Source organism: Babylonia areolata, chromosome 18, assembly GCF_041734735.1.
Source record: "Babylonia areolata isolate BAREFJ2019XMU chromosome 18, ASM4173473v1, whole genome shotgun sequence".
In the NCBI taxonomy this organism is placed as follows: Eukaryota; Metazoa; Mollusca; class Gastropoda; order Neogastropoda; family Buccinidae; genus Babylonia; species Babylonia areolata.
The window spans coordinates 12,909,539-12,961,983 of NC_134893.1; the positions used below are offsets into that span (position 1 = coordinate 12,909,539).

Genomic DNA, 52,445 nt, shown 5'->3' on the forward strand with positions numbered 1-52,445 from the left:
TCCAGTCATCTTGTTTAAAACAATATTGCACCTCTGGGATGGACACAAAAAAATTAAAAAAAAGAAGCCTAATTATATGCAAACTGCATTTACTGTGATATTTATATTTTTTGTATTCTCTAAACTTGGCAGTTTGACCTCTTATTATGACACAACAACAAGAGGAGTCATTATTATCTTCTTTTTTTTTATTGAAACAGGAACTTCTTTTGCTAAGCATGGAATTTTTATTTATTTTGCAAACGTTTTGGTGTAGAGGGTAAAAAAAGGGAAATTACTCTGTAATTAATGCTAGGGGACTTAATTTATCACAAGTGAGTCTTGAAGGCTTTGCCTCTCTTGTTCTTTCATGTAAAGCGCCCTGAGCTCTTAGTGAAAAAGGGCGCTATATACATGTACGTTATTATTATTATTATTATTATTATTATTATGCTGAGAATAATGCCGGAATTGAGAGGGCTGCCATGGACATAGAAAAGCTCACCAAGAGAATGTGGCAGGGCAAGAACCTCCAGAAAACATCAAAGTGAAGGTCCACCAGGCATACATGCTCAGCACCCTTCTGTACAGCAGTGAGGTGTGAACAACCTACTCAGAACAAGAGAAAAGGCTGAACTTCTGAGCTGCCTCAGGCTCGTTCTGGCCGTTTCACGGCAAGACAGGATTTCATACGCTACGGCACTGAAGAGGGCTAGGTCCACAGACCTCATGTGTCCTCGGTAAGTGACGTCCAAGGTGGCAAGGAGAATGGGTACGGGGCAAATCCCGAAACACCTATACGGCCATCTTGCTCTGCTCGAGATGCTGACGACTGCCGCCGTCGCCATGAACAGGTGGGAAACCATCGCCAAGAATCGCGCCAGCTGGAGACAAGATTGTGAAAGCGGGAATCAAACGAGCCATGCAGGTAATGAATCATACAAAGTGCAGAGAAAAGCCGACAGAGGAAGGAGGACCCAGCTCGATCAACTGTCCAGTGCGAAGCGTTGCCCTTCCAGATCGGATTGTTCAGTCATCGCAAACGCTGCTGGAGCTGCATGGTGTGAACAGCACCAGGCTGAACCAGTTGTCTTACAAGAGGATGGAGAGACGTGAAATCAAACCACTGGACTCGACGTATGAACATGACACTTTACTGGTGGGTCAACATGGGCTCGCCCCATATAATATTATGTTGTGAATCAGTCAAACTCACTTTTCAAACAGCGCAGCTACATCTCTTGTGCAACCGCATGATTATACACATTGAAGTCCCGAGATAAACAAATCATCTATTTCTGTAACTTGATCAACACTATCCATTTCTATTTTAAAACGTCCATTAGTTATTTTACGGGAGCAAATAACTGTCTTTATATTCAGTGCATACGTTGATGTAATAAAAGACTGACCGGGAACACGGTCGACAAACAACGGTAAATTAGTTCAAAAGGATGTGAGCGCCGCATCGACATTATCTATCAACGGGACGGGGGGGGGGGGGGGGGGGGGGAGTAGGGGTAATATGTCGTTCCACAAAAAAAAAAAACAAAAAAAAAACGGATGAACCTCTCATACATAAAAGTAGAAAAGAACTTGTAGGCGTTTTAAACGAGAGCTGCTGGGGTCGTTTGACCAGGCCCAGGAACGCGAAGCTTGGTGGTGATTGTCTTTCTCTTGTGTGAACAACTTAGGGAGGCAGTCCGCCTGCTTGACAAACTGAACTTCAATGTGGAAAATACTTCTTTTTTTCTTCTTCTTCTTCTTCTTTTTCTTTTTACCCGTAAAATATATGAACGTGTCAGTGTCTTGCAGGTTGTTTACCCGTGTGGGTGGAGGACAGGCAGCTGACTCTCCCATCGACACACACACAGGGCCCAGAGGTTTCTTTTCGTGCACAGTCTAGACTGCTCCCCCCCCCCCCCCCATACCTCCCCCCCCCCCCCCCCCCCCCCCCCCCCACACACACACACCTCACCCCTCACCCCCTCACCCCCTACCCCAAATCGACCACACCCCTTCTCAGCACACACACACACACATACAGAGCACACCCTTCCCTATCTTTCTCATCTCCCCCCCCCCCCCCCCTCCACAACCCCCCTCCCCCTAACCTTTTCACAAATCAAGGTTGTCATCCTCCTATATACTACCCCTAAGAAAGAGTGCATGTTTGCACGTAAACCGCATGAGAAAGAGAGTGATAGTGGGGAGGGGGGTGGGGGGGGGGAAGGCATGTAAGCCCTAATTAAATGGTCTATGCGGGGAATGTATGCGTGGGAGTACTACGATTATTCGAGTTGCTTCTCCGCTTTTGTCCTGAGCCAGCTGGGCGTGTGCGTTAGGGAGATATATTTAGCGACTGAGAGAGCAGAAAAAATACTTCTCTTTTTTTCTCTCTCTCTCTCATACGGGACTGGGTGAAGTGTTAGTGTTGTCCAAGTAGTTGTACCAGCGATAGTAATGATGATGACAGATATTGATAATGAGTGAACAGTGAGTGGTGCATAAAATTGTGTGTGTGTGTGTGTGTGTGTGTGTGTGTGTGTGTGTGTGTGCAGTTTTGGTGGTACCTGTAAGCGCTCAAGGTCACACACACACACACACACACACACACACACACACGGCTGAATCACTTTAGATGACAATCGTCGATTTAACTGTGACACGTAACCATCAAGTTAAAGACAATCACCAATGCCGCCGGGAACACACAGAAAACCATGGGAAGACCCTCAGAATCTGACCAACGCGCTTCGTGTACGTTTGGACAAGGCGCATCACTCACTTTCTGTTTCAGTGTGTGCTATTGTTTATTTCCCTTTTTTTTTTTTTTCTTTTTTTTTTTAGTAGACGTTTACCGTGTCAGTATAATAGATCAGTACTGGCGATTCGACTCCTTTTACACACACACACACACAGAGAGAGAGAGAGAGAGAGAGGGAGAGTTGTTTCACTCTATCTTAAAGTGTAATATTTTCTTGTTCCGAATGTTTTTCGTTTTCCATGATGTGTGCGTGGTGACCAGGGACTGAAGAGTGTGCCAGTTACTCATTCGTTTTTGTTTTTGTTTTGTTTTTGTTTTTGTTGTTTGTTTGTTTTTTGGTTTGGGTTTGTGTGTGTGTGTGTGTTTTGGGGGGTTTTTTGTTTGTTTTTTTTTTGTTTGTTTGTTTGTTTGTTTTGTTTTGTTTTGTTTTGTTTTTGTTTTTTTGTTTTGTTTTGTTTGTTTGTTGGGTTGGTTGGTTGGTGTTTTTGGTTGTTTGGGTTGTTTTTTGTTGTTTTTGTTTTTGTTTTTTTTTTCTCTCTCTCTCTCTCTCTTATATTTGTTGACGAGCATTTGAATGAGCCGAAAGAAAATTTTCTGTTTCAATTGTTTGAAGCAGACAGTAACTTATTTTGAATAGAACTGAACTGAACTGAATCAGATTTCATGTATAGTTTTTGTTGTCGTTGCATTTTCTTTAATTTCTTTTTTCTTTATGTGGGACAGCCCGGGACATGAACAACATGACTTGAATCGACACACATACCGACACGCGTGCGTGAAAACATGAAAGACAAGCAGAGTGTGGGGGCGAAACAGTGTTGAGTGAATGTGATGGGGTGGTGGCGATGGAGGAAACGAGGATCGAGCCACAGCGAATCAACATCCACACAGTAAAAGAAGCGAACAGAGCAAGGGAAATAATGATACTTCCTGAAAAATTCGTCATCTTCGTGTTTATCTCCCATTATGCTCCTTGACTCTGTCGTGTTCGGTTCTGATTTTCCTTTTGGATTCAGGTTCGGTTTCTCGGAAAGATGTGTGGCTGTCCACCCGTAAGACGTAGCTGCGTTGTATTGCCGATATGCGCCACAGAGGCCCAGTACATCCGTCTTCGGCATTGGTTTTTCTTTTGTTTTTTGTCCCGGAGTTTCCCTCTCGTACTTGGTGATCTGCCGGCCAAGACTGAGGAGAGCATCATCTGCCCTTATTTTTCCTCAGGGTTTACTCCCGAAGCCTTTCCCTAAAGACGGTATAGCCACAAGGCAGCGGAGGTTTGGATTTTCCTTCCCCTAGATGGACTGCCTCCCAAGGCTGACGAGCATCATCTACTCGAAGCGACTGGTCAGTTTTAAGGCGCCAGTTACTCGCCTTCTGTTCGCCCCTTCTCCTTGTTTGTGGAAACGGCTCCGCCACATGAAGGTGGGACTGACAGCCAGACAAGAGAACATCTGCTGCAGTCCTGCCCCCCACCATGAGGTGCTCAGGAAGAGGTGCTGACCCTGCTCCCTCCATGAGGTGCTCAGGAAGAGGTGCTGGCCCTGCCCCCTCCATGAGGTGCTCAGGAAGAGGTGCTGGCCCTGACCCCTCCATGAGGTGCTCAGGAAGAGGTGCTGGCCCTGCCCCCTCCATGATGTGCTCAGGAAGAGGTGCTGGCCCTGACCCCTCCATGAGGTGCTCAGGAAGAGGTGCTGGCCCTGACCCCTCCATGAGGTGCTCAGGAAGAGGTGCTGGCCCTGCCCCCTCCATGATGTGCTCAGGAAGAGGTGCTGGCCCTGCCCCCTCCATGATGTGCTCAGGAAGAGGTGCTGGCCCTGACCCCTCCATGATGTGCTCAGGAAGAGGTGCTGGCCCTGCCCCCTCCATGATGTGCTCAGGAAGAGGTGCTGGCCCCTCCATGAGGTGCTCAGGAAGAGGTCCTGCCCCCTCCATGAGGTGCTCAGGAAGAGGTGCTGGCCCCTCCATGAGGTGCTCAGGAAGAGGTCCTGCCCCCTCCATGAGGTGCTCAGGAAGAGGTGCTGGCCCTGACCCCTCCATGAGGGGCTCAGGAAGAGGTGCTGGCCCCTCCATGAGGTGCTCAGGAAGAGGTGCTGGCCCTGACCCCTCCATGAGGGGCTCAGGAAGAGGTCCTGCCCCCTCCATGAGGTGCTCAGGAAGAGGTGCTGGCCCTGCCCCCTCCATGAGGTGCTCAGGAAGAGGTGCTGGCCCTGACCCCTCCATGAGGTGCTCAGGAAGAGGTGCTGGCCCTGCCCCCTCCATGAGGTGCTCAGGAAGAGGTGCTGACCCTGACCCTTCCATGAGGTGCTCAGGAAGAGGTGCTGGCCCTGACCCCTCCATGAGGGCCTCAGGAAGAGGTGCTGACCCTGACGCCTCCATGAGGTGCTCAGGAAGAGGTGCTGGCCCTGCCCCCACCATGAGGTGCTCAGGAAGAAGTGCTGGCCCTGCCCCACCATGAGGTGCTCAGGAAGAGGTGCTGGCCCTGACCCCTCCATGAGGTGCTCAGGAAGAGGTGCTGGCCCGACCCCTCTCCAGTGACCCGTAAGCTCTACGGCTGTGTGGAGGACCTGCAGCCTACAGCTGCCTTCATCGCAGAGACAGGAGCGTCAACCTGACGAACTAGATGTTCGCTATCTCCTTGCGTACTGGTGCACCACATACAGTGTGTACGAAGATTATCTGTTGCAGCTGGTTTCCTTAACAATTCAATAATCCCAGTGTAGGCAGACTGACGCTCACACCAGCCAGGCCGGGAGTTCATGGCGTTCACATTAAAAGTTATATGTACATAAAATCAATATACAGGCATTCAAGTAGACATGATACTATTCACAAACAAGCGAGTCGGTGCACACACAAACAAAACACACACGCACATTCACACACACACAACCAGTTGAAGTTCAAGAAGCACACCAGTCGATATGATGGTAGCCAGAATGGAAGAAGTGTGCTCTGAACTGGAGAATCCTTATAGTGGGCTGAGAAAGACAGTTTGTACAATACTAGTGGGCCACGGCAGGATAAGAATGGGACCTGGTCTGGGGATTTTTTGTCTCATGGAGTAATTGTCAGCGCTTCAGAATCAACAGCTGAGCGTACAGATCTAGAAAAAAAAATAGATATCAAAAGTAAGTCACTAAGGAATGTGGGTGGTTTATGACACTGAAAGAAATGGTAGTTTGTCATCTGTCCTGTGAGCGATGGGCATTCAGTGCAGTTTTTCATGAAGAGGATTTACATGGGTATGCCTGGGATCAATGGGTTCCAAGTATTAGCCTTGCAGCACAACTCTAGATTTTCTGAAGTTTTCAAAGAAAACTGTCATTGTCCCAGCCAGAAGAGAATTTAGATAAGACAGACAAAAGATGTTACAAGGGTTTTGGTGGCCTGAATAGTACAGTAGTGATCAATCATACTGATTCTTCTCAGTTCAATGTAGGTAGCCTAAACAAACATATTTCATGCAATGTTTAGTGTAAAATGTGACACCCAAGTTACGGATGGATTCTGAAAAAGAAATATCACTTTAACCAGTGGTGAATCTGAGGGTTTGACCCATATTGTCTGTTATTAATAGTGCTCCAGTCTTTGGGTCATTCAGTTGTAATTATTTTAAGACATCCAAGATTTAATATCAATGATGCAGGATTCCATCACAGAGAAAAGTGGTTGGATATCAGAAGAGCGTGATGGATTGTGGAGCTGTGTATCATCAGCAAATTTAGTGTGAGACAGAATATAGTTCAGTAACGTGAGATGATTGGTTGGGTGTGTGGTATGAAAAGAAGGCACCTAAAACAGATCGTTATTGGTGGACTCCAAACAGCAGTGATGTTGGCTCAGAATTGAAGCCAGAGATAATTATAATTATACAGTCTCTCTTCTGTCTCACAGGTACTTCTGGTTTTAATTCTTTTTTCTTTTTCTTTTTTTTTCTTTTCTTTTTTTTGGGGGGGTGGGGGGGCGGGGGGGGGCGGGGGTTGTGTTTTTGTTGTTTTGTTGTTGTTGTTGTTGTTGTTTTTTTTGGGGGGGTTGTTGATTGTTCTGTGTTTTACTTCTTTACAGATGATTGCAAGACCAATTCATCAGAAATGCAGTGTTTAGTTGTCTGCACCACACTATCATTCATTGTTCAACATCACTTCTTACTCTTTCTGTTCTCCCTTGCCACCATTACTATGTGCACAAACACTGTCTGCCACTTGCCTGAACATATAAGCACGCAGACATAAGCATCTATCAGCACATACACATACCGGGATGATTTCAAACCTCTGATATCTCTCTCTGTGTTTATATCTCTCTCCCGCACATTTAATCATGCATGTAGAGACCAGAATAACCACATACACAAACATGAAAATTCTTCTATTTATTTGTCAAAATGAAATTTAAAAAAATATCAGTCAACTGTACCAAAAAAGGAATGAGAGTAACAAACCAATGAAGTAACAAATCACTGCCATCAAACTCTTGTCAGCTCCCTTGCTCTCTCCAGGCTTGGTAAAGACAATGCTCTCTACGCTGACAACCCCAAAGGAGCTGCTTCACGGGCTCCAAAAGATTCAGAACAAGGCAAGGTGGGTTCTGAAATTCCACAAAAAGTGAACATACCGCACGTCTTCTGAAATCCTTGAATTGGCTCCCCACCCAATGGATTTCTTACATCTCTTCAGTCAGCTTCTCATCTCTCACTGGCACTCATCCTGAATATATCTTTGATATTCTGTGCCAATACAATCCATTTCCAAATCTCTGTTCTTCTACGGATGATCAGATTTTTTGTCCTTTTTTTTTTTTTTTTTTTTGTTCTACCTGTCAGAACAAAATCCTTCAGTCAACATATTATGTTTTAAGTCCAACCACCTGGATTAGCTTCTGTGTGTGTGTGTGTGTGTGTGTGTGTGTGTGTGTGTGTGTATGTTTTCATCTTTTAAGTCCAACCACCTGGATTAGCTTCTGTGTGTGTGTGTGTGTGTGTGTGTGTGTATGTTTTCATTCAATCTTTTAAGGTCTGTCCACAACTGACTTTAGATGAAAAACTCTCCCCCATATCCCCTTCCCCACTATGTGTGTGTGTGTGTGTGTGTGTGTGTGTGTGTGTGTGTGTGTATGAGTGCGCACATGAGTCTGCAAGTATACATGTCAGGAGAGCTCTGTGCAAGCGTGAGCACATACATGTGTGAATTTGCATATGTATTTGTGGGGGAGGCCGTGGGGGCTACGATTTGTGTGTGTGTGTGTGTGTGTGTGTGTGTGTGTCTGTATTGTGGGAGCTACAGAATATTGGAATGTGTGTGTGTGTGTGTATTTATGTGTATGTGCGTGTGTGGGGAGGGGGGTATGGGCCTAATTGTGAGTGTGTGTGTGTGTCACGGAAGCTGGGATATGTGGAATGTGCGTGTGGGAGGCGGGGGGGGGGGGGTGCAGAGGAATTTGGGAGACGGCGTGTGTGTGTCTGTGTCTGTGTCTGTGTCAGGGTTCATGTGCTTTTATTATGTGTCAGGGCTCATGTGCTTTTATGTGTAGCGTTGGGTTTGCGCATTTTTGTTCCAGCTTTTATATCTGTGAAACTGCATGTTAGTTGCATATCTGTTGTGCATGTGTGTGTTGTCGTTATTGTCTTTTCTTCTTTTTTTCCCGCATTCTATTTTAGTTCATTGTCTATCTGCTTACTTTTATTTTGCTATCCGTTTATTAATTTATTTCTTCATTTGTTTAATTATTTATTCATTAATTTAATGATGCACCCAACGATTTGTTTATGCTTTTTTTTTTTTCCTCAAGGCCTGATTAACGTGTTGGGTTACGCTCCTGATTAACGCGTTGGGTTACGCTGCTGGTCAGACATCTGCTCAGCAGATGTGGTGTAGCGTAGATGGATTTGTCCGAACGCAGTGGTGCCTCCTTGAGTAACTGAACTGAACTATTTGAAACATGAGTTGATTGTCATTCTGCTTGTGTATGTGTGTACACACACGTGTGTGTGTGTGTGCATCTGTGTGAGTATGTCTCTGTGTGTGTATGTGTGTGTCTGTCTGTCTGTCTGTGATGATGTCTGAGGTTTGTACAAATCATTTCATTATTTTGTCATTTATAGTTAATGAGTTTGCACAAGTAAAGTGCTTTGAGCTCTATTTGAGAAAAAGCACTGAATAAGAGTTTATTCTTTTACGATGTAATAATTAATTGCAGTGTTTAAAAGTGAATATGTGAAATGCTTTTATTTGAGAACATATGTTTATTACTCCTGTTTAATCAAGTAATCCACGTGTGTGGGGTGGGTGGGGAGTGGGTGGGGGGTGGGTTGGTGCGGGTGTGTGCTTATTATCTGGTTGTGGTTTTCCGCAATTTATCTTTATTCTTATCTGTCTATTATAATCAATGTGCAATATAGTAGGCTATGGTTATAATTTTATTCAAAATAATGTTTCTTAATTCTTTCGGTTTTTACATTAAGAATACTAGTTATTACCTGCAATGTGTGGATGGATGTATGAAACGGTGTATGTGATATCTTTTACATTTGTGTCTTCGTTATATTCGTAAAAGCTATTGTTGACTTTCACAGTTATGGTCTCCATGTTGTTTACTTGTCTATGTTGTGATAATGCACCTGACCAAATTTCTCCAGTTGGAGATAATAAAGTTATTCTTATCTTATCTTATTACCATATCTATTATCATTATCATTATTGACCCATGTGAGATAAACAGTGCCTAAAATAACACACACATGTAAATGTTCCAAGTCTTGTGTAATGTTTTTCAGTCATCTGAAATAGAAGCAAGCATGTTTCTGATTAATCTTAACCATATTTTGTTTCTCCTCCTGAATGTGAGTTCCCTTCACAGATTCTGGTTTCATTTCTTGCTCATTCAAAAGGATGGAAAAATGTATTCTGACATGGGACTGACTAGGTCATTTATCAATGTTTCTCACAAAACTCAGATTTGAACAAAGAATAACAAAAGTGAGAAGCACTTGTGTTTGCAATGTATCAGATAAACATATAACAATGGTTTTATAACAATGGGTTATACCAACAACAAAACAATGGTAAACTGTAAACTAAGTAATTGAACACTACCGTAAAGATCGGTCTATAAGCCGCAACTTTTTACCCCAGCTTCAGCCTCTGCGGCTTATACAATGATGCGGCTTATTTGCGGATTTTAACGATCCCGGGAGTGTCACATTATCGTCTATTCTTAGCTGCCCTTCAACTCACCAAAATCAAGATTTCTGTCCATGAATTTTTGGATGAGCTTCAGGATAGTGCGCTAACTGTTCAGGTTTTATAAATCAAATCCGCACACATTAAAGCCTTCAGATCAGCATTCAGTTCTACTCTGCTCAAGCATACACCCTCATCATGCCTTTGATGCAGCCTTCAAATTGAAGGCGATCGACCTAGCAGACGACAGTGCAAGCGACGAACCAGCAGCGACCTCCACCTTCATGTTCATGAAGTGAAAGCGAGGCTGAAGTCAGTGACAAGATGGCGAGCCTTATATACCAGTGCGCTCAATAGACCGAACTTTACGGTAGTTTCAGTGCATGCTTGGATATGCTGTCAATATCTGTGCACATCAACAGTCATCAGATCTGTGAGAAATGAGTAGGGCATGAGGAATTATAAATAGACATAAATGATTCTTAAGAAAACACAGTTGGGAGGGCGGGGGCGTGGGCGGGGGGGAGGTAAAGAACATTTTGCATTTAAATCTTTCTCTGTTTCAGTATATCAGTGGGACTGGTTTCTACAAAATGTGGTCAGTATGTGGACGTATAAATTCTGTAACACATTTCAAAATACTTCCATTTGTAATTAGTTTTGTCACATTCAGTGTATGCATAAACATATGGGTAAATCCTATACAAATTAAAAAACATCTTGCACACAAAAAAGTAATCTTAACCAAAAACTATTTTTTCTTTACACCTTATGTTTCAGGAACAAAAGTATTCATGGGAGGTCAAAACTTGTATATGGCACAAGTGGTCAACTGAATTTAACCAAACACAACATGCAAACAAAGACTGACTCAGGTGAAGTGTTGTATACTGTCCACTGACTGCTGAACCAGATTAAAACAGAACATAATGGCAACGTAGGAAAACAAATGAAAGTAAAAAAGAATATAAAAAAAAAAAAACAGTGTCACTTTTGTGCCATGAAATGAGTTTGCAAAGATTTTTTTTTTCAAAATTACTACTTAATTCACATATCAGTTACATACTTAAAAATTACACAAGATCCAAAATATTCTGAGAACAGCCTGCACTTTTTTCTTTTTTTTTTTTTTTTTTAGGAATCTGTTTTAGCTCTTAATAACTGGACACTAACATACCTATATATCTACACATGATTCATTTATTTTGTTTTGTCATTATTTTTCACTTAGTTAAATGGAGGAAACTTTCACCAGTGTCCTCTCCCAAGAGGATATTCTGGTCCCACTGTCCATCAAGACTGTTCCATAAAATAGAACGGTGGTCGACCCAAGAAAGTCCGGGTAAAAAAATTTTTTTAATTTTTAAAAAAAGACTTCCACTTGTTTGGCAGAGTACCCATTCCTTTTGACGCAGATTACGCAAGTTGAAACAAAACTCAATGCAACACCCAAACAAGTTTCTGATAAAAGACTAGAAATTTGAATGTGTCCATAGTAATGCAAACAAAATACCATAAATGAGAAGAGATTATTGAAAACAAAAAATGCCAACATGCATCCATGTAAAAAGTAAATAATTCAATAAATATGTTATAGATTGGTATAACAAAGTGAGAACAAATAAAAGCATTTAAGGATATAAAAAGGTACCAAATTATTTGGCTATTTTACAGAAATAATTAAAGAACAAAGTCCATGAAAAGGTACCAAATTATTTGGCTATTTGATAAAAACAATTAAAGCACGAAGTATGCATCCGCATCAAAACCATTCTGGTTTTGTAATAATAACAACTGAAGGGAAAACAACAATATTTCCACCACGTCAGAGTGTGGATTCACACAACGATCAAGCCAGCCAAGGCAGCAGCTATGGCAAGCAGCCCAACAGAAGCCAGGCTCTGGGTTGCCACGCCTGTATATGCAAAGTGATCGCTGTCAGCAAGGCACTCTGGGACAGGCTCACGAATAGGTGGGCAGGCAGGGGGGTTCATGAACGTCGATGACATCTTGACATACAGCCGAGTGGTTTTGCAGCCGCAGGATGGCAGCACTTCTTTCTGGCACACTGTGGAAAATTTGAAGGCACTGTGGAAGAAAGATCCCAGGTCAGAGGGTGGCAGTCATAAAGTGGGGCGCATGTCAAAATGATTCACAACGTGCTGTGCTGGTCTGTCAAAAAACGATGATGATGGTGACAGCAACAAAGACTCAGATGAGTATGGTACACGCTTTAAAAAACAACAGTTAAATTATAAACTTTACCATGCCTCCTGACAGGCAAAACAGCTACATGCTTAACTCACTCAGTACGGCCAGTCCTCTCTTCTCCTCAACACAGACCCTTCGGATGTCCAGTGGGTGTCTGAATGACCCAACCTTTAGCTTTCGTCATCAGAATCGTGGTATTCTTTGTCAACATTCACCTCTTCAGTATAAGAGCCTTCCGCTTGCGATATTTTGATGATGGTAATTGGGGTGAAACGCTGTTAACGTCGTCTCTTTCGCCGTTCGTATGGAGAGAGTTAAAGTACTGATCTTTTAATCTGAGGGTACTGAGTTTGGTCCTGGTATCGGTGTCTGGTGGACTGAGGGTGGAGAATTTTCACCAGATTTTTCTTACCTCCCAGATCAACATGTGCAAAAACCTTCAACTACATTAATCTCCATCAAGTGTATATGCATGAAAAATACCAAATACGTAAATTAGAGATCCCATACTCCATGTCTGTGTTCAGTGGGTTCTGGAAACACAAAGATACCCAGCATATTTACCCTGAAAACTTAGAAAGGTTATCTATATAACAGGGCAGAAATGGTCACACACATAGATAAGAGCAAACATGGATTAATGCAGAAAGAAAAAAAGAAAGAATGAAACAAGGTGTGAACAAGGAATGACTGGTTGAAATAACTGCCGACTTGAGCCAACAAACCAGCATGTACACTCTCTCTCTCTCTATCTCTCTCTCTCTCTCACACACGCAATCACGCACACACGCACACACACACACACACACGCACACACACGCACGCACACACGCACGCACGCACGCACGCACACACACACACACACACACACACACACACATTCACACATAAGGAAGAAAAAACACCCAACAAAATTATTCTGCTGAGGCTAGAAAGCAATTTTTTCTATTCTCTGCCTTTTGTTTACTAAGCCAGCCACTGTAATTATGTTGTGTTCCTCCCACCTCTAGCACACCACCACCCCCTGCAGCCCCACAATCCTTGAAATGGACCTCCTGTACTTCACTCACAACGGCTGTTGCCAGTTCTGCCCTTTGTCTTCAATGGATAATGACTGAACCTTAAGAGAGAGAGAGACAGTGACCTCTTGTTTGTGAGTGGTTAAAAACGCTATTTCTTCTTTTCGTTTGTATGTTACAAGTTCAGATGTATATATATTTCTATGTACACCATTCTAAATTGCTTTGTGCTCCCTAAAAATATACGGAAGAAAAGGCTTAAAAAATGTCCCTGATCATTATTATTACTGAAAGTGTCATTACGGGAGGAAGGTTCTTCGGAAATGTCCTTTTTTTATCATCATTATTCTTGTTATTGTCATCGTGTTTTTGTCAAATCTGACTGGCACCAATCTAACACAGAGTGTTAGGAGTGCAGACAGACATGTACAGACAGCCATGTTGCTGAGGATCCTCCCATAGTCCTTCATCTCTTTCATCTCCCCCAGTGTTCGTGGGCTGCCGCTCCCACATCCACTCATCTCTACAGGTGATCTTTCAGATAGGACAGTTCTTACCCCACAATTTACTTGACATCCATATTCTGTCTTCATGTGCAAGTGCATACTGGGCGAGTAAATACAAACAACAACAAAATTCCATATTCTACTGTGGGCTGACATGGATTACAAGAGTCATAGTGGTATATACATGCAATTCAGCAAGCTTGACACAAAGGAAGGTGGGGTGGGGAGGAACAAAGCCTAATAAGTAGAAGCTTAACATGTTTACATATTTCATGTTGACCTAGGACACTGGAAAATGTGCTACTTGTAAAGCACCACACAAGGCACCACAGGGATTGGATTACAGAAGTTTAATTTTAGCAGTTGCGCCTGTCTTGTCCACCTTCAACTTATATCTCAAACTGCAGTATAAGTACAGCCTTTTAATCAAGACTGTACATATCCTGCTATTCTGATAAGCTCTCGGAGATGTTTGATCAAATCAATCCCAAAACAGACATTACTGTGTGATGGGAAAAATGGACTTCAGACAATTTGGGTCTTCTTGCAGTGAGTACTTCTGGAAGGAAAATTAGGGCTTTCTTGTGGTGAGTAGTTCTGGAAGGAAAATTAGGGCTTTCTTGTGGTGAGTACTTCTGGAAGGAAAATTAGGGCTTTCTTGTGGTGAGTACTTCTGGAAGGAAAATTAGTGCTTTCTTGTGGTGAGTAGTGCTAGAAGGAAAATTAGGGCTTTCTTGTGGTGAGTAGTTCTGGAAGGAAAATTAGGGCTTTCTTGCAGTGAGTAGTGCTGGAAGGAAAATTAGGGCTTTCTTGTGGTGAGTGGTTCTGAAGGAAAATTAGGGCTTTCTTGCAGTGAGTAGTGCTGGAAGGAAAATTAGGGCTTTCTTGTGGTGAGTGGTTCTGGAAGGAAAATTAGGGCTTTCTTGCAGTGAGTAGTTCTGGAAGGAAAATTAGGGCTTTCTTGCAGTGAGTAGTGCTGGAAGGAAAATTAGGGCTTTCTTGTGGTGAGTGGTTCTGCTTCTGGAAGGAAAATTAGGGCTTTCTTGTGGTGAGTAGTTCTGGAAGAACAATTAGGGCTTTCTTGCAGTGAGTGGTTCTGGAAGGAAAATTAGGGCTTTCTTGTGGTGAGTGGTTCTGGAAGGAAAATTAGGGCTTTCTTGCAGTGAGTAGTGCTGGAAGGAAAATTAGGGCTTTCTTGTGGTGAGTGGTTCTGGAAGGAAAATTAGGGCTTTCTTGTGGTGAGTGGTTCTGGACCTCATATCAAAATTTCCTTACTGGATCACACAGCACCTGTTGTCAAACTAGCCTGTAGATCTGTTAAAATGCCAATCAAAATGCTGTTAGTATGAGGAAGCAAGACCAAGTCTGGGGGAGATTCTGAAGGAAGTTCAAAACGGAAAGCGTGGAAAAGATCCAACCCTTGAGTGGAAAAGGCATGAACAACAACTGGCGCCTCGTTTGAAATTCCTCCCCTACATTCTGCAGACGCACTCTTGTTGCCCTGCTTTCGTCCTTTCCATCTCAAATGTATCTTTAATAAAGGTGTTTTTATGTACAAAATTAAAAAGAAATTAGCACCATCCTACCTTCAGAGGAAATTTCCTGAAAAAAAGTGTTCATGGCAAAAATACCATTTCTATCCCTCGTCCGAGATCTAACCTTTTCATGTCATCTCTCATGTATTCTGGTGGTAAACTATGGAATGAAATTCCCGACTATCTGAAAAATAAATCCACCTTGGTATCATTCAAAAAAGAGTACCAAAAATATTTCATGAAACAATTATAAACAATTCTTATATACCGTGTTTTGTTTGAGCTTCTTGAGAGAGCTTCCACACAATAACATTTTTTTCGTTGCTCTCTGACAATGTGAACAGGGAAAGGAGCTCAGAAGATTAGTGTATATCAGCCCGTGTATGCATGCGTGCGTAAGCTGGTGCATGCGTGTGTGTGTGTGTGTGTGTGTGTGTGTGTGTGTGTGTGACTGAGTTATATTCCATGCTATTTTTTTTTTGTTTCGTGATTAACTTTGTTGTTGTTATTGTTGTTGTTGTTGTTACGGTCTACACCGAGTGTCCGTACCGATTTTTTTTTCTTTCCTTTTTCATCTTTTGTGCGTGTGTGTGGGTGTGTGTGTTTGTGTGTGAGGGAGGGCATGGTGTAAAGAAGCTTCCAGCTTATCCAGTTTACCCTCAATAAAACATTTGTTCATTGTTCATTGTTCATTGCTTTTCTAGAATTCATACAAGCAAGCATTTGCTGACAGGAACAACAAGCTGAACTAGACCTCTGACTCAAAATTTTCATTTCTAAAGGCACAGTTCCCCTAATGATGACAGAAAAAATGTACTAACTTGCAGAGCAAAGTCTTGACGTTGTTGGACGGATATTTCTTTCCAATCCTCAGGACACAGTCCATCATGGCAGACACCTTGGACTTGACACACTTCTGGTCAAGGTCTGCAAGCAGTCACAGTCATTATAGCCACCTTGCTTCATTTCATGTTTGCTTCTTCAAGGCCTGCTGACTACAGAGATCATATCAGGAAATACACATTACTGACACTACTATCTGAGCTAATAAACTGCAAGGTTAGTAACATTTTTTACATTAAGAATACTAGTTATTACCTGCAGTGTGTGGATGTATGTATGAAACGGTGTATGTGATATTTTTTACATTTGTATCTTTGTAATATTCGTAAAAGCCGTTGTTGACTTTTACAGTTATGGTCCCCATGTTGTTTACTTGTCTATGTTGTGATAATGCACCTGACCAAATTTCTCCAGCTGGTGATAATAAAGTTATTCTTATCTTATCTTATCTTATCTTATCTTATCTTGTCTTATCTTATTTAGATTAACACTGTTTGAACTTAAACAACCAATCTGCAAACACTGTTTGAACTTAAACAACCAATCTGAAAACACTGTTTGAACTTAAACAGCCAATCTGCAAACACTCTTTGAACTTAAACAACCAATCTGCAAACACTGTTTGAACTTAAACAGCCAATCTGCAAACACTCTTTGAACTTAAACAGCCAATCTGCAAACACTGTTTGAACTTAAACAGCCAATCTGCAAACACTCTTTGAACTTAAACAACCAATCTGCAAACACTGTTTGAACTTAAACAGCCAATCTGCAAACACTGTTTGAACTTAAACAGCCAATCTGCAAATTTAGTTTTGTTAAATTAACATCATAATAAGAAAATACATTTGACTGCATCTTTCCAAACATTTTTTTTATTCACAAAATTTGTCTTCATGAAACCAGCCCCAAAATATCACTTTGCTTGTCATATGTAGTGTATATAGATAGTTGTGAATAGATTCTTCAGTAATAGTCAACCCGTAGGAAAAAAGCAGAAATCACTATTTGGCAAGTTGGGTTATAAATAATTACTTACTGATTTAAAGCCATGCTTAGAATCAGTGATAGTTAATCTTTAATGTTAAAAATGCAGAAACACCTAACTTCTAGTCAATGTGATGAGCAAAGATTTCCATACTTGACTGGGGGTGGGGAAACTTGGCTCAAGATAATTGAATCAAAAGTTAGACGTAAGTGGTTTACAGAAATGCGTTCCCCTGCCCTAACATCAACTTTTTTCAACACAAACCAGCACCAGTTATTCCTTTATGAACTGCATAACACATCCACTAGAGTCAAATCTGAAGAAATGAGTGGTGTTAAAAAAAAATTGCAAAAACTAATTCAACAGGGGCAGTTTATCAGTGTGAGACATTTTTGGTATATGCGTATGTTTACACACGATTTGATGTAGCAACCCTGTAAGTCAACTCTTTCTCACTATCCCATGTTTCCCAAACACAAATACCTTTTTCTGTCTTATTTATTCAGAAAGTTATTTCATTCAGATGCTATTCCCATCACCCATTGGGAAAGATTAGGGTAAAGTCATGGTGTCTATTTCTGTTTTGAGTTATACACATTTCCACTATTTTGTTGTTAATGCTTATGTTGAATTTGATGTCTCATGTGAAAGGTACATAAATAAGCATCAGTTTCACTGTTATCACCATCAATCTCTTCTTTAATCAATCATCATTGTCATTGTCCCCCTCTTTCTCTCTTCTTTTTTTTCTTCTCATTTTTATCTGAAATTTGTGTTGGGAAAAGACAAGAAACCAATCCCATCAACTGTATTTATTTCCACTCTACTCAGAGACATGCAAGTTTATCTGTTCATTCATTGAATTCCAATCTAAACCAAAGATCTTTCAAAGTTCTTATCCAGTTAAAAATTTGTTGTGCTGAGAGATACCACACGGTTGGATACAATTCAGATGAAGCAAGTGAATCGTTAACTGGGCAAACATGGATTAACAGGTTACATCCCAACCATAACTGAGTCACTCTTTACTATTTGTTAATCACATCGTCTCCTGGCCTCATTATTTGTATAATTTCCAGTGGATAAACTACCGAGGCAACCATGTATTTGTTCTGTATTGTCCATGTGTTCTGTGTGGCTTATTCAGGATTAAAGAGGCTATGCCAGTCTTGAATAAAAGCTAATTTGTGTTTGCACATTTCTTCTGTCTTTGCTGCTGTGTGCACATGTCAAACGATTGGTATGAGGACAGGCCCAGCGCTTCCTTTTTTGAGGAAGTGTCTGGGTTTGTTCCAATGTACCTTTTATTTACCTGTGTGCTCGCTGAATCGGTAGTGTAGGCATCACTAACTTGAAGTTGTGTGCCTTGTGTGATGGAGAGAGGTGCCACTCTTTTCTATTTGTTAATCATATCGTCTCCTGGCCTCATTATTTGTATAATTTCCATAACTGAGTCACTTTCATGTCAACACAGTGTGTGAAACTGCATTCCTGTCATGTACATGTATTAATCACTTTTCGTGGTATAGACAGATATCTCTTGGCAGAGACAGTGACAACATCCAGTAACAAAAAGGCTAACACTGTGTCTTACAATATAAGCAAAGGGTTCATTAAAAAGTTTAAACAGCCCATTGCCTTTCATGGCCATAGGGGCAGTAGATTTGTATTCACCGTGTCTAGAGCTTGACATAGGAAGACAGAACCTAATCCCTTCTATCTGCTGCTTTAACCTCAGCCGATCTATGTCAGGTTCCAATCAGCACCTAGGTGGAATGAAAAAAAAATTATAAAGTGCCTTTCCCAAAGGACACAAAACCATGCCAAAATGGGGCCTTAAACATATGTGTGTGTGTGTGTGTGTCACGACCCCCCTAGGGAAGAGGTCGAGAACTATTTTAAAACCTAACGCCCAACCCAATTCACCCGACAACACAAACACACAATACAGATATTTCTCGTCCACACAAAATTTATTCTCTTCCGCTCTGTCTATCCCACTCACGCAACCTTACCCACACAGCCTATACTTGCAAAAAAAACAACAAAACAACCATATACTATAACTTCAACAACAAAAAACACGAACAGAAGTCGTATACAAAACTACGGATTCTCCCAAATGTAATCGAAAGCAATTTTCCACACACACACTCAAGGAGAAGCAAATCACCCCAAAAACCAGGACTGGTACACAGATGCTTTAGTCTTTGGCGGGTTCAGGAAGTTTTCCTCTTAAGAGGAAAACAACAACAACAAAAACAAAAAAAACTGACACACGGCCCAGACAAACTTCGGCGGGTTCGACCCAAGGCACAAGCCCCCGGTCAAAAGGCCTAGGTGCCAGGACTCGGCATACAATGCCAAGCAATGGACCAGGCTGCAAGTCAAAAGGCCCGGAACACAGGACACCAGTCACAGGGCAGGAAGGGGCGAAGACCCAGGACAGCAGTCACAGGGCAGGAGGGGACGAACACCCAGGACACCAGTCACAGGGCAGAAAGGGGCGAAGACCCAGGACAGCAGTCACAGGGCAGGAGGGGACGAACACCCAGGACACCAGTCACAGGGCAGGAAGGGGCGAAGACCCAGGACAACAGTCACAGGGCAGGAGGGGGCGAAGATCTGGGTCACCAGACGAAAGGCCCGGGACACACAGCACACAGCGAGAGCTGGAACATTACGGAATGTTCCCCCCGTACTGAGCAATACTAATTCTAACGATATAATTAACAAAAAAACAAATGTACAGCACATTCAAAATGAAAACCTGGAATATAATTCCATTGACAAGACGAATTATAGGAGTAATATACGGCACTCGCACTCTCTACACCTATCATACAGAGCCAACGCCCAATTTTACCCAACAGTGAACTAAGGTAAAATCGTATCATTTTAAAACTCAATAACAATAAAATTGGCAAAAATATTAGCCGACACAAGAAAAAGTACATATTCACTCGGTGGTAGCACACGAGTAATTAACGAAATAGATTGTGTCAAAACCTAACGTACAGCTTTCTTGTCGAACATCTTTACACACCTACATCCCTGACAGAAGTACAACCAAGCTAAATAGACAAGTGGCTTCTTACCTGCCACAGGTGGCGTACACTAACGACCACCACAAAGACACGACGACGACGAAGACAGACGAAGAAACACCGAAGTGGCTCCCATGGAGGACAGCCGGTCCTCACTTCGTATGGTGCCTAGATGTCGGGGTAGCTACCCCACCAACAACAGGAACGACCCGTACACTACGGCAGTCGGGCTGCAAAAGCCCCGAATATTGTTGCTGCCCAACAATATTTCATATTCGCTCAGGTGAGCGAGTAATATGCATGCACGTGGTTCGTGCGCAAATCAAGACTTCTACCCGAACTGAAGGATGGGAGAAGGAGGGAAAGTGAAAGAAGAGGGGGGAGAAAAACGAAGACGGGCCACACGCCCTAACTGTCGTCACAAGTTGTGACAATACCCCCCATTCAAGTTCAAACTTCACGTTTGGAACTTAAACACACCGTCACAACGACTGACGGACAGACAGACACACGTGACAACTCTCGCCCTGCCCTTCCGCATTCCCGAACGTCTATTAGTGGTCAAGGACAGTTACCAAAACAAAACAGTTTGTCCAGACCAACGAAACAAGAGAAGAGAAATTTATACGAAAGCTATCTTAATCTTTACAGCTAGTAAGGATACGCGGAAGCGTGTGCTTCCTAATTTAAGAGTAGAATATAGAGGTATGTGCAGAAGTCAAATGGGACTGCGCATACTCTTCTTTGATTAACACTGTCGAAATCACTTTTCGGGAAATCCCGATTCTTGCTCCGGCAGACGACTGAGATAGTCGGCTCCAACATTTTCTTTTCCAGGGATAGCTTGTACTGTGAAGGAGAAAGGCTGGAGCTGCAGCGCCCTCCGTGTCAGTCTGCCGCTGACCGTTCTTGCTCTATCCAGGTATTGCAGGGGGGCATGATCGGTCTGGACGACGAATGGTTTGCCGTACAGGTATGGCTCGAACTTTTGTATGCCCCACACGAGCGCCAAGCATTCTCTCTCGATCGTGGGATAGTTCCTCTCGGCTGAAGGGTACAGTCAGAGGCATTTTAAGTAAAGGCACTCTGGGAACCCGCCCTTTTGGTACAGATTTTTGGCACCTGTCGCAGGAAAGAACGAAGCGTTTGATGTCCCCGCACATACCTGGCCAATAGAAATGAGGAAATATTCTCTGTTGCGTCCGCCTAAACCCCAAATGACCAGACATTGGAGCCTCATGGCCCAGGCGTAGCACTGTGGAACGCAAAGGCTTCGGTACACAGATCTGGGTCGCCTGGCCTCTGTGATCTTTAAACTGCCGCATCAGCACCCCATGCTTTTTAAAATAAGAGACCTCGCCTGAAGGGGTTTTCTGTAAAAGGCCTGAACCAGCCCTATCACGTGCCTGATGAAAATCAGGATCGTCATTTTGCTGGTGCTGTAAGTCTTCCCGTGACACATGGATCTGAATATCCTTGACGGGCAGGGGAGGCAAGGGTTTGTCACTTGCTGCAGCCTGGGCTCTAGTTTGAACGGCGCCCACAAGGCTGGGATCAGCACAGACGGGCACGACCATTGAAGAGCCGTCCCCTCTCCAAGCACAATTCCCAATGAGAACCTCCTCAACAGGAGACTCCATGACAGCCACGTCCAAAACGCCCTGTATGAACGGGGACTGAAAGTCCACCCTGGCGATGGGCAGAACTGAGGAGCACCTTGACTCTGCCAACACCACGCGAACTGTGGCCCCAGTAAAACAGTCAGGTCTTACGAGTCGTCTGGCTACAACAATCAACTGGGCTCCCGTGTCACGTAAAGCTTGCACTATGTGGCCATTGACAGAAACCTCGCAGCGAGGCGAGTACTGTTTAGAAGCACAAGACGTGCAAAGCGTCGGGGTCATTGCATTAACACCCTGTACAGGTGAGACATGAGCAATGAGTGAGACCCTCTTGGGTTGCCGGCACTCTTTGGCCAAGTGACCTGGCTTCCCGCAGTTGAAGCAGGCAGGTATTCTTTTTAAGTCTCTTCCCTTTACGTTGTTTAGAGCTGAATCCCCTGACCCATGTGGAGGTCCTTTTTTCTCCGCGCCCAGATTGAAACTGTGGTCGGAAACCCTACTACCTTTTTTGGAAACTCGAAATTCAGCTTCCGCCATGCGACCTGCTCTCCGAGCATTGACAATTTTAGTAGTGATATGGGCAACGTCCTCAACTCTATTGGGTTCCTCACGCCGAACTTCAGTGACGAGATCGGGATTGAGTGTGGTCAAGAACTGCTCCTGAAGGACCAGATCTTTAATGTCCTCTGCATCAGATTCATCACGCCCAGCGGCCACACACCACCGGGAGAAACAAACCTTCAGCCTGCCCAGAAACTGATCAAACGTCTCTTCCGCTAATTTCCGCATTGAACGGAACCGTTTGCGGTAGGAATCTGCATCCAGACGGAATTCGTAAAGCAGAGCCGCTTTTAAGATGTCATAATCGTGTAGTTGTTCTGGTTGTAACCGTAGGCAGGCGTCTCTCGCCCAACCCTGCAAAAGGGCCACCAGGCGGGCTGCCCAGGAGCTACGCTTCCACTTATTTAATCCCGCCACTCTCTCAAAGTGGTTAAGGAAGCTATCGAAATCGTCTTTCTCATCATACGGCACAAGCGGAAACTGATGAGCCGTGTGAGCTTCTAGCTCTTCCTGGCGCAGTTCCATTTTCCTCTCGAATCTACGTCTTTCCTCCTCATCTTTTTTCTTCCTATACTCTTCTTCTTTTCTATCCTTCCATTGTCTGTACCTTCTCTCTTCATCCCTAGCCTGACGCTCTTCCTCCCTAGCCTGACGCTCTTCCTCCCTGGCTACCGCATCAACCACAAACCGGGCCAACGCCTCTCCAGACAAACCTAAGTCAGTGCCCAACACCCTGAACTTTGAGTACATGTCCTGAGAAGGTACGGCATTAGACTCATTCTTCAAGCCTTCAACGAAAGCACCTTCAGGATTAGCCTCCTTCAGGTGGCCCTGAATCCATCCGGACAATTCAGTCTTTTTTTTCAGCACTCAGAGAAGGTGTACTGCCTTCTGCCCTGACCCCCCGTGACCCCGAACTAGGAGTAGAGGCCGCAGAAGTTTTTCGTGTTACAGGCATGTTTTCTTAATTCACAATGTGCAACAACTACACAAAACTTGAATTAAGATTAAGTCTCTAAGTCACTAACTCCAGGTCCCCACTTCACTCAACCGTCCAACAGTAAGAACCTAACAATCTAACAACCTTAATCACCCCCACAGAAGCTAACCAAAACGAAATGCCTGCAACATAAAACGTAGACGAACAAGACGATCACACCCTACCCCCCAACCCGTGTTACATTCCCTAGAACTTGTTACCCCGCATCTCCACCATTGTCACGACCCCCCTAGGGAAGAGGTCGAGAACTATTTTAAAACCTAACGCCCAACCCAATTCACCCGACAACACAAACACACAATACAGATATTTCTCGTCCACACAAAATTTATTCTCTTCCGCTCTGTCTATCCCACTCACGCAACCTTACCCACACAGCCTATACTTGCAAAAAAAACAACAAAACAACCATATACTATAACTTCAACAACAAAAAACACGAACAGAAGTCGTATACAAAACTACGGATTCTCCCAAATGTAATCGAAAGCAATTTTCCACACACACACTCAAAGAGAAGCAAATCACCCCAAAAACCAGGACTGGTACACAGATGCTTTAGTCTTTGGCGGGTTCAGGAAGTTTTCCTCTTAAGAGGAAAACAACAACAACAAAAACAAAAAAAACTGACACACGGCCCAGACAAACTTCGGCGGGTTCGACCCAAGGCACAAGCCCCCGGTCAAAAGGCCTAGGTGCCAGGACTCGGCATACAATGCCAAGCAATGGACCAGGCTGCAAGTCAAAAGGCCCGGAACACAGGACACCAGTCACAGGGCAGGAAGGGGCGAAGACCCAGGACAGCAGTCACAGGGCAGGAGGGGACGAACACCCAGGACACCAGTCACAGGGCAGAAAGGGGCGAAGACCCAGGACAGCAGTCACAGGGCAGGAGGGGACGAACACCCAGGACACCAGTCACAGGGCAGGAAGGGGCGAAGACCCAGGACAACAGTCACAGGGCAGGAGGGGGCGAAGATCTGGGTCACCAGACGAAAGGCCCGGGACACACAGCACACAGCGAGAGCTGGAACATTACGGAATGTTCCCCCCGTACTGAGCAATACTAATTCTAACGATATAATTAACAAAAAAACAAATGTACAGCACATTCAAAATGAAAACCTGGAATATAATTCCATTGACAAGACGAATTATAGGAGTAATATACGGCACTCGCACTCTCTACACCTATCATACAGAGCCAACGCCCAATTTTACCCAACAGTGAACTAAGGTAAAATCGTATCATTTTAAAACTCAATAACAATAAAATTGGCAAAAATATTAGCCGACACAAGAAAAAGTACATATTCACTCGGTGGTAGCACACGAGTAATTAACGAAATAGATTGTGTCAAAACCTAACGTACAGCTTTCTTGTCGAACATCTTTACACACCTACATCCCTGACAGAAGTACAACCAAGCTAAATAGACAAGTGGCTTCTTACCTGCCACAGGTGGCGTACACTAACGACCACCACAAAGACACGACGACGACGAAGACAGACGAAGAAACACCGAAGTGGCTCCCATGGAGGACAGCCGGTCCTCACTTCGTATGGTGCCTAGATGTCGGGGTAGCTACCCCACCAACAACAGGAACGACCCGTACACTACGGCAGTCGGGCTGCAAAAGCCCCGAATATTGTTGCTGCCCAACAATATTTCATATTCGCTCAGGTGAGCGAGTAATATGCATGCACGTGGTTCGTGCGCAAATCAAGACTTCTACCCGAACTGAAGGATGGGAGAAGGAGGGAAAGTGAAAGAAGAGGGGGGAGAAAAACGAAGACGGGCCACACGCCCTAACTGTCGTCACAAGTTGTGACAGTGTGTGTGTGTGTGTGTGTGTGTGTGTGTGTGTGTGTGTGTGTGTGAACATCTGCTTCATCTTGCTAGTTTTGATCTGCGTGTGTTATGTGTGGTGTTTCTTCAGGGAAATGCTTAGCAGGAACTGTTTTATCATGTAATGTCGTAGTTAGTTTGCATTATTTGATTGTTGATCTGTGTTCATGTGTGTATGTGCCTGTAGGTGCGTGTATGTGTGTGTGTCATTGCGTGAGTGCATGAGTAGTGTGTCTGGGTATGCGTGCGTTTGTCGGTGCATGCATGCATGCGTGCGTGCGCACAAGCGTGTGTGTGTGCATTGTGTATTTTGTATGTATGTATGTACATATGTATGTATGCGCATACTTGCTTGTGTGCGTCTTTCAATTTCAGTTGTCAACATTTTTGTTGTTATCATTATTCCATTTTTATCTTTTTTATACCTGATACATTTCTTGATTTAATCAATCACATGACCTCTTTAAATTGTTCTCTCTTACCTATGTTTCAAATTATATGCATATGTTTGTGTGAGGATGTTTGAGTGAATGTTTTTAGTGCTATTGTAAAGCGCATAGAACTTCAAGAATATGCGCTATAGCAAGATGTCTTAATAAATAAATAAATAAACTCTGAACACTGGTGAACACTCAATCAGAAGTACAATGCTCAATGATTCTGCCATGGCACGTTTAATAAAAATCAACAGCAGTAACAAGAAAACAGAGTGAGAAGGAAGGAAGGAAGTAGGCAAGAGATGAGAGGGTACCTACCATCGATGTTGTTGCACAGTTCAGCCATCAGCATCTGCACATGGCGGGAGGAGGGAAGGTAGTCCTTCAAACCGGCAGGCATACAGTGATGGCCCACATCCAAGGCACACCCCAGTCCCCGCTGGTACTGGGACAAATTTCTGTAGCACACACACACACACACACACACACACACACACACACACACACACACACCACACATACACACACACAGAGAGTCGCAATCACACACACAGTCACAATCACACACACACACACACACATACACACAGAGATTTACACATGCATGCACACACACATACACACATACTCTCTCACACATACACACTCACACATACAAACACAAGTGCCAAATACATCCACACACATACATGCACATACTTTCAACTTTGGTTTGATACTTTTGGGACATGAAGAAGAATACAACAATGTAATAACTGACCAAGGACAAAAAGACACCACACAACTAAAGGAATAGTGTACTTCTGTATCCAAACTGTTCATTACATGGGTTAAAACGAGAAGGGGAAAACTGAAGAAAAAGAACAGTTACACAACTTTCCCACTCTTTATAACTTTACAATTCAACTTTCAACAATCCATGAATATCAACAAGGTTACAGAGAAAACATGTATGCGTGTGTACCTATGCAAGTTTATGCACACTCATACACATGCGTGCATGCATGCATGCACACACACACACACACACACACTGAGAAAACATATGCTTGTGTTCCTATGCATGTTATGTTACACACATATACTCATACACATGCGCACACACACACACACACACACACACACACACACACATGCTTGCACATCTACTTATGTTTAAGCATAGTTTCACATCCTCCTCACCGGCAGACTGTGCTGAAGTCACGACTGTTTGACATAATGGCATCCAGGTAACTCTGCTTGGCCGCCTGGCCGCTCTCCAGGCGGATCTCGGGCAGGTTCACGCTGATCCCCTCACGCGCAAAACACTCCTCCTGGGCATTCAGTATGCTGCGTTGAAAGGAGCAAGAGACTTTGGGCAGCATGGGCAGCATTGTCACCAGATGGGTTGTTGTCATAGGGGCCACTGTGCTGAACTCATAACCTGAAAGTGAAACACACACACACACACAAAAAAAAGAATATTTACCAAAAATCAAAAACTAGCACAAAGCAATGGTGCCCCCTCTCTCTTTCTCTTTCTCTTTCACGCACACACACACACACACACACACACACACACACACTCACTCACTCACTCACACACACACATGTACAAAAAAAAGTCACACAGCCAGACTGAGTCAGCGTCCCATCCAGAGTGAAGACCCCACATTCCTCCATCCACTTCCCCACTATAACTCCGCCAGCACCGACCTCTGCACCACAAGCATGGAATTGGAATGAGCAAGGCATGAAAAACCCCAGAACCTGTGGCCACTTTTTTTCTATTTTGATGATGAACCAGGATGATGACAATGCTGCTACAGATGTCCATTTCAGGTTTGGATCTACATGATTAGCCTGTACTCTACAACTGCCTTTCATCTGTTATACATTATCCCAGCATCACCCAGGCCTAAGATTTACAGACACCTGCAGCACTGTCAGGAAGTTTGAGTCACACTCCTGAAGACTCATCCATGAAGTGGATAATCCTCCAGTGTGTGGTCCCAGTCTTCCCTTTGAGTCCACAACACACCCACCTCTGTAGAGGAGCCTGTTGTGCCTTGAAAACCCCATGCCTGTTGTGACTTCAACCTGCCTCACTTTCATCATGGCAGCTGGTAATATGCATCTAATCAAAACAACATGGTGAGATAAAAATTAAAAATTAAAAATTAAAAAAACAACTGAAATATAAAACAGAAGAATTGTGTGTCATTCTGGTAAAAGCACATTTTGTTCCAAACCACCCCCCAAGAACCATACCTAACTTACAACAACAACAACAAAGCAACCCAAATGCCCACTCTTTCATGGCCATGACACCCAACCCCATCACATTTTCCTCCCACAGATACACATACCCCAACCCCTTCTTTTCATTATCTTTACGCCAATGTTACAGGCAATACAAAAGATGCTGAAATTTCTGTACAATCTAAAAATACATCTGACTGGGTAATGGGATCAGTGATTACAAGTCAACACCAAAACCTGTTTCACAGTACTTCTGTCTGTGGCATATAGACAGCTGACATCCCTTGCCACCTCTCTGAAACTTACTCTATATATAACAAAGAAAGAAAAATCTTCCCTTTCCGATTTGATCCACGAACTCCATTACTTTGACATTTTGACTGAGATTTGACCTAACTGCTGACTCCACTAGTGGCTTCTTGCTCACAGCCTGTAAAGGGCTCTCTGCCTGGATGTCTCAGTCAACTGTAACTTCTTGGTTAACAGACCCACTACAAATTTGGTTAAAACTACAATGATACAAGACGTCATCCTTAACATAAATAAGTGTTATTGTGTTTGATTTCTTCTGTTATGTTTTCAAATTAAATGACATCTCAACTCTGGCTTTCAAGTTTTTAAAAGCTGGCGTCTGTACATGACAAAAGCAATTCACAAGCTCGACATTTAAGCTTTTGAAATATTAAGCTTCTTATCCGAAGACCCACCCTCCATCCCGCAAAAAATCACTTTCAACAACATAGGCTTGGAAAAACTCATTAGTTTTATCACTACCAGACCATTAACACAATCACAGGTGGCAACAAAACAATTCTGATATGAACATGCATTTTTAAATCATTTATCACTTCAGTGAAAAAAAAGTCTAACATCTACAATAGTCAAAATCTTTCAAAAGCACGATGCATCTTTTCTTTTCTTTTACCTCTTAAGTTTGAAACAAAGAGAACAATAAAAACTTCTTTTTTTTTCTTCTTTTTTTCAACATAAATCAGATTCTTCACCAAGGTTGGTAAGCAACATTCCCCAAAGATATAAAGGGGAAAATCTGATCTTTCTGCAGGAGCGTATTGACAAAAACGAATGATTCAACATTTGGCAACACACACTTCCAGACTACTCCTTCACTTCAGAAACTGAACAAAGTTGTTGGGGAGTGTCCCAAAAATGGGTGATACATGCACAAATGCAAGGCAGGTTAGTTAAGAGAATTGATTGAACCCTCTCTGTAACATGGCAGAAGATGCAAAGCCAAACACCCTCTATACAGCAAGAGGTTTATTTCACTGTTTGTCACAGGGTAAACCCAATTTGATTGATACAGCAACAGGTTTATTCCACAGTCTGTCACAGGGTAAACCCAATTTGATTGATACAGCAAGAGGTTTATTCCACAGTTTGTCACAGGGTAAACCTAATTTGATTGATACAGCAAGAGGTTTATTCCACAGTTTGTCACAGGGTAAACCCAATTTGACTGATACAGCAAGAGGTTTATTCCACAGTTTGTCACAGGGTAAACCTACTTTGACTGATACAGGAAGAGGTTTATTCCACAGTTTGTCACGGGGTAAACCCAATTTGATTGATACAGCAAGAGGTTTATTCCACAGTTTGTCACAGGGTAAACCTAATTTGACTGATACAGCAAGAGGTTTATTCCACAGTTTGTCACAGGGTAAACCCAATTTGATTGATACAGCAAGAGGTTTATTCCACAGTTTGTCACAGGGTAAACCCAATTTGATTGATACAGCAAGAGGTTTATTCCAGAGTTTGTCACAGGGTAAACCTAATTTAATTGATACAGCAAGAGGTTTATTCCACAGTTTGTCACAGGGTAAACCTAATTTGACTGATACAGCAAGAGGTTTATTCCAAAGTTTGTCACAGGGTAAACCCAATTTGACTGATACAGGAAGAGGTTTATTCCACAGTTTGTCACAGGGTAAACCTAATTTGATTGATACAGCAAGAGGTTTATTCCACAGTTTGTCACAGGGTAAACCCAATTTGACTGATACAGCAAGAGGTTTATTCCACAGTTTGTCACAGGGTAAACCCACTTTGATTGATAATACAGCAAGAGGGACAGTGTTTGATGCATCAGTCAGTGTGACATGGCACAAAATAACATGGAACGTGATGACGCAGCAAGAAGCTGACCTGGGTCGGGCTGCACGACGTGCTGGCAGGCCGGGGGAGCCATGTACTTCTGGATGTAGCGGAGATAGATATGCTTCGTCTGGCTGTCACACCCCTGCATCTCCTCCACACATTCTGCTACCCCCTTGTAGGCCCTGTCCACCAGTGTGAAAACATGCGTCATCAGTGTTGGAAGAAACGATAATCATAATAATATGGTGAATCTGAATGTGACGAGCTTTGTTTTGCTGTGATTTGGACCCGTGTGATTTGAGACCGTGATGATGCCTGTGTTGATTTAAATATTTTTATGTCATTTACTGACTTAGTTTTAAATTCATATGTACATTTTAGCCAATGTCATGTGAGACTGTGTTGACTTTGTACATATGTCATGTCATTCAGTCCTAAATTTGTATATTTTATTATAAAGCGCAGTGAGCCCCATCTGAGATGGGGGTACTGTGCTATAAAAGCCTGCATTTTATTATTATATTATATTATTATAACACGCATTTCAGACACCTCTTGGATCAAGTGTTAACAATAAACATGATGCACACACTAAACTTCATACACTCACCTTCGTACACCGAACACCTTCACACACACACACACACACACACACACACACCAGGGCTTAAATTACCCAACCATTCAACTTCTGGCAGAAAAATGGAATCATGCTCTCTCCACTTGTCTGTTGGGCAACCAAATTTTGATGGTTCGTGAGAGGGTTTTTCAACTGACTTTGGCCTTGAATATGTCATCACGCAGGTCAAATTTTCAGTTGTCAGCAATATGTTGTTGTTCAAGTTTGGGTTTTTTAAATCTTCAATGTAAAAAAAAAAAACACAAAGAGTCCATCAGAAAGTGTAACTGAAGAAAAGACCTGCGAAAGAAAAAAATATATGGTCAGGAGACAAGAAAAAGAACATCAGAAATTGTGAAGGAAAAATTATGAATGGTGTTCTATAATGAAAAGAAAAACGCTATGCACTGAAAGTAATATTCAGAATGTACTGCTGAGTTGGACCAGATGTTGGCATTTGTTGCTGACTGTTTGCCTTCCAGATACCATTCTGTCACAGAGCACTTCAAGTGTACTGAATTATCTCTCCTGAATTGTCATAGCACTATTCGTAGTTACTTTTACTGACCATCTCTAATGGAGGATGTATAGATATTTGGTGGCACGACTACCAGTATTTTCTTTTAACTACTTTTCCCCAAGAGAACAAAACATTATCTGGGAATCTCTACACACACACACACACACACACACACACACACACACACACACACACACAAACTACACACAATGCTACACACAAAGCATGATTTTAAAGTAAAATACTTGCAAGTAAAGATACAGTCTCTAGGCAAAGTACCAGCCAGCAAAGGAAAGATCTGACGGCAACCTGCTTCCTGCTAAAATCACACCTTTAACTGCACTATAATCTTATAGGTATATTTAAGACTGGTTAAGGCAGATTTTAAAGCAGTCTTCTTGAAAATAGTATAGGCTGTGTTCTGTGATAAAGACTGGCCATATGGGCAACCTACATGCAGATAATACTGGCAGCATCTAAGTTGTGGCCTTCCGAGAGAGCTAGGAGTGCTTTGCTCCTTCCACAGTGCTCCAACTCTGCTTTGTTGTCTTTGGCACACTGTGTATCAAAATCTGCAACAGGCAGAGAATGCTTTCAGTATGCATCTCATGGTGCACTGTAGTAACAATGATGTAAGTATCCTTCACACCCTCATCATCTCCAAAAGAGAATGCTGATCTTCTAACTCACATTTTCAATTGCAAGGTGGTGTCAGAGCATGCCAACAGATCCATGTACAATTCACAGTTCGCTAAAATATGATAAGTAATCATCAAATCACATTGAAGTCTCATTTAGTTCTGAGCACGTTGAAATCTAACATGTTAACTCAAAGCACATTGAAATCTGACCATTTAGCTCAAAGCACACTGAAACCTTACCATTTAACACAAACCACACAGTTCCTGAATATTAATCAGTAATAACAACACCTAGAATACATAAAGCTGGATTATCTGCAGCACACTGCCATAACAGGTTCCTAATCACGTCACACAGATCTGTAGGAGATACATTTATATTTGTAAAGAATCTGAATATAACTCAGTGTCAACAGACATTAAAACTTAAGAGTACATGAAGTCAAACACATTCAGGGAGAACATGGTAAATCCAAAATTCACAGGTGTTGACAAAAATTATCCAACTGCATGAACTGGGTACTGCACCAGCCATGAAGCAATCACTACCACCCCATAACAAATACATCACAAAGGGCATATTCAAACATAATGTGAGAGGACAATAAACTGGCCTCTCATATACAGCAAGAATGTCTGTTACTGACTGTGCTGAACTGAGTGGAAGGGCTGGGTTATCTCTCTTCGACCACATGTAATTCATTTTTTGCTGTTGACCACTTCCTGCAACTCAAAAAGAACTGATAGTTTATTGGCTGGTGTGTGTCCATTAAGATTTTTGGTATGGCAATACACACCGGGCCTAGGGTTCATGTGTCAAGGTTATTTTGTGACCTTCCAGTATAAACACAGTTCTAAAGCATGAAGCGGACATTTTGAACCAGAAAAATATAAGTATTCTTTTGTTGTAAAAATGCTTAGAGATGCTAGAACGTTCGATTTTTTTGGTGTACCGTTTAAACTGTATTATTTGCTGTAGTTTAGCCAGGAATGAGACTTTTTGCTAAGTGAGCGTCAGCATAAAGACAGAGTAGCTGACAAAGATTCTGAGTGTGTGCATTTGTGTGAGAGAGCATCGTGCAAAGCTGAGATCGAAGTACTATACAATTGTACAGCAGGTTTCCGATGGCTTTGCTGTTTCCTAATGTCCAGTTATGTTGAGATCTGGACTAGTGGTTTTAGGTGCTGATGATTGTCAACTTGTTTGCAGTGACTTTGGTTCACCGTCAGAATGTGTGCGTGAGGCTGACAGGCAGCGGGCACGAGTGCCTGTGAGAACATCTTAGTCCTGAGGTGTGTGTTTGGTATTTTTTGTGTGTGTTTGATTATTGCTGTTGTTTTAAGGACTCATTATGGGGTTGTGTTCACCAGGCCCCATACACTGAATATTATATTTGTTCTTTAGGAAAACATATAGCTACCAACCCTTTGCTAATCAATAAACATCTTGATTATGGTTTTAATTTTATGTGTTGATATGATTGTCTGTGGAAGAAACTTCACAGAATTCCATGACTTTATCTGTTGAAAAATTCCATTGATTGCTCGCTCATTTGCTGCGAGTTCCTTCAAACTGAAAGTAATTCCTTTTATTATGCATTCTGTATACAGTATGTTTTGATGATAAATCTGTAATTTTGTATAATCATTATCAACTTGCCACGGTCATGTGGACATGGCAGATATTGTTTTTCTTCATTGATATTAATTCACCATGATCATGTGGACATGGTTGATGCTGTTTCTTGTTTTTCTATTGTTTTATTATGATCATGCGGACAAGGTAATATTTGTTTAATCACCATTAATTTGCCATGATCATGTGGACATGGCAGATGTTTTTGTTGGACATGGTAGATGTTCTTGTTTTTCTATTGTTTTACCATGATCATGCAGACATGGTAATATTTGTTTATTCACCATTAATTTGCCATGATCATGTGGACATGGTAGATGTTGTTCTTGGTTTTATAATGTTTTGCCATGGTCATGTGGACATGGTAATAATTTCCTTTGTTTAGTCACCATTAATTTACTATGATCATGTTGACATAGCGGTATACCCTTTTGTTTCATTGCTATCAATTTTGCTTGTTTTGTTTCTTTTCTTTCAGGGTTTTTTGGTTGTTTGTTTGTTTGTTTATTGTTGTTTTTGGTATGAAAATGAATAAAGAATTGAATGAAGAATTGGACGTGAGTGTGGTACGAGTCTACATGGGTGCATGACACAACAACCCTTCACCACTTCATCCCCCCTACAATAAGACAAAAGAGGATGTGTACTGACCGTGAATGTGGTCACACAGGTAGCCAAGTCCAGCACTGACTTTGTGCATTTTGGGCAGAAGGTTTCTATCGCGGCCAATGTGCACCAAACACTTCCTGCCAATGCTGAGCGCACAATGTAGGGCCTTTCTGTAGGCTGCCTGGTTCCTGTGCAAACCAAACGCTGCTGAAATTGGTGTTTAAAGTATTGTTCATAAAATGGGTTTACAGTGTACTTGCATTATTCTTTCTTTCACAGGTAACAACAGTACATTAGCATTAAAGTAGACAATGGTATTCTTTCACACTTTTTGGGGATGTTGACCTCAGCATAAAGTGTTTCACAACTTCTTCAACACATTGACATTTTTTTCATCAGAACAGGCTCCCACACAGAACATCACAGATATTTACAAATTACACTACAGATGCCATACTCCAGGTAAATTCACTGTAATATATTGGTATAGCAATGCAAAACATTCTTGGCAGGTATGCTTTCTCTGTCTAACCATACAACTTTTCAAGTAATTATCCATTTGTTTCTGCTTATCTGTGGCATCAGTCTGGTCCTGCCCCATCCATGACTGAGGATCATCTGATCCTCTAATGACCATTGATGAACACATCAGTTATCTAAACCTTTATTTGTCCGAAGTATATGGCACCTACCTTTTAAGGATCTTCCCAAAGCCGCTGATTCTTACCAGAACACTATGGCTTATACAGTCTATGACCATCTTCATTTATAACCAAATATAGAAAAATTGACCAAAATTCTGGGGCCTCAAATCTGATTTCCCATTACTTCCATGCTTGTGGCCAGTTCTAGCTGTTAGTCTTCAATGTCAGCTTGTTCAGATATTTCCAGGCACATGCGTGAGACAATGACAGAGATTAAAGGCATCAACACAAATGTATAATTGTGCACACACACACACACACACACACACACACACACACACACATATATATATATACATACATATATATATATATATATATATATATATATATATATACATGGGAATGTATATTCACCTATTCATATCTGTACTATTTTTATAGTAAACATGACTTTTTGTTTTCAGTTTGAGACTTGTTCATTTGTTTAAAGAGGTGTCCTGGATTTTTTTTTTTTTTTTTTAATGGTTAACTGTGCTAAGTTTACAATTTACCTGGATTGTTCAAATTCTGGATTTATTTTGTTGCTCTCTCTCTCTCTCTTTCTTTTTCTCTCTTATTCTCTCTCCCTCTCTCTGTGGCCTTTCTTGAATAAAACATTCTCTCTCTCTCTCTCTCTCTCTCTTCCATGACTATTTCTTCAAACTATTTCAAGCAGACAATGATAAATGACATATGTTCAAAAGGCTGCTTATAAGGCTGGTAAATGTTCATAGCAGTCTACAATACAGCTCCTGATTCATAATCACTTGGTTGTTTCTTTATGTGATAAAATACTATACATCATTTATCCACAAAAAGCACTGCACAGAAAAGAAAAAAACAAGAGAGGCAAGGCCTTCAAGACTCACTTGTGATAAATTAAGTCCCCTAGCATTAATTACAGAGTAATTTCCCTTTTTTACTATCTGCACCAAAACGTTTGCAAAATAAATAAAAATTCCATGCTCAGCAAAAGAAATTCCTATTTGAACAAAAAATGATAATAATGACTCCTCTTGTTGTTGTGTCAGAATAAGAGGTCAAAGTGCCAAGTTTAGAGAATACAAAAAATATAAATATAACAGTAAATGCAGTTTGCATATAATTAGGCTTCTTTTTTTATTTTTTTGTGCCCATCCCAGAGGTGCAATATTGTTTTAAACAAGATGACTGGAAAGAACTGAATTTTTCCTATTTTTATGCCAAATTTGGTGTCAACTGACAAAGTATTTGCAGAGAAAATGTCAATGTTAAAGTTTACTACGGACACACAGACACACGGACACACACACACACACACACACACACACACACACACACACACACACACACACAACTGAACACCGGGTTAAAACATAGACTCACTTTGTTTACACAAGTGAGTCAAAAATCAGTAGACAGCCAACTCTTTCTTCCATGAACACCATGCAACACCATGGTACACTGATCATGCACAAAGCATCCTCAGCAAAGTCCCTTACTGGCAGACATATTCCGGATCATGCAGAACGGATTCCTGGATCTTGTCTGAACCTGTGTTAATTTCCAGGCCATGGTCTGTGAAACATCTACGCTGTGCCGCTTGCATGGCACGTGTGCTGTCGCAGTTCACAGCAAAGGAAAGGCTGCAGCAAAAGCCCAAGATTCCTGCAACATCAGACACCTTTTATGCTGTTTTGTGTTGTAACTCAAGTTTGTGTTCCCTTCCATTGATCCAAATGGTGTATGAAACAAAATCTTTTTTTTTCTCTCTCTCTCTCTCTTAAAAGTGCTTTGATTCCTCACTTTCTGTCAACTTTTCACTTCCTTTTTTCTTTTTTTTTGGGGGGGGATGGGGGGGGGAGGGAGGTCGGGAGGCAGGGGAGTGAGGGGGGGGGATAGGTCAGGAGAGAGGGACAAGAGGGAGGAAATTTTACTGGGGCTCAAAACTTTGGTTGATGCATGGAAGCAGTCTACTTACATGAGGGAAATTTATAGAGATAAAGAACTTTATAAACTTATTCCTTAAGAAAAGTCAAGTCAACTTCAATGGAAACAACTGTACATATCAAGATGTATATTTAGATAGGAGATAAAAAATTAAAAAAAATCTCTAGCAGTATCAGTATCAGTAGCACAAGGAGGCATCACTGCATTTGGTCAAATCCATACATGCTACACCACATCTGCCAAGCAGATGCCTGACCAGCAGCGTAACCCAATGCGCTTAGTCAGGCCTTGAGAAAATAATAATAATAATAGCAGAGTCATGGAATGAATTAAAAGGCATCTAAATTCAGTTTGTAAAACAAGCACGTATTTCTGTAACAAAAGGTTAGCTAATTTCCCCATAAACATTTTACATAAATGCTAACTCTCAAAATAAAGTTTCTAAAAAGCGTTACATAAAGCATCACATAGCTACAACTGCCACATTAGAAACAGCATGGTGTCTGTGTGAGGCATAATTCTGAAGAGCGCTGAACTGCAGATAATATCCCTGCACCAGTGATGACAGTGTGAAGTGTGAAGTTCTCATTCAAGTCACATGCATTGCACAGATTTTTCTCGCTTTATGCAATAAACCTTGGCTGAATGCTAGCTAGGTGAAGTGTGAAGTTCTCATTCAAGTCCCATGCATTGCACAGATTTTTCTCCCTTTACCGAATAATCCTTGGCTGAATGCCAGCTAATTAAAATTGGGTGATGAAATATTAATGTCCTGCATGTAACATACAATCAGCACATGTAAAATAATATGTGGCCAAATGTAGTTATATCTGCCAAAAACCTTATCTAAAAAATTCTTTTTTGGCATCCACACACACACACAGAGAGAACCATTATGACAAACTATATCTTCATCTGCTATTCCTAAAATGGCAAATAATTAAAAGACTTCAAAGATAAAATTATACACAAACATTTCCTTTAAAGGTCCCCAAGCACAAGGTGCAAAGATAAAAATTAAATATTTCTGGTGTATTCCATAACTACGATAACTTACCATTATTTCTTTTTTGACAGTATATTTTTCATTTTGTTTTCTTCCTTTCCTTTGCTTCATCCTTCATGGGCAGCCTCGGAGAAATCAATGGATTGACTTTCCCAGCTATGATCAAGACTATTACTTTACTGGATCACTTGCCATGGGGAATAATAGTTCATTGCCAATGCTGATATATCTGAGGAGTTCATACAGGAAAAAAACTTGTCATATCAGGCATACAATGGGCACTATCACTAAGACTAAGAGTGATTTGGAATGTCCCAGCTTTCTTTAAAGGGCTACATAGAATAGAAAAGAATATGTCTTTATTACCAAGTGTACCGGGTTCACAAGGAATATTGGGAGGGAGAGTATATAACAAGGCACAAACATAAATTGAAAATCATACACAGATACAGTAGAAATTTGGATACAAACAAGTGCATATCAATATAAAAACTTATGCATACTCACACATGCATGCACTGCACACACACATGAGCGCACTGCACACAAACATGCGCGCGCACACACACACACACACACACACACACACACACACACACATTTGAACAGAAGCTGCATATTACATGTGGATGGGGCTGATGACTAGATCTTCAGGCAGATGGTTGTTGATTGCACAATTCTAGTTATCATACTGGATTTTTCCTCAAAATTCTCTTCCCTCCCCACCCCCAGCCCCCTCAACCCTCATTAACAGTTTTTCTCTGTTTACAGCTTTAGAAATTCATTTTGAAATATGGGAAGGGCTGTTTTGCTGTTACCTGCACTTGTTTTCCTCCACAATCATCCAGTACAACACACACACACACACACACACACACACACACACACACACACATCAAAACTTCAGGAAAAGTCTGCAAACAGACTCTTACTCTTTCTCACATACACACAAGAAACAATAGCTATAGATTTTTCTTCTTCAAACTCTGAACTACACATAAAAAGGAATTCATCCAATCATGAATGTAAACAAAGTCAGTCTATGCAATAACCCTGATTTGGTTAATATTTAAGTGTGTCTGTGGTACACTTCAACAAATTCATTTTCTCTGGAAACTTTGTGTGTCAACATGATACCTGGAACAGAATAGAAGAATTCTTTCCACAACACAAAATGCCTGTAATTGTTCCAGATTAAACCATATTTCTGGCTCATGAATGATTTATTTCTTTAAGCCTCCTGTTCCGCAAAATTTTCTTGGGTCTTTCCCGTTTTTTTTTTTTACTGGATTAGCATTTGGGTTTGCTGGATTAACATCTTAAGCTGCGATTCTAATCCGTTCACTACCTACAGATGGGTTAACTCATAATACTGTAGTTGCAGCAGTATTGCCTACATGACACGTTAACTCAGGTTCAGGTTCAGGTAAGGGGCAATGCTGTGCATCGTATCCTTGCAGCTTTGTACGCCCCGTTGCTTTTTTGGGGGGGTGGGAAGGGGGGGCTGGGAGGGGGGGGGTGCGGGGGGGCAGGTACTCACAAGCCCAGGCTCACCTCTGACCATCAAAGTCAAAGATTATTTCCTTTATAATATTGTGGTCATCAATAAGATTTTTAAAGGCATTTATATTAGGTGCACGTTTGATATCTGGAGTCTATTCCAGTTGTGAGTTACTTTGTAACTTAATACATTTTTTCTAATGTTGCTACTATGATGTTGCTTCTGATTTTTGTCAGTACTGTTACGGGTGACAATATTAGTTTGTGGGTAAATAAATAAACATGCTATGTCAATGTCATCAACATTATTATGAATTTTATACGCTTGGATCAAATCACCTTGTACCCTTCTTGCTTTAAGGGAAGGAAGCTTAAGATATTTTAGCCTTTCTTCATAAGAAAAATCCTTTATTCTATGGACTGGTTTTGTTGCTCGTCTTTGTTCACCTTCAACAGCAGCAGATTGACGCTTTAATTTAGGGAACGAAATCCATTCTTGGTCTGTCCTGAATATTACTTCAGCCAGAAAGAAACAGCCAAAAACCAGATTCTCCAACCCAGAAGAAGACTGTATTTCAATTTTTTTTTTAATTAAATAAATAAACATTAGCACAATCCTGATACACTATATGGCATAATCTGTGATTCCATGCATTGACCAGCTGCCAGCCCAATCAGCGATCAAAGACTGCAGATGACAATTAGCAAACTTAGTTAACTTCAGGCAATCAAAGAAGGATATGATGACAAAATCATACCCCATACACTGATTGTTCTAAGCTTTACACAAAAAGTCATTAGTTGTATGACATGAATCACAGGAGCATGAGACTGATAATGTTGAAAAACTTCATGTGGTGTGAAAGACACAAACCAAACAGTCACATAATTAAGTTGTTGTTTCCTTTTTCTTTTCTTACATCATTAATGTCAACCAAAATGATAAAGTGGTTTAATGTTTTTTCTTCAACATCTAATTTTTATGTTACATATTACGTCAATACTGCGAAAATACAACTTATGAAATTTGGTAGTTTCAGTATATATACTATACAGCATGGTACCAATTTGCATGGGTATTTCTGAACAAAAACAATAACAGAAAACAAAAACAAAAAACAAAAACAAAAGACTAACAATTTTAATAATGACACATGGATTCCGAACTGGCTGCGCATATTTGAACGTCAGATCTCATAGATCACAGGAGATATCTGAAACCACAACAGCCTAACTGTCACATTGGCAACTGGTGATGGTGATCAAATATTGCGGTCAGAACCACGGACGCGGGTCAGAGCCCCAAATCCGACGTTTTTACTCACCCAGAGCAAACACAACCCCGCGAATCTTCATGATGCCAGTCGTGTTCTTTGGATTTCTGCCAACCACAAAACCACAAGCTGAATGCAAGAAGTCAGCCTCTGAAATTGTTTCAGCACACTTCGTCCGTGCAAGACTGCAGATAAATGACCGGCAATATCCCCTGTAGTATTCCGTTTGGAAGACAGAAAAAGTTGTAAATTGGTTAACAATAATTACATACTCTACATTTCTTCCCCTCCACTCGATCTTTGACTGGCCCACTTGACGTCATTCGACAGAGGATGAAATGTGGAGTATGTACATATTACGATGTTATTAACTATTCACAACTTTTTTTTTCTCGTCTTCGGAACGAAACTGTATGAAGAGAACACAGGGGAAGAAATGTGGATAAATGATCTGTAATAAATTCAGTACTGCTTTTGTCACTTTTCTTCAACTGAACGGCCTGTCAGAGCTGTTCGGTGGAAAGCTTGCACATTGGACTGCCCTTGGGCACCGCTCGACGAACAGTTGTTGCAATGATCGTGCCTGTGACGGGGGAGGGGGGTAAGATGCTGCCGTCCCGCGTGCATGTTTGGCTGGCGCGACTGGCTGGCTGATTTTTCCTTTGAGAAACCCACCTCCTCGATCACTTTCTCATCCTTCTTTCTTTCTCACCCACCGTAAGGTCTACCCTACAACACCCTACTTTTTTTTCCGGGTGTGTCACAAGTCATGCAATTTGTGTGTGTTTTTACGTGTTTGCGTGTGTGTGATGTGGAGATTTCTTATTTTATGCGAATACCTTGAATGCTACAATGTTCTTTCACACACACACACACACACACACACACACTACATGGTCGCCGCGCGGGTTCAGTGGTGGCCGACGGTCTCGCCGGCAATCGATTCCTCAGTGTCATTTCCCTGAGCCATGGATGAACTGTGCTGACCGCAGGGCACTGCCGCTGACTCAAATGAGTTTTACGTGACGTGCATCTAACTCCAATTGTCAGCAAGGACTCAGTCCGGCTCAGCTGAGTCGGAACTGCGTGTCGTGTCGTGTGTGTGTGTGTGTGTGCGTGTGTGTGTGTGTGTATATACTATGAGAGAGAGACAGACAGAGAGAGACAGAGACAGAGATTCTGAGTCCTTGATAAACTATACCAAAATCTAACACAGACTGGTCATAACTGTCACCAGCTTCCGCGATCGCAGTGTAGTACTGACTGATCTTTACCTTTCATCCATGCACTCCAGTTTACACGTCGGCAAACAGAAGGAAAAAAATCTTAGTGTCAAACTGATTTTTTCCAGGTCTTCGGTTATAGACTTATATGACCTAAAGTCTCGAAAATGACAGTCGCGGGTCAGTGCCTTGTCGACTGACTGATCTCAGTCCGTCCGCTTTCATTCTGCCCACTCTTCTCTAAAATCTACTTCTACTGGTGCACCCCAAGGTACAGAGGTGTCCCCTGTTCTTTTTACACTGTACACAAATGACTGCAGAGGCACGGAGGAAACTCCTGTCATAAAATATTCTGATGATTCAGCAATTGAAGATCTGTCCAACTCTGATGCTATTTATTTCAGTGAAATTAAAAAGTTCTGTTCCTGGTGTGAGAAAAACTATCTGGATCTCAACGTATTGAAAACAAAAGAAATGTTAATAGATTTTCGGAAAGACCCCTTGCCTGTAGCTGACCTTGTTATTGATGGTCAAACAGTGGAGAGGGTCAATGAATATAGATATTTAGGGACCATCTTAGACAATAAGCTGACTTTTGACAGAAATGTTGATTCCATTCATAAGAAATGTCAATCTAGAATTTTTTGTTTACAGAAGCTTAGAAATGTTGGTATAAATTCAAATATTCTTCAAAGTTATTATCGATGTTGTATCGAGTCTGTGCTTACAGTTTCATTTATGTGCTGGTATGGAAGTTTGGGAGTGAGGAGTAAGCGTGTTTTGAACGATGTCATGAGTGTATGCAGTAAAATTGTGGGAGTGAAACAAGCTAGTATGCAAGAGCTGTATGAAAGTCGAGTGGTTAAAAAAAGCAGGCAGATAGCAACTGACGACACCCATATTTTAGCAAAGTATTATGAGCTATTGCCATCAGGACGACGCTACAGAACTTTTAAGTTGAAATCCAGAGCTCTGAAGACTTTTATTCCACGTTCAATCCACCTTTTAAATTCTTGAGAACTGTGTGTGTGTGTGTGCGCGCGCGCACTCTCATGTGAGACGTGTGAAACTCCGTGCATGATAGGCTGTACCTTGTTCTAGTTGTGGTGTGTGTGTGTGTGTGTGTGTGTGTGTGTGTGTGTGTGTGTGTGTTTACTGAGCTAAAAACGTGACAATTGGTTATAATGAATGTGCAATATGTAGGAAGAATAATGTGCAATATGCAGGATGAATGTACAATGAATATGTCTAATGCTAACGTCCATATTCTAAATATATTTCTGTTTAATAATTACGATGTAATAATTAATTGCAATGTTTTTAAAAGCGAATATGTGAAATGCTTTTATTGGAGAACATATGTTTATTACTCTTGTTTAATCAAGTTATCCGCGTGTGTGGGGTGGGGGGGGGGGGGGGTTGGGGTGCGGGTGTGTGCTGATTATCTGGTTGTGGTTTTCCGCAATTCATCTTTATTCTTATCTTATCTGTCTATTATAATCAATGTGCAGTATAGCAGGCTATGTTTATAATTATATTCAAATAATGTTTCTTAATTCTTTCTGTTTTTACATTAAGAATACTAGTTATTACCTGCAGTGTGTGGATGTATGTATGAAACGATGTATGTGATATTTTTTACATTTGTATCTTCGTAATATTTGTTGGGGCTGTTGTTGGCTTTTACAGTTATGGTCCCCATGTTGTTTACTTGTCTATGTTGTGATAATGCACCTGACCAAATTTCTCCAGTTGGAGATAATAAAGTTATTCTTATCTTATCTTATCTTATCTTATCTTATCTTATCCCGGAGTCAGGCACATGACATCAGATTCTGTCACGGCACCACAGTGATACGTGAGGGACACAGTGAGTCCACACGCGTAATTAGCGACTACCAGGTCCGGTCTGCGTGTGTGTTTTCCGCTTCCCGACATTCCAGTCAGTGCTGATTTATGCTCCCCAGTATGCATGGCGCTGAATAACTGAACTCTCAGGCTGTCGGCACAACATCGTTAATCTGACAGTCAATGCTGGGCTGCTTTAGGCCTACTGTTGATGGGGAAAGAGAGGGCCGGGTCATGGGACACACACACACACACACACACACACACACACACACACACACACACCACACACACACACACACACACACACACACACACACACACACACACACACACACACACACACACACACACACACACACACCGGCGCACACACACACACACACACACACACACACACACACACACACCGGCACACACACACACACACACACACACACACACACACACACACACACCGGCACACACACACGGCACACACACACACACACACACACACACACACACACACACACACACACACACACACAGTGAAAAGATGTTAAACGAAAGAACACACACACACACACACACACACACACACACACACACATAGTATACATATATATATATATATATATATATATATATATATATATATATATTATATATATATATATATATATACTGAGAGACTGATAACATTGGTATGTTAATCAATATTTTTATTTGGACTGTCGACCCTGAAAAAAAAGCACACAACCTCACCACCCTACCCACCCACCCCCCAAAAAAGAAACCGCGTCTTTTCTTTTCGAAAGTTTGAGAAAGGACTTGAAAGGATGGGCCTCAGTGTGTACACGCACGTGTATCCTGGTCAGCCCCGAACGGTCTCTGAAGATAAACTTTTCGACATGGCTCCGTCGATCCATGATTAGAAACCGTTTCAAGTCAACACAGCCGCCTGACACCATTGTCCATTGTCAGGTGGCCAGGCTTTTTCAGTGCAGTTTTCGCACAATACTGGGAGTTATTTCACGTCCAGTGATGTTTTTATTGCTTGCGCGAGATCACATGAAATAATGTAATCTCATTCCCTGATCGAGGGACCGGCTCAGCCCCAGAAAGCCCGCCTTATATGGGGAAATAATGTAAGTGAAAAAAAAAAGTTAACTTAAGACCGACACGAGTAATTTTTTTCTTATTTCAAATGTTCGTTAACTTTATATGCATTAATTGTGTCAAAAATTCATATTGCCCGGGTACGTGGTCACAGCTCTTCTTTTGCCGCCGGATTCAGTTGTCGACGCCACCCCTCTTAATTCACAGTATTGGCTGTCAGTTTCACACTGGATAACAGCCTGCATCCTAAGTTCCGGCATGTGCATGGACTTAATTTGATATTCACTTGAACAGTCTCTGTTTAGATGCGTGTTTCGTATCACATGGCTTCTCTAGTTTTATTTGTCAATCACATGCAGCCTGAGACTGTTGACTGGTGGAGGGGATTCTTCCCAGCACTGTCGTCAGTTGCCTGGCACTTGTTGCACGCTAGGAACAGAGCAGTCAGTCACAAGTACTGTACCCCACTATAAACGCTTTCCTCTGGGGACCCCTTATACCTCGCTTGCGTAACCCTGGCTTGTATGTGAGACCAGACTGGCAGAAGAAGGCGAACTCTGTGAGCGAGGCGCAGGCTACACCTTCTTTTGGAGTGGTCGCGGACCTGAAGAGAGACGTGAGGCTGGACTCGGTTGGCTTTGCAGTGAAGACAACCCTTGTTGGCAAGCTGGCTGGCCCCCCGAAAGGAGTGAACGATCACCTGATGACGATGAAACTCCCTTTATGCAACGGGAAGAAGTTTACCACCATTGTCAGCGCCTACGCGCCCACCACGACCAACCCGGATGAGATCAAGGACAAGTTCTACGACTGAGAACCTGAACGCTGTCATCACCACTGTTCCCAACGCAGACAAGCTCATCATTCATGGTGACTTTAACGCGAGAGTTGGCTGTGACAGCACCTCCTGGGAAGGCGTGATTGGGAAGCATGGGGTTGGTAACTGTAACAACAATGGTCAACTACTTCTCCAGACATGTGCCGAGCACAACCTTCTTATCACAAACATCGTCTTCTGCCTCCCTACCCGTAACAGGACGTCATGGATGCATCCTCGCTCTGGGCATTGGCATCTCATCGACTTTGTCATCGTCAGGAAGAGCGACAGGCAGGACGTACGAGTCACGAGGGCCATGTGCGGCGCCGAGTGCTGGACAGACCACCGCCTTATCGTCTCCAAACTCAACCTCCGCATCCAGCCCAAGAAACGGCCTCAGGGCATGAAAGCACCCAAACGCCTGAATGTCAACAAGCTGGAGCTAGACAACATCAAGCAGAGCTTTGCTGACACCCTGGAGGAACGCCTTGAGTCCACCATGCTGGACAACCAGAATGTGGAGGCAGCATGGGGCACACTGCATGAGACGGTGTACAACACTGCCATGGAGTGCCTGGGGCCTTCTGCCAGGAAGCACAAAGACTGGTTTGATGAGAACTGCACTGAGATCAAGCAGCTGCTGGAAGACAAACGCCAAGCCTACAGAGCCCACATTGAAGATCCCAAGTCACAGTCAAAGAAAGACATACTGAAGAGCGCACGCAGCACCATCCAGCTGAAGCTGCGGCAGATGCAGGATTCCTGGTTGAGCAACAAAGCTGATGAGATCCAGGGCTTTGCAGACAGGAACGACATGAAGAACTTCTATAACGGCCTGAAAGAAGTCTACGGTCCCACCACCTCCGGATCTGCTCCAATCCTCAGTGCTGATGGTTCTACCCTAATCACTGACAAGGACGGGATCCTTGAGAGATAGGCTGAACACTTTGACAGCTTACTGAACCGCCCTTCCACTATCAATGATGAAGCCATCGACCGACTCCCCCAGGTGCCAGTCAGTGAGTCGTTGGATGCCATTCCAACTTTGGAGGAGAGCCAGAAAGCTATCCGTCTGCTATCCAATGGCAAAGCCCCTGGCTCAGACTCCATTTCAGCTGAGGTCTACAAAGAAGGTGGTATGGCGCTGACTGAGAAGCTTCATCAGCTGTTCCAGCTCATCTGGCAGCATGAGGCAGTTCCACAGGACTTCAAAGGCGCTTCCATCACACACCTGTACAAGCGCAAAGGAAATCGTCAGGCCTGTGACAACCATCGTGGAATATCCCTGCTGTCCGTTGCAGGCAAAACTCTGGCCAGAGTGCTACTCAACCGTCTCATAGTGCACCTTGAGCAAGGTCTCCTACCAGAGAGTCAGTGTGGCTTCCGGAAAGAACGCGGGACTATCGACATGATGTTTGCTGCCAGGCAGCTCCAGGAGAAGTGTCAGGAACAGAACGCCGACCTTTACTCCACCTATGTCGATCTGACCAAGGCCTTCGATACTGTTAGCAGAGATGGCCTTTGGAGAATCATGGCGAAGTATGGATGTCCCAGAAAGTTCATCACCATCATACGGCAACTACACGATGGGATGCTGGCCCGAGTCCAAGACAACGGAGAGACTTCGGAACCATTCCCTGTCTCCAACAGAGTCAAGCAAGGGTGTGTTCTTGCCCCCACCCTGTTCAGTCTCATGTTTTCAGAGACGCTGACGTAGGCATTGGCATCAGGTACTGCACAGATGGGCTCACTCATCAACCTCAGGAGGCTTCAAGCAAAAACCAAGGTGAGGACAGACACCGTCAACGACTTCCTGTTTGCTGATGACTGCGCTCTCAACGCTGCCTCCGAAGCTGACATGCAGCACAGCATTGACAAGTTCTCTGCTGCCTGTGACAATTTTGGCCTCACAATCAGCACAAAGAAGACTGAGGTGATGCACCAGCCAGCTCCAGGAAAACCTTACGTTGAACCAAACATGTTCATCAACGAGCAGCAACTGAACGCAGTGGGCAAGTTCACATACCTGGGCAGTACACTATTTCGCACAGTTGTCATCGACGATGAGGTGAATGCCAGACTCGCCAAAGCCAGCGCTGCCTTCAGCAGACTCCATAAGAACGTTTGGAACAGGAGAGACGTCACCCTGGAGACGAAGCTCAAAGTATACAAGGCCATAGTTCTCACCACACTGCTCTAAGGATCTGAATCATGGACGGTATACAAACGCCACGCCAAAAAGCTGAACCACTTCCACACCACCAGCCTCAGAAAACTTCTCGGCATAAAGTGGCAAGAGAAGATCCCTGACACAGAGGTGCTCACTCGTGCAAACTTGCCCAGCATCTACACCATCTTGATGCAGGCCCAGCTGCGCTGGGCAGGCCATGTAGTTCGCATGCCAGACCACCGGCTCCCCAAGAAACTGCTGTACGGCGAACTCCAACATGGCAAGCGCTCCCATGGAGGCCAAAAGAAGCGCTTCAAAGACACTCTGAAAGCTTCTCTGAAGGCCTTCAACATCAGCCACGACACATGGGAGTTGAATGCAATGGACAGACTAAAGTGGCATTCAGCTGTCCACAAAGGCGCCAAATCCTGTGAGGCCAACAGAATCGCTGCAGCAGAGCAACGCAGACAAGCCAGGAAAAGCAGGGCCAGCAAGTCCCCAACAGCCGCCACCATCCCCTGTCCACACTGCGTCAGAACCTTCCGGGCGCGAATTGGCCTGACCAGTCATCTGTGCACCCACAGAGCCCAACCCACCCACCCCCAGGATGACTAGATGGTCCTCGTCGATCCCGACGGACGAACCACACCCCACTATAAACGCTTTCCTCTGGGGACCCCTTATACAGCGCTTGCGTAACCCTGGCTTGCTCAATCTTGTCTTGCGACTCTTTGTAAGGGGCTCTCTCATCAGTGGCCAAGAGCTCTGTTCCTAGCTTTCTGTTCAGAATCAGTTGTCTGCTGTTGTGACCTGCTCACAGATCAGCACAGATCAGCACAGCAGCAGTCAGTCACCTGTACTGTACCGAACTGAACGCTTTCCTCTGGAGACCCCTTATACCGCGCTTGCGTAACCTTTGCATGTTCTTGCCTTGCGACTCTTTGTAAGGCGCTCTCACACAGGCAGAAGGAATAAAAACATTCGATTCTGGACATTAAAAATCAAAATCTACTCATGTTCCTGCCCCCCCTATATATTGGTCAACTTTATATCGGTGTGATCAGTATGATTTATTTTATTTTTATCGTAAAAAGAATCAGGTTTTGTTGCACACATTTTGACCTAACGCAAATTTTGATTTAAATTCCCTGGCTTACGCAATCCCGTGCTGAAATAGATGTCGGCGTGTTCGAAACATGCCAGTGTCGGCATGTTGGAACATTGCAGTAAGGCGGTCTGTCTTTCAAGTTGTCCCTCCCATCCCCCCCCTCTCTTTGTGACGCAGTATGTTGGACTTGTTGTCACAGAATGTGTGTAGAAACAGGTTTTGAAGTGAGCGAATCAGATCAAACTGTTGAATTGGATGAATCGGGATTAAGCAGTGAATCTGTTAGTCATTCACATAGCGTCACTAAGACAAGCAAAGAACAGATTGATTATTTCAGGTCAACTCATATAGTTGGGGACTCGGAAGTGAGTGTTGTAGCTTGCATTGGTATGCACAGTGTGTTGTGGGAGGAAATAAAACCAGTCAGCACAGCGAATTCTCGGCTTTCTCCCAGACATAGACTAATATTCTAGTGTCTACGTCCCAGAGGAACTGGAAACTGACACAGGGTGACTGACTGATCAGGAATGATGTGAGGAGCAAGGAAATCCTTGATGGGCTGTGTGCTGCTTTAGGTGTAGGGTGAACTTTTTACTGTGAACTGCTTGTAGGAAGTACTTTAAGTGTAGGGTGAAGTGTTTCATGTACAGCTGTGTGTTGCTTCAAGTTGCTTAAAGTTGCTGTTACTAAGTAGAGTGAACTGCTTAGTGTGTGTACTGCTTCCTTATGTTTATTGTAAAGTAAAAGTAAACACTATAAAAAAAAATTTTTTTTTTTAAACCCACTCCATGTGGCCCTGCTATTAGTGTGAAGAGAGTGAGTGCAAGTGAGTGTGTGCATCAAATAGTCGATCCAGTACCCCCTCTCTGTTCCTCTCTCTCTTGGAATAGAACGAACCACCCTTTCAGTTTTTACACGAAGATCAAGTATCTGCCCTTTTTTTTCTTTTAATGTGATGTAGCATATATGTGTTATATTGTGCCAGCAGTGTCACCCCCCACCACCCACACTCTGTCCCTCTTCCTTCCCCCCCCCCCCCCCCCCCCCCGCTCCCCCTTCTTATCTCCCTTCCCACTCCGTCCAAAGTCCAGTCTTTGAGGTCGCACCAACACCACGCCACCCTCCCTCCTTCCACCCCCCTCCTCACCCTCACTCCCTAGTCAGCCGCCTTTGGTCAGCGACGCCGCGTCACCGGTCCCAGCTGTTGAAACATGTGCAGTCATGTGATGTCTGCCGCAGTCCCCGTGCTGAAATAGGGGGGGTACCCGTTATGCCGCCGTCCCGCTATGCCACCGACCCGTTATGCCGCCGTCCTGCTATGCCGCTATCCCGCTTTATTCCCTTTCGCTTTTCATCACATGCACGTGAAAAGTGATATATGACAGTAGCAGTTTCCACAAATGACGTATATTATGATATAAACACTGAATGACAATAAAACTCGCCATTTAGAGGCGGGCTCGTGCAAATGCAAACTAAATGATAAAAAATATGTATTCAGGACAAATGTAATACTTTCAATTTTCTACATTTTTAATGAGAAACAAAACCAATAACAAGCAAAAAGAAAAAAGTATGCTAGAAACGAATTTTAAAGGAAAGTTTCTTGTACAGATCATTTCTCCACTAGTATCTATAGCCCAAAACAAGGAAATGGTGGAAACAATCTTCCAATGTACTGCAAATGTAAAATGCCCTGGTACCGAAAGGGAATAAAATCATATTACCGCAGACCCATTGTCAAACAATCTCTCTCTCTCTCTTTTGTGACAAAAGACAATCCGTAAACGGGTCGGCACAATGGGTTGGCGGCATAGCGGGTCGGCGGCACAACGATACGCTCCCCTGAAATAGATGTCGGCGTCTTCAAAACATGCTAGTGTCGGCATGTCAGAGCATCCCAGAATGGTGGTCTGTCTTTCAAGTCGTACCCCCTGCCCCCCCCCCCCCCCCCATTCCCTCTCCCCTCTCTTTGTGATGTCCCTCTCCCCTCTCTTTGTGATGCAGTATGTTGAACTTCTCGTCACAGAATGTGTGTAGAAACAGGTTTTGAAGTGGGCGAATCAGATCAATCCGGTGAACTGGACGAATCAGGATTAAGCAGTGAATCTGTTAGTCATTTACATAGCGTCACTAAAACAAGCAAAGATTGGTTATTTCAGGTCAACTAGTTGGGGGAGGGAGTGTTGTAGCTTGCATTAGTATGCACAGTATGTTGTGGGAAGGGAATAAAACCAGTCAGCACAGCTAATTCTCAGCTGTCTCCCAAAAGAACTGAACACTGACACAGGCTGACTGACAGATTGGTGATGTGAAGTGCAGGGAAATACTTGATGGGCTGTGAGTACATGACTTGTAATGGTTTTATGTTATGTTGATAACTTATGTGTTGGGAAAGTATGTTTTGTGTTGGTGAACAGCCAGTTTAAACTGATCTTGTGGTTTGTGGAAAGAAAAGGGGTTAATGTGTTAATCATGAAAGCTGCCCTCTTAGGGAAGTAGTGGCCTATATCTTTTGAGCTTTTGAGCCCCCCCCCCCCCCCCCCCTTCTATTTGGTTACAGATATTTTGTTCTGATTTCTGGCATTAAAGATAGTGCAGTGATATGTCAGTTGTTGACTGACTGTGCAAATAATGAAAGCACTGAAAGATGAGAAGCCATGGAGATGGTATGTGTGTAGCAGGTGTGTAGAGTAGTTTGGTTTCATTACACTTAATGTGGGTTTTAATATATTTTGAATGTATTAGTTACTTGTTTTGTATATTAGGTGGCATCAGTTAAATGTGAAATGAACAGATCGAGAGGCTGAAACATTGTCAGTGTGTGTTGAGGGTTTTTTTTATGTGTGTGTGCACATGGGAGTAACAGCAAGTGTTGTGGAACACGTTTGACTTGTTGGTAGTTGTAATAACATGTGTAGGAGTTGTACTTGTGTCAGTGGGACACTTTGTGAAGGCAAAGAGGAGATTTGTTTGGTCATGGTAACACACAGTTTTATTATAAGTATGATGGGTAACATGAGTTGGAACACAGGGTTGTATTGGTCAGTGATATGTTTTGTATACAGTATGGTATGTCACCGTTAGTGGCAGGTAAGCTTCATGAAGCTTGTATTACCTCACATAAATCTGTGTGTGAGAGGAGTGCATGGTGGTGGACATGTGGTGAAAGGTGCTGAGAGGGTATAGGCCTTTCATGTCAGTGATGTCAGGATACTTGAGATTTTATCTGACCTGGGTTTTGGTTGTGTTTGTGTTCCAGGTGTGCTGCTTGTAGGTGCTGCTTTAAGTGTGTAGGGTGAAGCGCTTTATGGAGGGCTGTGTGTTGCTTTTGCTAAGTAGGGTGAACTGCTGAGTTTGTGTGCTGTATTGTAAAGTAAACACTCTATAAAAACCACTCCATGTGGCCCTGCTATTGGTGTGAGGAGAGCAAGTGAGTGCGTGCATCATCAGTCGATCATAAATCCCCCTGTCTGCTCCCCTCTCTCTTGGAATCAAACCACTCTTTCGAAGAATGAACAGCAGTTTTTTACATATGGATTAAACTGAAACAGTATAGCTCCCACCACTGTGCTCCATTCTTTCTCCACACCTTCCTCCTCCACAGAGAAAAGTTTGCCTCTGAGTGTGTGCGTGCACGCGTGCACGTGCGTATGCGTGTGTGTGCACATTTGTGTGTGTGTGTTTGTGAGAGAGACAGAGAAAGAGAGAGAAAGTGAAAGAGAGAGACATAGAGAAAGCAGGTATGTTGTTTTGACTTGAACTGCTGCTATGAGGGAAGTTATGAGAAATGTTATCAATATTTTGAACAATTAAACATCATCACATTCTTTTCATCAATGCAATTTCAGAGGCGTTA

At 42.8% G+C, this 52,445-nt stretch overlaps 1 protein-coding gene across 1 annotated transcript; it reads right to left on the bottom strand.

Moving 5' to 3' along the window:
• Positions 1 to 7,094: 7,094 nt before the first annotated feature.
• On the bottom strand, positions 7,095 to 40,881 carry LOC143292460 (uncharacterized). The gene is made up of 10 exons (XM_076602752.1): positions 40,789 to 40,881; positions 40,371 to 40,531; positions 36,092 to 36,257; positions 33,967 to 34,112; positions 31,493 to 31,610; positions 29,948 to 30,081; positions 26,723 to 26,963; positions 25,859 to 25,998; positions 16,014 to 16,119; positions 7,095 to 12,009 (listed from the first exon to the last, which is right to left on the bottom strand). The coding sequence occupies exons 2-10, from the start codon at positions 40,399 to 40,401 to the stop codon at positions 11,760 to 11,762; spliced, it is 1,332 nt and encodes a 443-aa protein (XP_076458867.1). The 5' UTR covers positions 40,402 to 40,531; positions 40,789 to 40,881; the 3' UTR covers positions 7,095 to 11,759.
• Positions 40,882 to 52,445: the final 11,564 nt, after the last annotated feature.

Coding starts and splice junctions, on each gene's coding strand:
- LOC143292460 (XM_076602752.1), bottom strand. CDS start 40,401: ATGAAGATTCGCGGGGTTGTGTTTGCTCTGG. Junction 36,258..40,370: donor CGGGGTTGTGTTTGCTCTGG/GTGAGTAAAAAC, acceptor CTGATGTTGCAG/GAATCTTGGGCTTTTGCTGC. Junction 12,010..16,013: donor GTCAAGACTTTGCTCTGCAA/GTTAGTACATTT, acceptor TTTCTTCCACAG/TGCCTTCAAATTTTCCACAG.